General features: G+C 44.5%; 3 protein-coding genes across 4 annotated transcripts; 1 reads left to right on the top strand and 2 right to left on the bottom strand.

Moving 5' to 3' along the window:
* The first annotated feature begins 10412 nt into the window (after positions 1 to 10412).
* On the top strand, positions 10413 to 18637 carry LOC121538878 (transmembrane protein 121-like). Its single transcript, XM_041847052.1, has 3 exons — positions 10413 to 11024; positions 15013 to 15183; positions 17016 to 18637. The coding sequence occupies exons 1-3, from the start codon at positions 10911 to 10913 to the stop codon at positions 17697 to 17699; spliced, it is 969 nt and encodes a 322-aa protein (XP_041702986.1). The 5' UTR covers positions 10413 to 10910; the 3' UTR covers positions 17700 to 18637.
* Positions 18638 to 18707: 70 nt separating this feature from the next.
* Positions 18708 to 58659, bottom strand: LOC121538928 (ras and Rab interactor 3). Of its 2 annotated transcripts, XM_045223551.1 has the most exons (14): positions 57677 to 58659; positions 57319 to 57433; positions 49857 to 49929; positions 49678 to 49769; positions 47992 to 49256; positions 47610 to 47788; positions 47245 to 47399; positions 43588 to 43784; positions 39819 to 39930; positions 39413 to 39544; positions 39079 to 39242; positions 38794 to 38927; positions 38335 to 38561; positions 18708 to 19979 (listed from the first exon to the last, which is right to left on the bottom strand). In XM_045223551.1, exons 1-13 carry the CDS (start codon positions 58526 to 58528, stop codon positions 38342 to 38344), a joined length of 3690 nt encoding a protein of 1229 aa, XP_045079486.1. In that variant the 5' UTR covers positions 58529 to 58659; the 3' UTR covers positions 18708 to 19979; positions 38335 to 38341. The 2 variants fall into 2 exon arrangements, with proteins under 2 accessions (XP_045079486.1, XP_045079485.1); XM_045223550.1 differs by lacking the exon at positions 18708 to 19979 and having other exon boundaries at positions 37101 to 38561.
* LOC121539577 (tuberoinfundibular peptide of 39 residues-like) lies at positions 28792 to 31403 on the bottom strand. The gene is made up of 3 exons (XM_041848174.1): positions 30967 to 31403; positions 29919 to 30055; positions 28792 to 29552 (listed from the first exon to the last, which is right to left on the bottom strand). The coding sequence occupies exons 2-3, from the start codon at positions 30032 to 30034 to the stop codon at positions 29180 to 29182; spliced, it is 489 nt and encodes a 162-aa protein (XP_041704108.1). The 5' UTR covers positions 30035 to 30055; positions 30967 to 31403; the 3' UTR covers positions 28792 to 29179.
* Positions 58660 to 69419: the final 10760 nt, after the last annotated feature.

Consider the following 69419-nt stretch of genomic DNA (forward strand, 5'->3'; position numbering starts at 1 on the left):
AACTTTAGTGCCTTGTTGCAAACAGGATGCATTTATTTGAAGAATAAAACAATTATGTACAAGCGTCCTTCTTTTCACTCTGTCATTTATGTTAGTATTGTGGAGTAACTACAATGTTGTTGATCCATCCTCAGTTATCTCCTATCACAGCCATTCATTTTTTTTTCAATGGCCTCATGGTGAAATCCCTGAGCAGTTGCCTTCTCTCCGGCAACTGAGTTAGGAAAGGCGCCTGTATCTTTGTAGTGACTGGGTGTATTGATACACCATCCAAAGTGTAATTAATAACTGCACCATGTTCAAAGGAATATTTAATGTCTGCTTCTTTTTTACCCATCTACCAATAGGTGCCCTTTTTTGCGAACCATTGGAAAGCCTCCCTGGTCTTTGTGGTTGAATCTGTGCTTGAAATTAACTGCTCAACTGAGGGGACCATACAGATACAGTAAATGTGTGGGGTAAAGAGATGGGGTAGTCATTTAAGAATCCTGGTAAACACTATAATTGAACACAGAGTGAGTCCATGCAACTTATTATGTGACTTGTTAAGCACATTTTTACTCCTGAACTTATTTTGGCTTGCCATAACAAAAGGGCTGAATACTTATTCACTCAAGAAAGGATTAATTCCAAGAAAGTCCAAGAAACTGTCCATAATTGTATCTGCGGCTGAAAGGTTCTTGGGTCTCCTGGCCGAAACATTGCAAGAAACACTGTCCGAAGATGCTCATCCTTCTCAGGACCCAGAGCTTGTAGGGTTCGGAGTTGACATTTGAATCTGACTAAAGGAGTACATAGATTTTTGTTTTTGTTTCTTTGTCTTTTGTTCATTATTTGGGAACAATATGGGTGTATCCATTTTTTATCTCATACTGTCTACTACCCCGTACAGTGGGTGGCGGCATGCACCTCTAATGTATGTTTGTGGACCGCCATAATACCATAGAAGGAGAATAAGTTGGCTGGTGACCAAGTTTTCCATGTTTACTCTAGAAGTGTTTGTGCATGCATCCGCAATGTAAGATGGGGCTTTATATTGTTGGGGATTGTTTATGATGATTAATGCATGCTACCTTGCTGATGTTGGTTATCTTGTTACATCTGTAACTTATTTGTTCTGTCGCCAGATGTAGCATTGTGTACCTGTTTAACTAATGCATATATTCTTGCCAGTTAATGTGATATTGCATGGTTGTATTTAGTATTATGAGTATGAGGTGCATTTTACTATTGCTGAAAGAGTGTGTTATATGCCAGCTAAAGTTAGTAGAATATTCTAGATGGCCTGGTGCGTATTCACACTTGATTTATGGCCTATCAGATAAGATCTCTACCTGCCTGGAGAGAGAGGGTCAGTAATTACCCTCTCTCTCTGCTGAGGTGTTTATATCTTGTTTGTAGTAATGTGTGAATAGGCCAATGTTCCTGTAATGCTATGCTATCTAGACTATGCACAGTTCCAGTTGTAATGCTGCATAACCAGTGTCAATAATATGTATATTTCTATTTCCTTTTTAGATTAAGTGTGTGTGTGTGTGTGTGTGTGTGTGTGTGTGTGTGTGTGTGTGTGTGTGTGTGTGTGTGTGTGTGTGTGTGTGTGTGTGTGTGTGTGTGTGTGTGTCTGTGTGTCTGTGTGTCTGTGTGTTGTGTGTGTGTGTGTGTGTGTGTGTGTGTGTGTGTGTGTGTGTGTGTGTGTGTATGGTGTCGTTGCAAGCCCCACAACCACTTGAACACACACACAACATCAGTCTGACCTTTTCAGAGTGACTCCATTGACACGTGTGTGTGACTGAAATTGCCAAGTATCTGGTCTACTCTAGCGGCATTCAAATCAACCACTACACACACACACATGCACACGCATGCACACACACACACACACTCACCACAGTGTCTGTTAAGAATGCATGAGCGATAAAACATTAAACAGCAATTACCATCTAAATACGTTTTTAGAGGGGTAGAAGTTAGTTTGTTATGCGCTCATTGAAAATGTATGAATGTCTGCGGCAGAACGCGGAGTGCAAATTATCCCTGACATAAACAGTTTAAGGAACAGTGTTTGCGTTGAGAAACTGTCTAGTTGGTTCTTCATTTGCATGGCCTGTTTATGTTGTGAAGAGGGCACGACAAAGCCTATTCCCCCACAGGAGACTGAAAAGATTTGGCATGGGTCCTCAGATCCTCAAAAAGTTATACAGCTGCACCATCGAGAGCATCCTGACTGGTTGCATCACTGACTGGTATGGCAACTGCTCGGCCTCCGACCACAAGGCACTACAGAGGGTAATACGTATGGCCCAGTTCATCACTGAGACCAAGCTTCCTGCCATCCAGGACCTCTATACCAGGTGGTGTCAGAGGAAGGCCCTAAAAATTGTCAAAGACTCCAGCCACCCTAGTCATAGACTGTTCTCTCTGCTACCGCACGGCAAGCGGTACCGGAGCGCCAAGTCTAGGTCCAAAAGGCTTCTTAACAGCTTCTACCCCCAAGCCATAAGGCTCCTGAATACCTAATCATGGCTACCCGGACTATTTGCATTAAGTAAGCATTTCACTGTAAGGTCTACACCTGTTGTATTCGGCGCATTTGGCAAATAAAATGTTATTTTATTTTATTTTATTTATGTGGATGCCTTTAAAGGTGAAAATACTGTAGTATCTTGATTCAATTAAATAAACTGTCTGGTGCTTTTAAAAGTCAAATAACATGGCTGACTTATCACAGATGAGACTACACATAGAAAACACACGCGCGTGTGCGTACGTGGGTGTGTGAAAATTGATTGCCAGGTAAATCCATGAATTCAATAACTTTTTGACAGCACTCCTTTTGATTTGAACAAAACCTTCCATACATATTTGCCCTTTGTAGAAGTGCTCAGAAAGTGACTTTTTGGACCTGAACTCCAAAACATTCAACCGATAAAGGTACATTTTGCATACCCCACCATACCAGTTATCCATGTCTTCATCATTGGAAAAGATAAACGGTTGAGATTGATATAATTTAAAAGCTGACAAACAGGGATGTCAAACTATTTTATAATTTCTGGGGAAAAGTTTTTTTATAAAAAATGTAGTCCTTTTTTAACCTTTAAAGCTGCAATATGTGACTTTTTGAACAGACCAAATTCACAAAGAAATGTGAGTTATACATTTGTCTTTCTCATAGAAAGTCAATCTAAGAAGCATTAGTTCTGTTCTATGTGCGCTATTTCTTTGCTTCCAATTACTTTCAGTTTTGTACACCAGCTTCAAACAGCTGAAAATACCATATCAAATCAAATCAAATTATATTTGTCACATGCGTCGAATACAACAGGTGTAGACCTTACAGTGAAATGCTTACGTACAAGCCCTTAACCAACAATGCAGTTTTAAGAAAAATAAGTGTTAAGTAAAAAATAGATAAGTAAAAAATAATTAAAGAGCAGCAGTAAAATAACAGTAGTGAGGCTATATTCAGGGGGTACCGGTACAGAGTCAATGTGCGGGGACACAGATTAGTCGAGGCAATTAAGGTAATATGTACATGTGGGTAGAGGTAAAGTAACTATGCATAGATAATGAACAGAGAGTTGCAGTAGCGTAAAAATAGGGGGTGGGGGGGTGGGCGACAATGCAAATAGTCTGGGAAGCCATTTGATTAGCTGTTCAGGAGTCTTATGGCTTGGCGGTCCTCAGGTCAAAAATGTCACTTTAAATCAAAAGGGATGCTGTCAAAAAGCGATTTAATTCAAATGTATTTAGCCTGCTCTGATGCTATGTACTGCTATGCCACATCCTCGCTCTGGCCCCCATGTGTCCTGCCATTTTAATTAAACTGCTGATTTAAAGCCTCAGCCCAAGAACCCTCACAGCACAGTACTATAGAGAGGGAGAGGGAGAGTGAGAGCGTTTTTTCACTGTCAACCTACTAAAGCGGATTAACACAGGTGTATACAATGAGGGAAAAAAGTATTTGATCCCCTGCTGATTTTGTACGTTTGCCCACTGTCAAAGACATGATCAGTCTATAAAGATTTATTTGAACAGTTAGAGACAGAGTAATTTGCGTTACCCCCCCACCCCATCCCCCTCTTTTACGCTGCTGCTACTCTGTTTACTATTTATGCATAGTCACTTTAACTCTACCCACATGTACATATGACCTCAATTACCTCGACTAGCCGGTGCCCCCGCACATTGACTCTGTACCGGTACCCCCCTGTATATAGCCTCCCTACTGCTATTTTATTTTACTGCTGCTCTTTATCTATTTGCTTTTATTTTTAAGTTTTACATTTACATTTACATTTACGTCATTTAGCAGACGCTCTTATCCAGAGCGACTTACAAATAGGTGCATTCACCCTATAGCCAGTGGGATAACCACTTTACAATATCTCTTTTTTTTTTCTTTTTTTTTAGGGGGGGGGGGGGTATGGAAGGATTACTTTATCCTATCCCAGGTATTCCTTAAAGAGGTGGGGTTTCAAATGTCTCCGGAAGGTGGTGAGTGACTCCGCTGTCCTGGCGTCGTGAGGGAGCTTGTTCCACCATTGGGGTGCCAGAGCAGCGAACAGTTTTGACTGGGCTGAGCGGGAACTATGCTTCCGCAGAGGAAGGGGAGCCAGCAGGCCAGAGGTGGATGAACGCAATGCCCTCATTTGGATGTAGGGACTGATCAGAGCCTGAAGGTACAGAGGTGCCGATCCCCTCACAGCTCCATAGGCAAGCACCATGGTCTTGTAACAGATGCGAGCTTCAACTGGAAGCCAGTGGAGTGTGCGGAGGAGCGGGGTGACGTGAGAGAACTTGGGAAGGTTGAACACTAGACGGGCTGCGGCATTCTGGATGAGTTGTAGGGGTTTAATGGCACAGGCAGGGAGCCCAGCCAACAGCGAGTTGCAGTAATCCAGACGGGGAGATGACAAGTGCCTGGATTAGGACCTGTGCCGCTTCCTGTGTAAGGCAGGGTCGTACTCTCCGAATGTTGTAGAGCATGAACCTGCAGGATCGGGTCACCGCCTTGATGTTAGCGGAGAACGACAGGGTGTTGTCCAGGGTCACGCCAAGGCTCTTCGCACTCTGGGAGGAGGACACAACGGAGTTGTCAACCGTGATGGCGAGATCATGGAACGGGCAGTCCTTCCCGGGAGGAAGAGCAGCTCCGTCTTGCCAAGGTTCAGCTTGAGGTGGTGATCCGTCATCCATACTGATATGTCTGCCAGACATGCAGAGATGCGATTCGCCACCTGGTTATCAGAAGGGGGAAAGGAGAAGATTAGTTGTGTATCGTCAGCGTAGCAATGATAGGAGAGGCCATGTGAGGATATGACAGAGCCAAGTGACTTGGTGTATAGGGAGAATAGGAGAGGGCCTAGAACTGAGCCCTGGGGACGCCAGTGGTGAGAGCACGTGGTGCGGAGACAGCTTCTCGCCACGCCACTTGGTAGGAGCGACCGGTCAGGTAGGACGCGATCCAGGAGTGAGCCGCGCCGGAGATGCCCAGCTCGGAGAGGGTGGAGAGGAGGATCTGATGGTTCACAGTATCAAAGGCAGCAGACAGGTCTAGAAGGACAAGAGCAGAGGAGAGAGAGTTAGCTTTAGCAGTGCGGAGAGCCTCCGTGACACAGAGAAGAGCAGTCTCAGTTGAATGACCAGTCCTGAAACCTGACTGGTTTGGATCAAGAAGGTCATTCTGAGAGAGATAGCAAGAGAGTTGGCTAAAGACGGCACGCTCAATAGTTTTGGAAAGAAAAGAAAGAAGGGATACTGGTCTGTTTTCTTAATTAACACTTTTTTATTTTACATTGTTCTTTCAAAAACGGCATTGTTGGTTAAGGGTGTCTACACCTGTTGTATTCGGCGCATGTGGCAAATAAAATGTGATTTGATTTGATTTGAAATCACTGGAGTTTAGACAAAGCAGCCTACAACCAATGATTTATATAAACACTAGATGACTTATAGGGGTGCTGTGTTGAAGCCACCGTGCCTCCATCTTGGCACTCCCCCACCGGTTTAAAAAAGATTTTGGAAGCTATAGAAATTACATTTTAGTCATTTAGCAGACGCTTTTATCCAGAGAGACTTACAGTGAGTGCATACATTTTCATACTGGCCCCCTGTGGAACCCACAACCCTGGCGTTGCAAGCGCCATGCTCTACCAACTGAGCTACACGGGACCACGGGGGGCATTTATATGCATATTCATGTTTGCCATATGTATAGTATTACAGACACCTTAATGCATACTTTTTTATTATAGTATGTGAGATAAAGATAAAAATAAAAAAGGAAAAAAAAAATATAAAAACCTTTTCCTCAAAGTATAATTTTTTGAGATTACCAATGTTGCTGTCCCCACTACAGCAAAAAATAAATACTTAAATACATGTAATTTTGTCCATGAAACATTTAATTGAAATACTGTAGAATTTCATTCATTTATTTGACCAAGACGCCGACAGAAAGATGCCTCAATCTCAGATAAAGCATCCAAGCGAGCGAAACAGCGCCCCTCTGTCTCAGTATGTGTAGACCATGTATCTGATGCTGTCTGGACAAAAAGAGTATGGCATGTCGTACTCTTTTTGGCCAGACAACATCAGATACATGGGCTACGCATACTGAGACAGAGGGGTGCAGTTTCGCTCGCTCGGATCCTTTCTCTGGTGAGATAGTTTCAGCAGAGAGGAACAGGCAAAGCGAGAGGGCTCACTCTCACCAGAATCTGTCCAGAATAAGCCCAATGCGTTTCTATGGGCTTAATATGCAGACATAAGCTTGTCACCTACCTTCCCGCCTTTGGGACAACAACTCCCATTGTTAGGACGGTGACATGAGCATCTCGTCATTATATACAGATCTCTGGTTTCAGGCAGCCACTTGCGAATTAGAAAGGAATGTTGGCGTGTGCCCAGTGCACTGTTCGGATGCTGGCTTCCCCTAAAGTAAATTGGCAAAATTATATAATTACTCCTGTCTAAATAAAATCATTCAAAATACTTCACCAGAGAGCATGACTTAGCCACAGAGGAACATTAGCTTATTTTTTTTTAATGGCTGTGGATTGTTTCAAATCAAAAGCGTGAAGGCCTATGCCTATTGGGAGGCCTGCGTGGCAATAGGCCTAGCTGATTATTGACTTGCGGCTGTCAGTGAAAATAATCTAAAATATGTGTGAAGATAATGTGTCTTGAGTATAATATAAAATGTTGAGACAAGAATAAAAGGAGGCGTGTGTGGCTAGGATATGGCACGTCTCACTCCAGAACGCATGCACTCAGCTCTTCAGAAAGTGCTCAGCTGTCTCCCTCCAAGGGCCGGACCGGGCTGGCGACGCGCACCACAGACTTGGTGCGGGGAGCAGGAACAGGCCGGACCGGGCTGGTGACGCGCACCGCAGGCTTGGTGCGGGGAGCAGGAACAGGCCGGGCCGGGCTGACGACGCGCACCATTGGCTTGGTGCGGGGAACAGGAACGGGCCGGACCGGGCTGACGAAGCGCACCACTGGCTTGGTGCGGGGAGCAGGAACAGGCCGGGCCGGGCTGGTGACGCGCACCACTGGCTTGGTGCGGGGAGCAGGAACGGGCCGGGCCGGGCTGGCGACGCGCACCACAGGCTTGGTGCGGGGAGCAGGAACAGGCCGGGCCGGGCTGGCGACGCGCACCACAGGCTTGGTGCAGGGAGCAGGAACAGGCCGGGCCGGGCTGGCGACGCGCACCATTGGCTTGGTGCGAGGGGCAGGAACAGGCCGGGCCGGGCTGGCGACGCGCACCACAGGCTTGGTGCGGGGAGCAGGAACAGGCCGGGCCGGGCTGGCGACGCGCACCACAGGCTTGGTGCGGGGAGCAGGAACAGGCCGGGCCGGGCTGGCGACGCGCACCATTGGCTTGGTGCGAGGGGCAGGAACAGGCCGGACCGGGCTGGCGACGTGCACCACAGGCTTGGTGCGAGGGGCAGGAACAGGCCGGGCTGGGCTGGCGACGCGCATCACAGGCTTGGTGCGAGGGGCACGAACAGGCCGGACCGGGCTGGCGACGCGCACCACAGGCTTGGTGCGGGGAGCAGGAACGGGCCGGACCGGGCTGTGGAGACGGACTGGAGGTCTGGAGCGAAGAGCTGACACAACCCGTCCTGGCTGAATGCCTATTTTTACACACTCTGTGTGAGGCATCAGCACAGGACGTACAGGGCTGTGTACTCGTACTGGCACTACAGCACGTGACACTGGCGCAGGATATCCGGGACCGAGGAGGGGTACTGGAGGCCACGAGCGTTGAGCCGGCACACTCCGTCCTGGCTGCATGCCCACCTTAGCACGACACGTGCGTGGTGCTCGCACAGGACGTACCGGACTGTGCCGGACCACTCGCGGCACAGTACGCAGCTCCGCATACCTCGGAACCTGCCCAGCCTGAGTACGGGGAGTTGGCTCTGCTCTACCTCTAGGCTCCGCCAACCTCCCTTCCAGCCCCCCAAACCCGGTGGCCTCCTCTCCTAATCCCCAAACTCGCCCTGTAGCAGCCCCGTCGTCCATGCCGTGTGCCCCCCCCAAAAAAATTATTGGGGTTGCCTCTTGCGTGTCCGACGTCGACCCGGTTGGCGCCGCTGCTCCTCGCGCGCCTCCACCGTCTCCTCCCACGGACGGCAATCCATTCCGGCCTGGATTTCCTCCCAAGTCCAGGACCCCTGCCCGTCCAAGATCTCCTCCCAAGTCCATGCTGTCTGCTCCTGGACACGCTGCTTGGTCCTTTGATGGTGGGATCTTCTGTCACGATCGTCATAATGAGTGGACCAAGGCGCAGCGTGATATGCGTACATCTCTTTAATATTGTACTTAGCAACACGATACAGATAACAAAACGAAACGTGAAGTCCTCGGTCATACACAAACCTACACGGAACAAGATCCCACGAATCACAAGTGCACAAAAGGCTGCCTAAGTATGTTTCCCAATCAGAGACAACAAGCAACAGCTGATTCTCGTTGCCTCTGATTGAGAACCACCCCGGCCAACCTAGAAACACATAACCTAGAACAGAACATAGAAAACGAAACAAAGACACTACACAAAGAAACTAACACCCTGGCTCAACATACAAGAGTCCCCAGAGCCAGGGCGTGACACTCACCACATCCACCACTAATAAGCTGAGCTTCCCAGTCATTTTCTCTTCACCTCACACAGTAAGTCAATGAATTCCGTTTTTTTTATATCCATTGCGAATGATAATAGTTCCTCACAGTATTTGAAAAATCTTTCCAACACTCTCCCGGCTTCGATAATCAACAACCTCGTAAAAATTGCATGATCTGGTGAACCCATATATCCAGTGAAAGCGTCATATATTACCTGTACATTTTTCCATGGTGTAACAATGTGTATCAATGTGTCCATATAGCAGAGATTGGTGCTCTCGTATTTGTTGAATTTTAACTTTTAGATTTTTATAAATCTTAATTCAGATTTTTATGATTAACCACGTGACATAGATTTTGAGAAACTTAAATGTTATTATTGAAATGAAACTGTTCCATGAAAATACGCATATGAAAATCATAACTGGCACACAAATCGGTAGAAATGTAGGATAAATTGTAAGCTTCCCCAAACTTGAATATCACACATAGGAAGTCCCGTGAAAAAAAATGGAATGCCCATCCAACTGATTAGCTCTGGCACCAGCCCTGCCAATACATAGCATCAGCAATCCAGAGTTTATATACATAATTGGCTACAACACAGTTTGTGCTAAGCTAACCCCATTTTCTCTTCTCTCTTCCCCAGACTCTACAGACTGAGAGAGGAGAAACAATTCCTCTGGACTTGGACAGGCGTATCACAGGAACTACACGTCACTCTCAGAGGTCCGTCTCATCAGCAGTGGGTGGAACTCCATTCTCTCCTCATCAGTAGATCCACTTTAGAAGACCTCTCTCTGATACCTTTGGAAAATTGAAGCAAGCACACACATTGATTGCAGGAAATGTACTGTTGTTGTTGTCCTATTCTAGTCCATGCTGCTAACAGATGCTGACTCACATGATCAGTTGACACCAATGACATGGTCTTTCCATGAGGACTCGGCCACTACAAAGTCTACAACTGAAGATATATGGTTTTGTCATTTTCCCATGGAGCAATAAACCCCAACTGCTATATTACTGAGAGGATTCCAGGGTTATGGAGCCTCAGAGTTGGGTTGTTAGGCCTTGATGACAGCAGTAGCTGACACAGCAGTAGCACAGCAGACTAAATGGAACTGCGCTGAGGGGATGCACCAGTCTGTATGGCGTAAACAGACCATAATATATCAGTGCGATTCTCATTTTACATTTTAGTCATTTAGCAGACGCTCTTATCTATAGTGACTTACAGTTAGTGAGTGCATACATTTTTATACTGGCCCCCCGTGGGAAACGAACCCACAACCCTGGCGTTGCAAATGCCATGCTCTACCAACTGAGCTACATGGGACCAACCTAACCTGGATTCGTCCCATTGCCCTTCTGGTCCTAAGAGTGTTGTCTTTCTCAAACGCATTAATGGAGGACCCATGCTAAGGAGTGGGAGTGCATTTTCCCAATAATGTAAAAGAAATTGGAATGTAGGCTATTTGTTACCCTAATAGGGATTGATCAGGTACACTTGACATTTGCCCCTAAAATAACTCAATCAGAAAACTGTAAAGTAGGACTACAAGTGCAGTTGGACTAGAAGTGCAGTAGAACTACAAGAGCACTAGGACTACAAGCGTAATAGGATTACAAAAAAGTGTAGTAAGACTACAATACAACAGGTCCATTGGACTACAAGTGCAATAGGACTACAAATGCAGTAGAACAACATCACTTTTTTTGTGGGACTACAACAGGAAGTTCATTTCAGCAGAACTACAACCCCCATTCCCACCATGGTGTTGCCGCAGCCAGACAAGTGCCACGTGTGCCTGACCACCATGGTGATCATGACCAGCATGGCCTTCATGGACGCCTATCTGGTAGAGCAGAACCAGGGGCCCAGGAAGGTAAGAGGCCATTTTGTTTTTATCCTTTTTAAAGCTATAGGGTCCATACCCCTGCTCAGATGCTTTATTGCGCAGTCAAAGTTGCCCCTCCCTCGCATGCTTGCCTCACCTGGGACAACTTTAGAGATTCCTGTTTTTCTACAGTCAAAAGACTACAATAGCCACAAGGCTGTTGACAACCAAAGCAGACATGACTGCAGTTGTTTAACATAGAAGTCAACCTATTTCCTGTAGTCTCCAAATGATTAAATGTTTTGTTTCGTGTAATAAAGTTGATTTTCAATATTAAATCAAATGAAATAATGTCAATCAAATAAGTTGACTCACCCACATAAGTATATACCTGGATGCACATGTATCAACTTTGAAACATGGTTTTCTATGTTTGGGCAAATAGCTATAGCTAATGGATTCTATCTGAGCACATGGCACGTGGTAATTGTCTGCAATTCACACCTCCCATATAGATGGCAATAATTAGCATAACACTGCTCGGCATCTCTTTCCCTACAACCATTCCGTTGTTCTTTGAGCAGAATTGCTGCATGATTTTTTAGAGCAGCTGGGATACTTCTTTTGGCTATGAACCCAGCGTGAACTGGCAGGAATTAGCCCATTGGTTGTTGCGTCGCCTCGCCTGAGCAGGGGAACACAACTACTGGGCTCGCTCCTCTGCCCAGGCGTTGCTGATGCCTGCCAGATCTTACAACGCCTGGATAGGCACTGTATTTTACATATAAGCTAACCACATCATATGTTATAGCAATCTATCAGTCAATGACGTAGCACGCAACCATTGGTTGATCAGCCTGGTCTCAGAGTAAAACGTGTTATATTTACTAAAATCCGTGCCATTCCATTTAGTGTGATATGTTACTTTACATTGGGTTGCATTACATTGGCCTATGTAAATCCTGGACACTCAAATTAGGATGATATGTTACGTTTGGTATGACAGTAGGTTACTTAAGGCAAAAACTAAAGGAGGGTGGTTGATCGGGGTGGTTGGGTAGATGTATAACGCAAACGTCTAGCAACCCAAAGGTTGCGTGTTTGAATCTCATCACAGACAACTTGAGCAACTTTGCAATAACTTACTACTTTGCAGCTACTTAGTATGTTAGCTAACGCTTCCCCTAACTCTAACCCTAACCTTAACCCTTTAACCTAACTCCTAACTTTAACCCATAACCTAACGTAGCATATCATACTAAAGCAGTCAAACTTAATAAATCATACTAAAGCAGTTGAACATAATATATCATACTAAAGTAGCTCCTGAGTGGCGCAGTGGTCTAAGGCACTGCATCGCAGTGTTAACTGTGCCACTAGAGATCCTGGTTCGAATCCAGGCTCTGTCGCAGCCGGCCGCGACCGGGAGACTCATGGGCGGCGCACAATTGGCCCAGCGTCGTCCAGGGTAGGGGAGGGAATGGCCGGCAGGGATGTAGCTCAGTTGATAGAGCATGGCGTTTGCAACGCCAGGGTTGTGGGTTTGATTCCCACGGTGGGCCAGTATAAAAAAAAAAAGATGTATTCACTAACTGTAAGTCGCTCTGGATAAGAGCGTCTGCTAAATGACTAAAATGTAAATGTAAATGTAAAGCATTATAACGTAATATGTCATACTAAAGCAGTTAAATGTAGCATATCATACTAAAGCAGTCGAACGTAGCAGATCATACTAAAGCAGTCGAACGTAGCAAATCATACTTATGCAGTTGAACGTGGCATATCATACTAAATCAGTCGAACATAGCATATTATACTAAAGCAGTCGAATGTAGCATATCATACTAAAGCAGTCAAATGTAATATATCATACTAAAGCAGTCGAACGTAATATACAGTGGGGGAAAAAAGTATTTAGTCAGCCACCAATTGTGCAAGTTCTCCCACTTAAAAAGATGAGAGAGGCCTGTAATTTTCATCATAGGTACACGTCAACTATGACAGACAAATCCAGAAAATCACATTGTAGGATTTTTAATGAATTTATTTGCAAATTATGGTGGAAAATAAGTATTTGGTCACCTACAAACAAGCAAGATTTCTGGCTCTCACAGACCTGTAACTTCTTCTTTAAGAGGCTGGTCTGTCCTCCACTCGTTACCTGTATTAATGGCACCTGTTTGAACTTGTTATCAGTATAAAAGACACCTGTCCACAACCTCAAACAGTCACACTCCAAACTCCACTATGGCCAAGACCAAAGAGCTGTCAAAGGACACCAGAAACAAAATTGTAGACCTGCACCAGGCTGGGAAGATTGAATCTGCAATAGGTAAGCAGCTTGGTTTGAAGAAATCAAGTGTGGGAGCAATTATTAGGAAATGGAAGACATACAAGACCACTGATAATCTCCATCGATCTGGGGCTCCACGCAAGATCTCACCCCCGTGGGGTCAAAATGATCACAAGAACGGTGAGCAAAAATCCCAGAACCACACGGGGGGACCTAGTGAATGACCTGCAGAGAGCTGGGACCAAAGTAACAAAGCCTACCATCAGTAACACACTACGCCGCCAGGGACTCAAATCCTGCAGTGCAAGACGTGTCCCCCTGCTTAAGCCAGTACATGTCCAGGCCCGTCTGAAGTTTGCTAGAGTGCATTTGGATGATCCAGAAGAGGATTGGGAGAATGTCATATGGTCAGATGAAACCAAAATAGAACTTTTTGGTAAAAACTCAACTCGTCGTGTTTGGAGGACAATGAATGCTGAGTTGCATCCAAAGAACACCATACCTACTGTGAAGCATGGGGGTGGAAACATCATGCTTTGGGGCTGTTTTTCTGCAAAGGGACCAGGACGACTGATCCGTGTAAAGGAAAGAATGAATGGGGCCATGTATTGTGAGATTTTGAGTGAAAACCTCCTTCCATCAGCAAGGGCATTGAAGATGAAACATGGCTGGGTCTTTCAGCATGACAATGATCCCAAACACACCGCCCGGGCAACGAAGGAGTGGCTTCGTAAGAAGCATTTCAAGGTCCTGGAGTGGCCTAGCCAGTCTCCAGATCTCAACCCCATAGAAAATCTTTGGAGGGAGTTGAAAGTCCGTGTTGCCCAGCGACAGCCCCAAAACATCACTGCTCTAGAGGAGATCTGCATGGAGGAATGGGCCAAAATACCAGCAACAGTGTGTGAAAACCTTGTGAAGACTTACAGAAAACGTTTGACCTGTGTCATTGCCAAGAAAGGGTATATAACAAAGTATTGAGAAACTTTTGTTATTGACCAAATACTTATTTTCCACCATAATTTGCAAATAAATTCATTAAAAATCCTACAATGTGATTTTCTGGAAAAATAATTCTAATTTTGTCTGTCATATTTGACGTGTACATATGATGAGAATTACAGGCCTCTCTCATCTTTTTAAGTGGGAGACCTTGCACAATTGGTGGCTGACTAAATACTTTTTTCCCCCACTGTATCATACTTAAGCAGTCGAACGTAATATATCATACTTAAGCAGTCGAACGTAATATATACTAAAAGTTCAAGACGTAGGATACTATACGTCCTACAATTCGTTTATACTGTACAACTGCTATTACATTGGTAGGCCAATGTAATGTAACCTAACGTAAATTAACATACCATACTAAATGGAGTGGCATGGATTTTAGTCAAATATAATTCGTTTGATTAGGTTGGGTTGATGCATGCAACGTCTGAGCAGGGGAATGCGACCATTGTCTGGGATTTAAAAAAGAAGAAAGCTATACATCACAAATTTTAAAAGTCCAACAATAGATGTACCAATCGCAGACTGTAGCTTTGAATTACACTTTAAGAAACATATTATTTTATCTTTTAATGAATGATTTTACTGTTTTGACATCCTTTGTGGTTTGACATCTCTTTCATTGTCTCTCAATTGTTAAAAAAAAAAAGTCATTTAATGTATTGTTTAACTGTAACAACTGTGTTACTATTTTAAATGCACGTTACATAAATACAATATGGTGTGCATTTGTAGATCGGGGTGTGCATCATCGTGCTGGTGGGAGACATCTGTTTCCTCATCGTGCTGCGCTACGTGGCAGTGTGGGTCGGGGCTGAGGTGAAGACCGCCAAACGCGGCTACGCCATGATCCTCTGGTTCCTCTACATCTTCGTCCTGGAAATCAAGCTCTACTTTGTCTTCCAGGTAGGTAACCTAAACGTTAGACAGGTGGGCCAGAAACCAGAGGGTTGCCGGTTCGAATCCCAGCACCGACTATATACAATTATGTTGGGAAGCGGGCCGGTAACCAGAGGGTTGCTGGCATCAGTATCCCATATACAGTACAATCTCCTTCCATTGTGCCCTTGAGCAGGATATTTAACCCCTAAACTGATCGAGAGACGCTGCACTACGACTAACACTGGTGTACAGTGCGTTAGGAAAGTTTTGAGACCCCTTGACTTCTTCGACATTTTGTTATGTTACAGCCTTATTCTAAAATGGATTCAATCATTTTTTAAACTCATCAATCTACACACAGTACCCCATAATGACAAAGCAAATTTTTGCTAATTTATTCAAAATAAAAAACTGAAATCATATTTACATAAGTATTCAGACCCTTTACTCAGTACTTTGTTGAAGCGCCTTTGGCAGCGATTACAGCCTCGAGTCTTCTTGGATATGATGCTACAAGCTTGGCACACCTGTATTTGGGGAGTTTCTCCCATTCTTCTCAAGCTCTGTCAGGTTGGATGGGGAGCGTCGCTGCACAGCTATTTTCAGGTCTCTCAGAGATGTTCGATTGGGTTCAAGTCCGGGCTCTGGCTGAGCCACTCAAAGACATTCAGAGACTTGTCCCAAAGCCACTCCTGTGTTGTCTTGGCTGTGTGCTTAGGGTCGTTGTCCTGTTGGAAGATTAACCTTCGTCCCAGTCTGAGGTCCTGAGTGCTCTGGAGCAGGTTTTCATCAAGGATCTCTCTGTACTTTGCTCCGTTCATCTTTCCCTCTATCCTGACTAGTCTTCCAGTCCCTGGATCTGAAAAACATCCCTACAGCATGATGCTGACACCACCATGCTTTACTGTAGGGATGGTGCCAGGTTTCTTCCAGACGTGGCGCTTGGCATTCAGGCCACAGAGTTCAATCTTGGTTTCATCAGACCAGAGAATCTTGTTTCTCATGGTCTGAGAGTCCTTTAGGTGCCTTTTGGCAAACTCCAAGCGGGCTGTCATGTGCTTTTTAATGAGGAGTGGCTTCCGTCTGGCCACTCTACCATAAAGGCCTGATTGGTGGAGTGCTGCAGAGATGGTTGTCCTTCTGGAAGGTTCTCCCATCTCCACAGAGGAACTCTGGAGTTCTGTCAGAGTGACCATCGGGTTCTTCGTCACCTCCCTGACCAAGGCCCTTCTCCCTCGATCGCTCAGTTTGGCCAGGCGGCCAGCTCTAGGAAGAGTCTTGGTGGTTCCAAACTTCTTCCATTTAAGAATGATGGAGGCCACTGTGTTCTTGGGGACCTTCAATGCTGCAGATCTGAGCCTCGACACAATCCTGTCTCGGAGCTCTACGGACAATTCATTCGACCTCATGGCTTGGTTTTTGCTCTGACATGCACTGTCAACTGTGTGACCTTATATAGACAGGTGTGTGCCTTTCCAAATCAATTTAATTTACCACAGGTGGACTCCAATCAAGTTGTAGAAACATCTCAAGGATGATCAATGGAAACAGGATGCACCTGAGCTCAATTTCTAGTCTCATAGCAAAGGGTCTGAATACTTATGTAAATAAGGTATTTCTGTTTTTTATTTTTAATACCTTTGCAAAAAATTCTGAAAACCTTTTTTCACTTTGTCATTTTTTATTTAATCCATTTTAGAATAAGGCTGTAACGTAACAAAATGTGGAAAAAGGGGTCTGAATACTTTCCGAATGCACTGTATGTGTGTGTCTTGGTGGGGGGATACCCAGAGAGATATTGAAAAAGACACGTTTCAGTATCTGTGTGACAATAAAGTATATCTTATATCTTATAGAACTACAAGGCGGACAGGAAGAGCCTGGAGACAGTGGCCCGGAAGGCTCTAACCTTACTCCTCTCTGTATGCGTCCCGGGGCTATACTTGGTCCTGGTGGCTCTGGACAGCATGGAATACGTGAGGACCTTCAGGAAAAAGGAGGACATGCGGGGGAAGCTGTTCTGGGTGGCCCTGGACCTGCTGGATGTTCTGGACATCCAGGCCAACCTGTGGGAGCCCCAGCGGACCGGCCTGCCCATCTGGGCCGAGGGACTGATGTTCTTCTACTGCTACATCCTGCTCCTCACCCTGCCCTGCGTCTCCCTCTCTGAGATCAGTGTCCAGGGGGAGCACGTCTCGCCCCAGAAGATGATGCTGTACCCTGTTCTTAGTCTAGTTACTATAAACATAGTCACGATCTTGATCCGCGGGGTTAACATGGTGCTGTTCCAGGATAGTAGGGTGTCTACCATCTTTATAGGGAAGAACGTGGTGGCTATAGCCACAAAAGCCTGTACGTTCTTGGAGTATAGGAGGCAGGTGAAGGAGTTCCCTCCACAGGACCCTAGCATGGTAGGTATAGCCCTGGAGCTGCAGCAAGGGAACTCTGTGGGTCACAGCCACAGGCACAACCAGACCCTGCCCAATGCCACCACTAGCCTCTCTGACGAACCATCACCGACCGAGGTCATAGACACATGACCCTCGCCCATGGAAAGTTAGATCCTTTTCACACTATTATGTCGACCGGATCCATGTTGTGATATTGACCTTTTACATTGTGCTTACCAGCACAGGTTCAGCAACTACCATCGCAGTACAGCTTGGCTTAGCTTGGCTCAGTAGTGTGAAAAGGGTGGTAAGTGTCTGACCCTGAGCTCAGCTAGAGTGGACTAGACTTCTCAGAGCTCAGTATGACCTCAACCAAGACTGTTCCGGTCCTATGGGGTGGCAGAAAGAAACAACACGTTTCACTGATATCACTCCAGCTCAGGAAAACGGCCCAGCGCCTTGCCAGCCAGCCTCCCAGATGAACTGATGAGATCATTCTGATGAAGACTGATGTGTTTTCTATTCTATTGTGTGTGTTTCTATACTTCTCTATGGTGGACTAACAGACAGAGGGACAAATACAGGTGACCTCAGAGACAAAACCCAGCCCAGCTCAGCAGATATGAGCTCATAGTCTACCTGTTAACCGTACCTGGGTTCAAATACTATTTGAAATAATGTCAGATACTTTATCTGGACTTGATTGAGCTTGCCTGACACAAATGGAACAAATGGAATAGTAGCAAGAGTGAAAACCACACCCATCTGGCACTCCAGGCAGACTAGAACAAACAGTAAAAGTGTATTTTTTAATTAAAGTAGTATTTGAAGCCAGGTCTACTGTAAACTCCCTGTCTTTTTTGACTTTTTTGACTTTTTGGCAATGTTTTTATGTGATGGTGTGCTGCTGTGATTCTCTTTGTCATTTTAAAGATATGTATATATAGCCACTGTCATTGAAGTGGCATTCATTTGAGGATTTCTATCCTCTGCGAGAGAATTGCAGAGCAAGGATGGATAGAGGGAAACAAAGAGACGGAGGGTTGGTATGTGGGGGTGGAGGAGAAAGCAAGAGAGAGAGAGATGGAGGGAGGGTGAGGGTGGGAGTGGGGGGGGGAGGGTTGGGGAGATGGGCAGTGTGTGTGGGTGGGAGGATGAAGGGATAAAGGGATGGAGGGTTGGAGGTGTAAGCCTCTCAAAAGGGGATGTCCCTGGTACTGTGTGGATTTTAAAGTATGCGACCAGACAATATGTACAGTGTCCATATTAGGACAGCCTTAGAGTCACAAGACGTTAGTGTCAGACACAAGGGCCTGTATGTACCAAGCGTCTCAGAGTAGGAGTGCTGATCTAGGAAAAAGGTTTGCCTTATAAATCATAATTAATAAGTGGGGGAACCTGATCCTAGTTCAGAACACCGACTCTGAGATACTTTGTGAATATGGGCCCTGACTATATCAACTCCTTGTGACTCAGAGGCTGTAATAACAGGTGATTTACAGACCTGTGTGTTTCACTGAGCTCAGCAATATCTGTAGATTGAGGAATAAAGAAGGTTCACAGGACCTATAGTTTCTCAATGTGTCTAAGTCTGTGTGCCTATTTAGCATTATACATGTGTGTACTGTGTTTGGGTGTGTGTGTTGGCATGTGTGGTGTGTGTTTGTTTGTGTGTGATACACACATCATATAAACTATATCTACCATGAAAAATAATCTCTTATAATATTAATATGCTCTCTCTTTGGCAGGAAACATGCATGCATAATCTGTTGCATAAAACATGAAAGGCCTAACTCTCAAACAACACTCACAATACCAAATATGTGTTTAGCTGAGAGATACACACAGTGTTTACTTCTCATTCTGATCAAGGAAAACATCATATTTCCAGTGGCCTGGTCCAGGTATTATTATGCATCTGCTATCTGTGATGGATGACAACATAGCAACATATAATATTACCGGTATGCATGACTGACTACCTCCAAATTTGAATTTTATGGGGACCACTAATGTAGGCTATAGGACCCAGGCTAAACAGTACCATGCACAATAAGATGCTCAACTCTTACTTAGTTCTGTAAATGACTCTTTGGGTGCTGTGGCCCAGGAGTATGAAAAGGACAACCAGCGCTCGCTATACAGTAGCAAGAACCAGAGAGAGAACAGATTACTGCAATTAGAGAAGACATAAAAAAAGGATTGAGTATAGTCGGATAGAGAAGCAGCATCAGTGGAGGAGAATCAGTGGGTTGCAGAAAGCAATTTAGCGTCGGCTGATTGGGTGAGTCTGCCAGGTAGCACCGCTGGGTCCGGTGATAAAAAATAGTCTCTGTGAGCCTGTGTCCGCTCGTCCATCACATCACAGCAGAGCACAGGCCGGGCCTCTGGGTCACTAGCTGATGCTGATTCTGTGGCCACTTCCCCCTGGAAAATAAGGAGGCAATACAGGAGGTCAGTCTAAGGTTTTTAAAGTAAAAGCCCTGCACACACATAAATGTAAACACATGCGCACGCACACATATGCATGGCCAAAAGTATGTGGACACCTGCTCATCAAACATCTCATTCCAAAATCATGGGCATTAATATGGAGTTGGTCCCCCCTTTGCTGCTATAACAGCCTCCACTCTTCTGGGAAGGCTTTCCACTAGATGTTGGAACATTGCTGCGGGGACTGCGAGGACAGCCACAACAGCATTAGTGAGTTTGGGTACTGATGTTGGGCGATTAGGCCTGGCTCGCAGTCGGCGTTCCAATTCATCCCAAAGGTGTTCGATGGGGTTGAGGTCAGGGCTCTGTGCAGGCCAGTCAAGTTCTTCCACACCAATCTCGACAAACCATTTCTGTATGGACCTCGCTTTGTGCAAGGGGGCATTGTCATGCTGAAACAGGAAAGGGCCTTCCCCAAACTGTTGCCACAAAGTTGGAAGCACAGAATCGTCTAAAATGTCATTGTATGCTGTAGAATTAAGATTTCCGTTCACTGGAACTAAGGGTCCTAGCCCGAACCATGAAAAACAGCCCCAGACCATTATTCCTCCTCCACCAAACGTTACAGTTGGCACTATGCATTGGGGCAGGTAGCGTTCTCCTGGCATCCGCCAAACCCAGATTTGTCCGTCGGACTGCCAGATGGTGAAGCGGGATTCATCACTCCAGAGAACGCGTTTCCATTGCTCCAGATTCCAATGGTAGGGAGCTTTACACCACTCCAGCCGACGCTTGGCATTGCACATGGTGAGCTTAAGCTTGTGTGCAGCTGCTCGGCCATGGAAACCCATTTTATGAAGCTCCCGACGAACAGTTAATGTGCTGATGTTGCTTCCAGAGGCAGTTTGTAACTCAGTGGTGAGTGTTGCAACCGAGGACAGACGAATTCGTGGCTGAGCCGTTGTTGCTACTAGATGTTTCGACTTTACAATAACAGCACTTACAGTTGACTGGGGCACCTCTAACAGGGCAGGAATTTGACGAACTGATTTGTTGGAAAGGTGGCATCCTGTGACGGTGCCACGTTGACAGTCACTGTGCTCTTCAGTAAGGCCATTCTACTGCCAATGTTTGTCTATGGAGATGGCTGTGTGCTCAATTTTATACACCTGTCAGCAATGGGTGTGGCTGAAATAGCCAAATCCACAAATTTGAAAGGGTGTCCATATACTTTTGTATATAGTGTACAAACAAACACACATACACGTACATGGCTCATCATCGTTGAATGATAGCTCTCTGCACATTATAGCTTACACAAGCCACAAGTCTGCCTCTATTGTCATGAGTACATGTAAAACATGATAATAAACATGATGGGGTGAGATAGAGAGGAAGAGAAAGACCAGCCCAGCTGAGAGAGAGGAGGAGAGTGAGTGTGAGAGACAGAGCCCAGCCAAGGGACAGATATATATATATATATATAGAGAGAGAGAGAGAGAGAGAGAGAGAGAGAGAGAGAGAGAGAGAGAGAGAGAGAGAGAGAGAGAGAGAGAGAGAGAGAAAGAGCGAGAGAGAGCCTTGCCATTGAGAAGGGTAGACACAGGAAAACCTGGCTCCCTGTAGAGGAAAGGCTGTGTAACCACTGCACCACAGCAGAACCTGAGACAAAGCTGCATTTCCTGACACATTTTTTAAAATATAAAACAATTAGAGAGTGTCATTTCCCCAAATTTGAAACAGTTTTTCAAGGTTTCAAATACCTCTCTGATGAGGATAGGCTACCCGTCCTGTTGGGGGAGGACGCATAGAGCTGTGGGTTGGCAGCGCACGACATTGCTGCCTGCCATAAGATGAGGGACAGTGTCTGACAGACCAGCCAACCTGCACACGTCCTCTATATTGTTATTGTTCAAATGGTTATTTTGACCCTTGGTTATTGTTGTTGCTGTTGTCCCGTTGACAATATTCATTATTATTATTTTAATTATGTTAATAGTGTAAATATCCAAAGTAAGCTTTGGCAATATGTACATTGTTACATCATGCCAATAAAGCAAATTGAATTGAATTGAAAGAGAGAGAGAGAGAAAGACAGAGAGGGAGGGAGAGAGAGAGAGTGAGAAAGACAGAGAGAGAGAGAGAGAGAGAGAGAGAGAGAGAGAGAGAGAGAGAGAGAGAGAGAGAGAGAGAGAGAGAGAGAGAGAGAGAGAGAGAGAGAGAGAGAGAGAGAGAGAGAGAGAGAGAGAGAGGGAGAAAAGAAAGACAGAGAGAGAGAGAGAGAGAGAGAGAGAGAGAGAGAAAGACAGAGAGAGAGAGAGAGAGAGAGAGAGAGAGAGAGAGAGAGAGAGAGAGAGAGAGAGAGAGAGAGAGAGAGAGAGAGAGAGAGAGAGAGAGAGAGAGAGAGAGAGAAAAGATTAACTAATAAATCACAGGTCTGTCACATCACCAAATGAATGGCCCACTCGCCGTAAGTAATGGGGTCAGGCTGGTGTATTTAGCTGTGGCCCCATTTATTTTCTCAGCCATACGTCTATTAAAATATTCAATTTTAAACACATCATAACTCAGGGTGTTGGGGGAATTGATCATCATCTGCAGTCCAAGGTCTTGGCTAAGGTTCTGTGCCCCCTGAGACACACACACACTCGCACACGCACACACACACATGAACACGTGTACACATACACACCACCACCACCTTCCTTTATCACCCTGCAGATCTGACTACCTCTCCTTTGAAGTCTGTCTCTTTCTCTTCACCGGTGTGAATCATACCAGAGAGCTAACATGTCAATCTCTCCTGGCTCAAAATGGAGTAGAGATTGACTTCATCACTACTTGTGGTTTGGTATTGACATGTTGAATGCACCGAGCTGTCTGTTTGAACTACTGGCACACAGCTCGGACACCCATGCATACCCCACAAGACATTCCACCAGAGGACTCTTCACAGTCCCCAAGTCAAGAACAGACTATGGGAGGCGCACAATACTACATAGACCCATGACTACATGGATCTCTATTCCACATCAAGTAACTCATGCCAGCAGTAAAATTTGATTTAAAAAACAGATAAAAACACAATTTATGGAACAGCAGGGACTGTGAAGCAACACAAACATAGACACATGGATAAAAACACAAGATAAGATATGCACTAGACACACGTACACATGGATTTTGTGTTATAGATATGTGGTAGTAGAGTAGAGGCATGAGAGCACACACTTAATATGTTGTGAAATCTGTTATGAATGTATTGTAATGTTTTAAAAATGTATAACTGTCACGGAATCAGCCGAGGCTGCCCCTCCTCCTTGCTCGGGCAGGCTTCGGCGTTCGTCGTCCCCGGAGAACTAGCTGCCACCGATCTATGTTTCGGTGTTTGTCTAGTTTGTCCTGATTGTTTTCACCTGTTTCCCATTATGTTATATTGTATTCCCTTTATAACCCCCTGTCTCTCATTGGTTATTGTGTGTGATTGTTTTCCGTGAGGTCGGCAGTGTTCAGGTGTATGCGTAGTTTGTTTCCTCCCTGTTTGGAGGTTTTGTTTGTATTTTGATTACTGTGCTAGTAAAGTTTGTCTGCCAGTAGCTCGGTGTCCTGCGCTTGACTTCGCTCACCGCATACACATCGCCCTGACAGAATCAGACACCATTCATGGAGTCAGCAGGAGCGGCGGTGCCAGCTGGATCAATGGAGGAACGCGTCGAACACCAAGCGGCCATGATCCAGGCTCTCGGCACCACCATGTAATGGGTGGTGAGCACTATTGAGCGATGTGAAAGAGGGGGTCTGCCTATGCCTCCTCCAACGATACCACCACCATCAGCGATGCCCATAGCTTCACCTCCGGGGTCCAGTGGGATTCGGCTCTCGCTCCCGAGGGCTTATGATGGCACAGCGGCCGGGTGTCAGGGTTTCCTGCTCCAGGTTGAACTCTACCTAGCAACCATCCACCCGGTGCCCTCGGGATACGAGAGCGTGTCCGCCCTCATCTCCTGTCTGTCCGGCAAGGCGCTGGATTGGGCCAATGCCGAGTGGGGGGGAATAGATGCCGCTACTGTCAACTATGCAGAGTTCACCCGCCGCTTCAGGGCAGTATTTGATCATCCACCAGAGGGTAAAGCAGCGGGTGAGCGTCTATTCCACCTTAGACAGGGGAGGAGGAGCGCACAGGAGTTCGCGCTGGACTTCCGGATGCTGGCTGCCAACGCGGGATGGAATGAGTGGGCCCTCATCGACCACTGTAGCCTGAGGGAGGACGTGCGTCGGGAATTGGCCTGCAGGGACACCAACCTCAGCTTCGACCAACTGGTGGACATGTCCATTCGCCTGGATACCCTGTTGGCTACCCGCAGACGTTCGGATTCAGGGCCGTCCATTCCATCCCCCAGCACTTCCGAGCCGACCCCTATGGAGCTCGGAGGTGCTGGTGCTAGGGAGACCAGGAGAGAGACCAGGAGGGAGGCCGTCCCCTGCACCAACTGTGGCCGCAGAGGACACACTGCTGGTCGGTGCTGGGGAGGGTCTCCTAGGAATCGAGGCAGTAGGCAGCGCACTGATGAGTCATTCCAGGTGAGTAGGCACCCAACTCACCCAGACCTCTCTGTTGCGCATATGTGTATTAAAGTTGTGTTTCCAGAGGTTTCTCCTCACTCCCAGCATAAGGCGCTAGTAGATTCAGGCGCAGCTGGGAATTTTATCGATCGCCAATTCACCTATAAGTTAGGGATTCCTATTGTACCTGTTGATGTGCCCTTCCCCATCCATGCCCTAGATAGCCGCCCTTTGGGGTCAGGATTGATTAGGAAAGTCACAGCGCCTCTCAGGATGAAAACGCAAGAGGGCCATGAGAAGATACTACGTTTGTATTTGATTGATTCTCCTGCGTTTCCCGTGGTGTTGGGGCTTCCCTGGTTAACATCTCATGACCCCAACATTTCATGGCAACAGAGGGCTCTCAAGGGATGGTCTGATCAGTGTTTCGGGCGGTGTGTAAGTGTTTCCGTAGGGGCAACGACGGTGGAAAGCCCGAACCAAGTTCCCACCATGCACATTCCACCTGAGTATGCCAATTTGGCACTCGCCTTCTGTAAAAAGAAGGCGACTCAATTACCACCTCATCGACAGGGGGATTATGCAATAGCCCTCCAAGTAGGCGCTGCGCTTCCGTGTAGTCATGTGTATACTCTGTCTCAGGAGGAGACGGCGGCTATGGAGACATACGTCACGGAATCTCTGAGACAGGGATACATACGGCCGTACACTTCCCCTGCGTCCTCAAGTTTCTTTTTTGTGAAGAAGAAGGATGGGGGTTTACGCCCGTGTATTGATTACCGTGGTCTCAATCAGATCACAATCAAATACAGCTATCCTCTCCCTCTGATTGCTAGTATGACGGAGTCATTACACGGGGCGCGATTCTTCACAAAATTGGATCTCAGGAGCGCGTACAACCTGGTGCGCATTAGGGAGGGAGATGAGTGGAAGACAGTATTCAGTACCACGTCGGGTCACTATGAGTACCTCGTCATGCCATACGGTTTAATGAATGCTCCTTCAGTCTTCCAATCATTTGTGGACGAGATTTTCCGGGACTTGCATGGACAGGGTGTAGTGGTGTATATTGATGACATTCTAATATACTCCGCTACACGAGCCGAGCATGTGTCCCTGGTGCGTCGAGTGCTTGATAGACTGTTAGAGCATGACCTGTATGCGAAGGCGGAGAAATGTCTGTTCTTCCAGGAGTCCATCTCCTTCCTGTGACATCGGTTGTCTGTGTCAGGGGTGGAGATGGAGATTGACCGCGTTTCTGCCGTGCGTAATTGGCAGACTCCCACCACGGTGAAGGAAGTGCAGCGGTTCTTGGGTTTTGCCAATTACTACCAGAGGTTTATCCGGGGCTTTGGACAGGTAGCAGCTCCTATTACCTCCCTGCTAAAGGGGGGTCCGGTGCGTCTGCAGTGGTCGGCTGAGGCGGACAGGGCGTTTAGACATCTGAAGGACCTGTTTACCTCGACTCCGGTGCTGGCACATCCGGATCCCTCTTTGGCGTTCCAAGTTGAGGTGGATGCGTCTGAGGCTGGGATCGGCGCTGTGCTGTCTCAGCGCTCGGGTACGCCACCAAAACTCCGCCCCTGTGCTTTCTATTCTAAGAAGCTCAGTCCGGCGGAGCGCAATTATGACGTGGGGGACAGGGAGCTTTTAGCTGTGGTTCAAGCCCTGAAGGTGTGGAGGCATTGGCTTGAGGGGGCTAAACACCCTTTTCTCATTCTGACTGACCATCGTAACCTGGAGTACATCCGGGCAGCGAGGAGGCTGAACCCTCGCCAGGCAAGGTGGTCTATGTTTCTCTCCCGATTTGTATTTAAGCTCACCTATAGACCAGGGTCACAGAACGCTAAGGCAGACGCCCTGTCCCGACTATATGACACAGAGGAGAGGTCCATTGAGCCCACTCCCATACTCCCGGAGTCTTGTCTAGTGGCACCGGTGGTGTGGGGGGTTGATGCGGACATCGAGCGGGCGTTACGTACCGATCCTACTCCCCCACAGTGTCCAGAGGGTCGGATGTACGTGCCGCTCGAGGTTCGCCATCGATTGATATATTGGGCTCACATGTCACCCTCCTCTGGTCATCCTGGTATTGGTCGGACAGTGCACTGCCTTAGTGGGAAGTACTGGTGGCCCACTTTAGCTAAGGACGTGAGGGTTTATGTTTCCTCCTGCTCGGTGTTCGCCCAGTGTAAGGCGCCTAGACGCCTGCCCAGAGGGAAGTTACAACCCCTACCCGTTCCACAACGGCCGTGGTCTCACCTATCTGTGGATTTTGTCACAGACCTTCCCCCCTCCCAGGGGAACACAACGATCTTGGTCGTTGTGGATCGGTTTTCGAAGGCCTGCCGTCTCATTCCTATGCCAGGTCTCCCTACTGCCCTACAAACTGCTGATGCCGTGTTCACACACGTCTTCCGGCACTACGGGGTGCCTGAGGATATAGTGTCTGATCGGGGTCCCCAGTTCACCTCTAGAGTCTGGAGGGCGTTTATGGAACGTCTGGGGGTCTCGATTAGCCTTACCTCAGGTTTTCCCCCCGAGAGTAACGGGCAGGTGGAGAGAGTGAACCAGGATGTGGGTAGGTTTCTGAGGTCCTATTTCCAGGACCGGCAGGAGGAGTGGTCAGAATATATTCCCTGGGCAGAGATAGCCCAAAACTCACTGCGCCACTCCTCCACTAACCTTACGCCTTTCCAGTGTGTGCTAGGTTATCAGCCGGTCCTGGCACCTTGGCATCAGAGCCAGATCGAAGCCCCTGCGGTGGACGAGTGGTTTCGGCGCTCGGAATAAACCTGGAACGCTGCGCATGTCCATCTGCAGCGGGCTATCAGGTGGCAAAAGGCGAGCGCCGATCGCCACCGCAGTGAGGCTCCGGTGTATGCACCGGGAGATCGGGTCTGGCTCTCGACCCGAAACCTGCCCCTTCGCCTGCCCTGCCGGAAGCTGGGTCGGCAGTTTGTGGGGCCATTTAAAGTCCTGAGGAGATTGAACGAGGTATGCTATAGGTTACAACTGCCCATTAATTACCACAATAACCCCTCGTTCCATGTGTCTCTCCTCAGGCCGGTGGTGGCTGGTCCACTCCAGAAGAGTGAGATACGAGAGGCTCCTCCGCCACCGTTGGACATCGAGGGGGCTCCGGCGTACTCAGTCCGTTCCATCTTGGATTCGAGGCGTCGGATGGGGGGCCTGCAGTATCTCGTGGAGTAGGAGGGGTACGGTCCGGAGGAACGGTGCTGGGTCCCTAGGAGGGACATCCTAGATCCCTCCATGTTGAGGGACTTCCACCGGAGTCATCCGATTCGCCCTGCTCCGCGTCCTCCTGGCCGTCCCCAAGGCTGGGGTCGGCGCACGGCTGGAGCCGCGCGTCAAGGGGGTGGGGTACTGTCACGGAATCAGCCGAGGCTGCCCCTCCTCCTTGCTCGGGCAGGCTTCGGCGTTCGTCGTCCCCGGAGTACTAGCTGCCACCGATCTATGTTTCGGTGTTTGTCTAGTTTGTCCTGATTGTTTTCACCTGTTTCCCATTATGTTATATTGTATTCCCTTTATAACCCCCTGTCTCTCATTGGTTATTGTGTGTGATTGTTTTCCGTGAGGTCGGCAGTGTTCGGGTGTATGCGTAGTTTGTTTCCTCCCTGTTTGGAGGTTTTGTTTGTATTTTGATTACTGTGCTAGTAAAGTTCGTCTGCCAGTAGCTCGGTGTCCTGCGCTTGACTTCGCTCACCGCATACACGTCGCCCTGACAATAACTGCCAAAATTTTGCTGGACCCCAGGAAGAGTAGCTGCTGCCTTGGCAGCATCTAATGGGGATCCATAATAAATACAAATACAAATACCAACACTATATTGTTCATCAGGTTTGTGGTCAAATCCATTTCAATTCAGGCCGAGATTAAATTTGAGTCGCTTTGTAGAGCACTGCCGACAATGTGCTTTTTAAAGGCAATGTTCCTGCATTAGTAGAGATCACATTCACGATACATGCGGCAGATGTCGGCTCATTCGGAAAGTACCTTGAAATGAAGCATGATGCAACCCGCCTCGGATTGAATCCAGTTTACTTCAGTAAACTGAAATTACAATTGCTTTTCAATTGACCCTAACTCTGCTGTACATTATACCTTCCACCAGAGGGCATCAGTTTGGTGCATCAGCTAAAAAACTAGAAAATGTCTGTTTGACAAAAATAAACTCTAACATTTGAACTTAGAGGAACAATAACCATATCAATACAAGACATTATCACTTATTTGCTTTATTTCACACTCATTAATAATAACAATGTATGAACAGTCCAATGGTAGACCCTCAGTAGTACAACAGTACCCCCCAACGGTGCCATCTCAGTGGAAGTATCTCAATGTATTTATTACCTCAATCAATAATTCAACTGGATCAAAACAATCATATATACATAGGCATGTAAATCATTTATATTCATAGTTAATTCTTCATCAAACGTCACACAAAGGTCTGATAAAAATATTGATTGACTTTTAAATTCTGAATAATTGTTTCCAAATTGTATTTAGTATGTTATACATATTTTTTTAAAATCAGGGTATGTTATTAACATTTTATTTAAATCAGGTTCCGTTATTTTTATGTAGGCTTGGCAGTCATCTTACTACTGGGAGTTGACGACCAACAGTTTCTGCATGTAGGAGTTGAGCCACTTCTGTCTCTCCATAGCTGTGAGCAGCTTACTCTTCTCTCTGAAAGCTGCATCATCCGCCACCACGATGTTCCTCTTCTCCTCATTGTTGGAGCCCTGCGGAGCCCAGTCGCCCAGCCAGTCCTTGGCCATATCCTCGTCCATCTGCCACAGGCCCACCACTGGGAGCCACTGCTCCCCCAGGAGCTCTGCCTTGCTCTTGGCCTCACCAAAGTCTGGGGCTGACATCATCTGCATGCTCCAATCACGGAGCGAGATGGAAGGGTAGAGGACCTCCCACTCCTCCCTCTTGTTGGAGTCTCCTGGATCACTTGGAGAAGAGCCTCTAGAAGCAGAGAGAAGAACAGGATGATAGAACAATAGATCTCATTAGGAACAATGAAACCATTTCTATGGATAGAACTAGCATATAAGAATAATAGTGCTCACTACCATAGAAAGATTGATCTCCATAACATTGTGTCTCAGTCTCAAAATACATTAGTAAAAGGGTAGATTCAGATGAAGGAGCGTACACTTTTGGGGAGAAGGGTCCTCACCTCGCCTCCTTTTCAAAATGTCAGAGTGAAACGAGTTCTGTCCTCAAATCCTCTCCACACTTCCCTCTGACATTTGGAAAAGGAGACATGGAGAGGACGGAGGATAGGGGACACAAGCATCTCGTCATTATATCCAGTATCTCTGGTCATACCTGTGTATGGGTCGGAGGCGTGGCTGTGGGTAGCTGGAGGTCACCAGGGTCATGGCCATAAGGGTGAACAGCAGGAGGGCGGGGCGTGAGGCAGGGGGAGGAGCCAAACCAGCCATCCTTAAACCCACACGACTGGCCTGACCGGCAACACAACCAGCCAATCAGAGTAGCACATATTAGTGTTTTATTATCTTACCATACAGTACATTTATAGTCACTCACTCTTTGAAATAACTCTTTCACATTTATATTCAGTGAAAAAATTGAGAAGTTCATACACTTTAAGCTCCTACTTTACTAGGCATGTACTCAGTACCTTTTCAAACATCAACTGTCTAGCAATCAAGAAAGAAAAAATATAATGCACACATGCTATCAGTACACTAGATATTGTCACTGAATTATAAAACAATGGAATTATCACTGAATTCTAGATAACCTTCATTAACATACTGGTGCAGCATGAGTTAACGCTCACGTCACACAGTTTGGAAATCCACATGCACTGTGAATAAATACCTGTGTTACCTAGTAATGTGCTGTGCTAAGAAATAAGTGCTAAATTGCTGTCAATAGTATTTCTACTATTATTTCTACAATAGTATTTCTCTATTTCTTCTGTTGTTGTTTTTGTGTGACTTTTCTTTGTTACTTTTCTTCTGCTTTAAAACATAAGCAATCCCAAAGACACCAGAGAGCAGATTAAAATCATCATATTAACTAGAATACTATAAATAAAAAAAACCAAAAATAAAAAAAAGCAACAAAAAAAATACATTAACTTCTTGAATGATAGGGCAACATTTAGATTTCCGCCTAAATAGACATACTCAAACGTAATAATTTTTCTTGAGATGGCCATAAACAATAACTTGTAATGTTGCATAGTTTCAGAAAGGTCTAGAACGCACCTTTCTGTAAAAAATATATATATATATATAAAAATTGCTGAGCTTTACAAATTCTGTAATTAACATATTTCATAAATAAATTACATTAAAGTATTACTAAGTAATGTCCCAAGTCATTTAATAAATGTTTCACTTACTTTTGTTGATGAGCAGCGCCTTGTCTCCAGTACGTTGTGGTCAGGAATGAAGTCTTCAGCTTTTTTCTGACTTCAGGCTGGTTAGCTCTTCTGCCATACAGTGTGTTGAAGAATGTTTGAATGTTCTTCCAGTGGTGACCTGAGTCTCCTGCCCCTGGGCTCTAGCTCAGACTCAGGTAACGTACCACAGGTGAACCTCTCTGAGTGGTACTCTTACTGTTTGTGTGTATAGTTGAGAGGTACTCTCAAGTGTGAGTGTGTGTGCCCAGGGGTATGTACAGCCCACAATAAAGGGAGTCAGAGTTTGCCTGCTTATATATCTCTGCTTCTGACGGGGGGGTAGGGATGATGTATGGAGGTAGGGATGGTAGATGGTATGAGATAAAAGGCCACATCTCATTGTCTCCTTTAAAACAGACCTGAAACATCACAGACAACACCGCTGGATGGGTGTCCTGTTTCGTACGATTCTTAAAATAGAGACAGGAGGAATCAGAGAAAGAGAGAGAGAGAGAGAGAGAGAGAGAGAGAGAGAGAGAGAGAGAGAGAGAGAGAGAGAGAGAGAGAGAGAGAGAGAGAGAGAGGAAGCCTAGCTTGTACCTCACAGAACATAATGATGTCTTGGGAAATCTAATAAGCGTTTTAATCTAATTGCAACACACATGTTGAGTCCATGACCCTGGAAGTCCTCGTTCCCCGTGTTGGAATATCAGGGGGACAAAATAGGGGCTAAGGGCTTGACTCAAAGGGAACACAGAATACAGAATACATAAGAATGGTGTATGTTGCATTAATTCTGTCTACTGCCTACACACACCTTGGAATACGGGGAAGCAGGGAGAAGCGATGCATTGGTCTCGTTAAAATTGAAGAGTCCCTTTAGACACCTGTCAAAGACGACAAATCACTCTCAGCAAACACACACACCAGAAAACATTCACACAGAATGTGAATATGTATGTGACAACTATGACGTACCATTTACACTTCACATTGTAAATGGTTTCTTTAGCTATCTATTGGCCAATCAAATAAATAAATATGTCCCAAAAAAAGCCTGATGTACCGTTTCAACACCTACACTTATGCCCATACCTATATTTCAACATCACTGAACACGTTAGTCATAGAAGCAGAACAGGTCTGATTGATGGCCAAAGAACTGGACATTCTCCTCTTTGTGAGACGATCAAAATGTATTTTCATAGACCTGGTCTCGTTACCCAGGTGGAACTTCATTAGGTAGTCATTTAAAAATAATGGTCAGCATGGAAGGAGCTGTTAGTCAGAAGAACAGGTCCTTATACCTCCTTACCTGATGCTCATTATGTACAGATAGAGCGGAAGGAAGGAGAGGTGGAAAGAAAGACAAAGAGGGGAAGTAGGAGAGATGGGAAAATGAAAAGATAGAGGGAGAGAGATAGAGATACCCAAGCAGGGAACCGTTTTTTTCTTCATATACTTAAATCATACTTAATTAACACATTTTAAGTATATTACATATTATCTAAATTGGAACCATTTTTTATACCTTTAATGCATTTAATGTCAATTTTATTTGTATTTTATTAGCATTTAAGAATATTAAATAAATTTAAAATGATCTAAATTGGGACACTTTTTTGTACTTAAGTATATTCTTAGTATATTAGATAAAGAGCAAAACAAATATACTTTGAATACACCTTAAGTACATTTGATGTATGTTTCTCATAAATTAGAAATATACTAAAATGGTATTTAAATTAGAATTCCTGTATTTTCTTTACAAAAAAGTATACTTATTTATAATGTGTTTCAAGTATACTTTTACAAGTACACTTTTACTCATGAACCACATTAGCTATTTTAACTTGCCATGTAAAGGTTACCTTGATTGACCAAGGCATCTTCTTAGCCAACGTTAACACGCTATTTACAAAGCAGTTGTGGCTGGAGCAGCAATTTAACGCTTTGAGAACTGTGCACAATTGGCATTTCACACTTTAGTTGTTCACATTACGGTCATGTGTAATGTGTAATATGTAATGTGCAAATAAAAGTACAACATTATTCAGTTTGAAAATGAACATCAAAACATTTGAATGCTACAGAAAAGGATGCTGGGGAATATGCACATTTGTGCACATGATGTATATTTTCGAATATTTGTATTGTGTATATTTGTATTTGCTGTATTTTCACTCTGTCATTTAAATACTTATTGTAGAGTCACTACAATGTTGTTGAAATTCAATTATTGTCTGAGGGACCTTACAGATGTTGTATGTATGGGGGACAGAGGAAGGGTTAGTCATAAGAAAATCATGTCAACCTATATTATTTCACAGAGAGTCCATGTAACATATTATGTGATTTGTTAAGCCACAATTTACTCGTGAACTAATTTAGGCTTACCTACACAAAGAGGCTGAATACTTATGCAATTACTATATTTTAGTTATCACATTTTTATTTATCTATTTTCTTTTTTACTTTGACATTACAGAGTATTTTGAGTTCATTGTTGACAACGAATGACAATTAAATCAATTTATTCCCACTTTTTAACACAATACATTTTGATGAAATACAAGGGGTATGAATACTTTTGCAAGGCACTGCATGCTTACAGTGTACAGTGAGGGAAAAAAGTATTTGATCCCCTGCTGATTTTGTACGTTTGCCCACTGACAAAGACATGATCAGTCAGGTTTATTTGAACAGTGAGAGACAGAATAACAACAAAAAAATCCAGAAAAACGCATGTCAAAAATGTTATAAATTGATTAGCATTTTAATGAGGGAAATAAGTATTTGATCCCTCTGCAAAACATGACTTAGTACTTGGTGGCAAAACCCTTGTTGGCAATCACAGAGGTCAGACGTTTCTTGTAGTTGGCGACCAGGTTTGCACACATCTCAGGAGGGATTTTGTTCCACTCCTCTTTGCAGATCTTCTCCAAGTCATTTAGGTTTCGAGGCTGACGTTTGGCAGCTCGAACCTTCAGCTCCCTCCAAAGATTTTCTATGCGATTAAGGTCTGGAGACTGGCTAGGCCACTCCAGGACCTTAATGTGCTTCTTCTTGAGCCACTCCTTTGTTGCCTTGGCCGTGTGTTTTGGGTCATTGTCATGCTGGAATACCCAACCACGACCCATTTTCAATGCCCTGGCTGAGAGAAGGAGGTTCTCACCCAAGATTTGACGGTACATGACCCTGTCCATCGTCCCTTTGATGCAGTGAAGTTGTCCTGTCCCCTTAGCAGAAAAACACCCCCAAAGCATAATGTTTCCACCTCCATGTTTGACGGTGGGGATGGTGTTCTTGGGGTCATAGGCAGCACTCCACCTCCTCCAAACACGGCGAGTTGAGTTGATGCCAAAGAGCTCGATTTTGGTCTCATCTGACCACAACACTTCACCCAGTTCTCCTCTGAATCATTCAGATGTTCATTGGCAAACTTCAGATGGGCCTGTATATGTGCTTTCTTGAGCAGGGGGACCTTGCGGGCGCTGCAGGATTTCAGTCCTTCACGGCGTAGTGTGTTACCAATTGTTTTCTTGGTGACTATGGTCCCAGCTGCCTTGAGATCATTTACAAGATCCTCCCGTGTAGTTCTGGGCTGATTCCTCACCGTTCTCATGATCATTGCAACTCCATGGAGCCCCAGGCCGAGGGAGATTGACAGTTATTTTGTGTTTCTTCCATTTGCGAATAATCGCACCAACTGTTGTCACCTTCTAACCAAGCTGCTTGGCGATGGTCTTGTAGCCCATTCCAGCCTTGTGTAGGTCTACAATCTTGTCCCTGACATCCTTGAAGAGCTCTTTGGTCTTGGCCATTTTGGAGAGTTTGGAATCTGATTGATTGCTTCTGTGGACAGGTGTCTTTTATACAGGTAACAAGCTAAGATTAGGAGCACACCCTTTAAGAGTGTGCTCCTAATCTCAGCTCGTTACCTGTATAAAAGACACCTGGGAGCCAGACATTTTTCTGATTGAGAGGGGGTCAAATACTTATTTCCCTCATTAAAATGCAAATCAATTTATAACATTTTTGACATGCGTTTTTCTGGATTTTTTTGTTGTTATTCTGTTTCTCACTGTTCAAATAAACCTACCATTAAAATTATAGACTGATCATTTCTTTGTCAGTGGGCAAATGTACAAAATCAGCAGGGGATCAAATACTTTTTTCCCTCACTGTACTTGATCACTCACAAGCAGCATTTCATAAAAAAAAATCAATGCTTCAACTTAAAAACAACTCCAAGTGTATTTTGAATTAATACTAAATTACAATTAAAGCATTTGAAATTGAAGTACAGTTTTAATGAGTGTGTTTAAGTTTAATGATAGTGAACATAAAGTATACTTAAAGACTGAAAAACAATTAATTTAAAGTATACTTTTAATAAGTGTATTGGAGTGTGATGATAGCATATTTATAGTATACTAAAAGACTGAAAAAACAATGAATATAAAGTACACTTTTAATAAGTGTATTGGGGTGTAATGATATTATTTTTAGATTATACTTTAGATATACTAGAAAAATACATCTCGTATTTGAAGTATATTATTGACATTTTTAGTCTTTTTAAGTATACTTTAGTATAGTTTAAATATATTAAAATACACTTTTTTTCCCGCTTGGGTAGATAGAGATCGTGACAGAAAGAGAGGGGGAATGAGTAAAGTGAGAGAGGGGGAGAGAGAGAGAGAGGACAAGATAAGCAAGGTGATGAGGGGTTAGTAGTAAACTGGAGGCCAAAGACATGCTGGGGTCACACTATTCTAAAACCTCCTTACAATGTCATTGTGTCGAGCAGAGCAGGACTAAGAGAGAGTCATTGTTACAGAAGTAACTATGGGTCTGGCACAAAAAAATGTAGTCCTGAAAAAGAGAGAAGACGAATAGAGAAAGAAGAAGGATAAGTAAGTGTGATGTGTTTGACTCAACTCGTTTCAACACACACTCACTCTTATGACGCCCACTTAGCCCTAACCTCACCCTCTTTCTTATTTGTCTCTCTTTTACTTCATCTTTTTATATCGCCCATCATCTATTCGCTGTAAGCTTCTCTGTGCTGTCTCCTTACTGTTGTTAGCTTCATCCAATCAAATTAAAATGTACATTTCCAAATAGAGAAGAAAAGAAAGACATTTAGAGGAGATTACAGAGTGGCACAATACCAATTCAATGATTCTGAAACCATGTCGTCTCTAAATCTCTGTATCGTATTTCCTGATCTCAAAACATCCTTGACAGTGTTCTTCTACTGTTCACCTTACAGCTTACGCCACCAAGCTCCCATAAGTACATACAATTGTGTGCTTTTTTGGAAAATGTGCTCCTCAATTCTACAAGAACTAGATTGATACTGTTAACAGTATAGCTTCCTCCACTGTCCCTGTCCCCATACCGGGCTCGAACTAGTGATCCTCTGCTCGTAACAACCAATTGAGCTATAAAAAAAAATCGACTTCGATAGATCCATTGGCGACATTTCAAGCTAGCTGTGGAGTGAGCTTCAGCAAGTTCTTAAAGCTAGAATCCTTAGTTGCTATATCCATTTTTGGACTTATTAATCAATGATATAATACCCATTGATTCTTGAAGAATATAACGTATAAATGCTTCATGAGCTTAGTTCGATTGTCATACCCCATCAGATCCCAGAATATAAGCTTGTTTTACTTCAATGGTTGTAAACACTGTAAATGTAAACAAACACTGTGTAGCCTCAAAACATAGTTACAACTATGCTTTTGATATCATGGATGGTCAGTCCTTGCATCCATAGCTCTGTCTATGAATTTGAGAGTGGTTACTTTTCTCCAGTCCCATCCATCAGCTTGTTAGCAAAACAAAGGCGGGGTGACGCTTTGTTATTTTTTCAATTAAGGACTCTAGCTTGAACTCTGTTACATGTGAAAACTGGTAACCTCTTAGACGTCATCTAGCGTAGCAATACTTTGGTCTTCATCTCTCCATCTCTCCCTCTCTGCCTCTCTCCATCTCTCCCTCTCTCCATCTGACAGACACACAACACACCCCCTCATTTCTTTGTACCCCCAAAACGTCACAAAGAGAAAGATATCTCACATACACTCACCAACACAAATAACTTGATATATACTTGTCCTGTCTCCTTTTGTAACTCAACATTTCACTTCATTCAGATTTTTTGGAAAGCAACCCAATATGACATAATTTCCCAGAGAATTCTACACGGGTAAATTAGGGATGTTGTTATTCAGTGTGTGGCTCAATTCTATCGATACCACATTGGAATTTCAGAAAGGATAAAAACATTAATCCAGCGTTTCATCTCCTAATACGTCTACATAAAAACATTTCACCTTCGAAAAACGACACAATTCACTTAGCAATGTGAAAAACAATAAAAGACATATGCTACATAAAGTCATGATGACAGTTTCATTAATTACAGTATAATATGACTTTGCACCATTAACCAATGTAAACCATGAGTGCCTGGTAGACTTAAGGGAATTGCATTTGACCTAAATGGATGGTATTGGAGCAGATCCCCTCTAGAATGAAACATCAAAGGTTATTTCAGGACATTGATGAAACCTAGCCACAGCACAGCTGCAAGAGTATACAAATCCAGTACAGCAAATATCGATATACAGAGAGTAGCAGTCTTTCTTGAGCATATAAACCTACTCAGATAATATTGGCAAGGATATTGTCATGCAAAATTCAATTAGCAAAACCATTGAACAGCTCATTGTCTGTTTGAACTGTTGAATATGAAAACTAACACCTACCAGACAGGATACATGGTATGAGGCCCAAATTAGACCCTATTCCCTGCATAGTGCCCTATGGTCCCTGGTCAAAAGTAGTGCACTACACAGGGAATAGGGTGCCATTTGGGATGCAAACCGAGACTCCTTGTCCTGATCCTTTATCTTTTAATTATCCGTGTCATTGTACCCTTTCAAACTAGAGGAGGATAATATCCCCTTTATCGCTGTAGCTTTGAGCAGCCTTGCAGAGACTCACTGAGCAAGATGAGTCACCATAGAAGTCATACAAAAGCCAAAGTAAACTTGAGTGATATTTAGACCTGAGGTCCTAGGTGAGGTGATGGTTCTCTTCTTTCACCAAGTCTCCACATGTTCTCAATGGCAAACCTGAAGATTGCATTATATTGAAGATTGTATGGTTTGGTAGAACTATCATGTCCATTTTGGAGTTCAATCCATTTTGCTCCGCTAAAGCAAAAATCGATGTCTCATTTAAAATGTCTGCTATGGTTGAGGAGGATGCCATTGTATTCCCTTGGGCAGCTCCTCAATCATTTGAGCTTCGCCTAGGACCTGCATGCATGCATGCACCACACACACACACCTTAATATCATATCTCGATCAGATTATTCTCCTCGTCAGGCTCTGGCTCCGCTGCGGTAGCTGTCTCCTCACTCTCTGCCTCCTGCCCTTCTGACTCTGTCCTTCCAGGCCGGTAGACAAAGTAGAAGGCCTTGCGGGGCTCACTGTGGTGGAGACTAGACTTGATGGTGAGGGGGAACTCCTCAGGGGCCAGGGGCTGGTAGTGGCCCTCCACTAGCACACTCAGGCTGTAGAATAGAATAGAATAGAATAGAATAGAATAGAATAGAATATATACTTTATTGTTCATTTTGTGAGAAAGGGAAATGTGTCTTTTGCCTACATCAACCACCCCAGAAACATACACATACAGTATTGACAGGCACAGGGTCAGTCACAGATCAGCGCGCCTGGATGGAGATGGAGTAGTGTTTAGGGGTTAAATGACTTGCTCAAGGGCACAACGGCAGGATAATGTACCTGTAGGACTCTGGCTCCAGCACTTCAAACTTGTCAGCACACTGGGCACACAGATCCTGGGCCGTGGTGGTGGGGTGGACTCCCAGGGTCTTAGTGTTAGACCCCGCCTCCAGGAACGACACGTTGATGAAGTCCTGGAATGGGACCAGAGCAAAAAGCGGGAGGACATCAGATTTTTGTAATGCCAATTACAATTTCAAAGAATACTTATATAGTCATAATTATCCAATATCACAATACTGCAGTGACATATTGTATTCTATTCATATGGTGGCCCAAACGGACCTGTACAGACGAGCATGACAGCCGGGCCTTGTTCAGGGTGCGTCTCTTCTCCCAGCGGTGGATAGAATCCTGGATCTCCAGACTGAGCTGCTGTGTCACCGCCTGCTTGTCATAGTTCTTTATGTGCTCCAACGCTCCATACGTGGTCGTCAGGTAGTAGGAGCCTGGTGACACACACACAAAAGATAGTCACCATTAACAGGGGTACTATCTGTGTGTTTGGGTACAGTGGTTAATGTGTGTGCGTGTCCGCGTGTGTGTTTGCGTGTGGGCTGTGTATGTGATCTTGCCTTTGTGTGTGTGTGTGTGTGTATGGCATTTCGTTTGTCCCTACCTTCTCCTAGCTGTAGTGCAGGGTCCATCAGCTCCATCATGTACTCTACATCCAGTAGCAGGAAGGCCATGTTGCTCCTGGCCAGGACGTACATCAGCACTGGGAGGAAGTCATCTACGCCATGGGCTCTCCCTGTCAACCGTCATCTCAATCAGTTCACGCGACAGTCAGGTATTTGTAGACACTGGTGTCGTCAGGCAGTAATGATCAATCATCATCAACTTCAATCTGCACTCTTATACTAGCCTTGATTTCCATGCTTCCTGACGTTCGTTTGGAGGTAGTCGAGTAATAAACAAGACTTGGGAGGATGGCATTGTGAGACTACTGTTACACTAGCAAACATGACAAAGATCATTATAATTTAACCACCAAAATCTACCAGGCAACAAAGACAGTGCCTCACCTGGGCAGCCTATAGACATGGACTCATATATGATCTTGCAGGTCTTGAGGAGCAGATCAATCTTCTTCTGAGGGGAGTACTCCAAGTGGAGGGTCATCAGCTTCAGCTGGATCTAAGATAGATAAATACAGTAGATAGATAGATATACAGTGGGTATTCACCCCCCTTGGACTTTTTCACATTTTGTGAAAAGCTGCAATATGTAACTTTTTGTGCTACCCAGACAAATTCACATAGAAATGTGTGTTATAGAAATGTCATTCTCATTGAAAGATCTGTTCTATATGCACTATTTCTATGCTTCCCAATCTTAAGTTTTGTTTTTGCGTCTTTTACTTTCAGTTTTGTACACCAGCTTCAAACAGCTGAAAATAATATATTTTGGGTTATGGAAAATATATTTCACAGCGGTTTAGATGGTGCAATGATTCTACACACTGTACTTGTCACATAAACTGAAATTAAGCGAACTATTTGAATTTTAGCAACCAGAAAATGGTGGAGCGAATTCTGCATAGTGCATCTTCAATTGTGATTTTTTTTGTCATTGATCTACACAAAATACTACATAATGTCAAGGTGAAAAGAAAATTCTACAATGCTCTCTCTCTCTACCGCACCTGTTATTTCAACCTCTAAATGCCCGACTATGAAAAGCCAAGTGACATTTACTCCTGATGTACTGACCTGTTGCAACCTCTACAACCACTGTGATTATTATTTGACCCAGCTGGCCATCTATGAACGTTTGAACATCTTGGAGAAAGATCTGGCCTTAATGGCCATGTACTGTTATAATCTCCACCCGGCACAGCCAGAAGGGGCTGGCCACCCCTCAGAGCCTGGTTCCTCTCTAGGTTTCTTCCTATGTTTCTACGTTTCTAGCACTGTGCTTCTACATCTGCGTTGCTTGCTGTTTGGGGTTTTAGGCTGGGTTTCTGTATAGCTGTCACGCCCTGGCTCTGGGGACTCTTGTATGTTGAGCCAGGGTGTTAGTTTCTTTGTGTAGTGTCTATGTTTCGTTTCCTATGTTCTGTTCTAGGTTATGTGTTTCTATGTTGGCCGGGGTGGTTCTCAATCAGAGGCAACAAGAATCAGCTGTTGCTTGTTGTCTCTGATTGGGAACAATACTTAGGCAGCCTTTTGTGCACTTGTGATTCGTGGGATCTTGTTCCGTAAGGTTTGTTTTGTATTAACCTAGGACTTCACGTATCGTTTGGTTTATTGTTTTGTTCGTGTGTGTACTAAATAAAAGATGTACGCATATCACGCTGCGCCTTGGTCCGCTGTGTATAACGATCGTGACAGAAGATCCCACCAAAACAGGACCAAGCAGCGTGTCCAGGAGCAGACAGCCTGGATTTGGGAGGAGATCTTGGACGGGCAGGGGTCCTGGACTTGGGAGGAAATCCAGGCTGGAATGGATCGCCGTCCGTGGGAGGAGACGGTGGAGGCGCGCCATAGAGAGGAGCAGCGGCGCCAACCGGGCCGACGTCGGACACGCAAGAGGCAACCCCAATATTTTTTTTTGGGGGGGGGGGCACACGGCATGGACGACAGGGCTGCTGGAGGCAGCTACGGGGCGAGTTTGGGGATTAGGAGAGGAGGCCACCGGGTTTGAGGGGCTTGAAGGGAGGTTGGTGGAGCCTAGAGGTAGATCAGAGCCAACTCCCCGTACTCAGGCTAGGCAGCGTGAGACTGGGCAGGTTCCGAGGTATGCAGAGCTGCGTACTGTGCCGCGAGTGGTCCGGCACAGTCCGGTACGTCCTGTGCGAGCACCACGCACGTGTCGTGCTAAGGTGGGCATGCAGCCAGGACGGAGTGTGCCGGCTTAACGCTCGTGGCCTCCAGTACCCCTCCTCGGTCCCGGATATCCTGCGCCAGTGTCACGTGCTGTAGTGCCAGTACGAGTACACAGCCCTGTACGTCCTGTGCTGATGCCTCACACAGAGTGTGTAAAAATAGGCATTCAGCCAGGACGGGTTGTGTCAGCTCTTCGCTCCAGACCTCCAGTCCGTCTCCACAGCCCGGTCCGGCCTGTTCCTGCTCCCCGCACCAAGCCTGTGGTGCGCGTCGCCAGCCCGGTCCGGCCTGTTCCTGCCCCTTGCACCAAGCCTGTGGTGCGCGTCGCCAGCCCGGCCCGGCCTGTTCCTGCTCCCCGCACCAAGCCTGTGGTGCGCGTCGCCAGCCCGGTCCGGCCTGTTCCTGCCCCTCGCACCAAGCCTGTGGTGCGCGTCGCCAGCCCGGCCCGGCCCGGCCTGTTCCTGCCCCTCGCACCAAGCCTGTGGTGCGCGTCGCCAGCCCGGCCCGGCCTGTTCCTGCCCCTCGCACTAAGCCTGTGGTGCGCGTAGCCAGCCCGGTATGGCCTGTTCCTGCTCCCCGCACCAAGCCTGTGGTGCGCGTTGCCAGCCCGGCCCGGCCTGTTCCTGCTCCCCGCACCAAGCCAGTGGTGCGCATCGTCAGCCCGGTCCGGCCCATTCCTGCTCCCCGCACCAACCCAGTGGTGCGCATCGTCAGCCCGGTCCGGCCCGTTCCTGCTCCCCGCACCAAGTCAGTGGTGCGCGTCGTCAGCCCGGTCCGGCCCATTCCTGCTCCCCGCACCAAGCCTGTAGTGCGCGTCGTCAGTCCGGCACAGCCCGTGCCTGTTGCACCGGTGCCTGGTCTGGTACCGGTCAGCTGCTCCACACCGGAGCCTAAGCAATCCGCTCCACCGATGTCCAGTCCAGCTCCAGCTAGCGGGGCCAGACCAGACCAGGGGCGCTACGGGGGGGTTGTTAGAGGGTGGTGGTCACGCCCGGAGCCGGATCCGCCTCCGAGGTGGAATGCCCACCCGGCCCCTCCCCTGTTGGGTTTATGTTGGCGCGGTCGCAGTCCGCGCCTTTGGGGGGGGGGTACTGTCACGCCCTGGCTCTGGGGACTCTTGTATGTTGAGCCAGGGTGTTAGTTTCTTTGTGTAGTGTCTATGTTTCGTTTCCTATGTTCTGTTCTAGGTTATGTGTTTCTATGTTGGCCGGGGTGGTTCTCAATCAGAGGCAACGAGAATCAGCTGTTGCTTGTTGTCTCTGATTGGGAACAATACTTAGGCAGCCTTTTGTGCACTTGTGATTCGTGGGATCTTGTTCCGTAAGGTTTGTTTTGTATTAACCTAGGACTTCACGTATCGTTTGGTTTATTGTTTTGTTCGTGTGTGTACTAAATAAAAGATGTACGCATATCACGCTGCGCCTTGGTCCACTCATTATGACGATCGTGACAATAGCACTTTGTGACATCTGCAGATGTAAAAGGGCTTTATAAATACATTTGATTGATTGATTGATCCCCAACACCTTGAAGAATAATGGGCAAATATTGCACAATTCAGGTGTGCAAAGCTCTTAGAGACTTACCCAAGAAGAATCACAGCTGTAATCGCTGCCAAATGTGTTTCTAACATGTATTGACCTAGGGGGTTAATACTTATCTAATCAAGGTATATTAGTGTTTTATTTTTCATTCATCTTTAAAAAATAATATATTTTGAATAGATAATTGATTAGAAATGACAATTAAATCCATTTTAATCCCACTTTGTAACACAATAAAATGTGATGAAATCCAAGGGGGGTGAATACGTATGATACCCAGTGTAGATATACAGCAGCAGACAAAAACACACACTCTGTACAAGACAAAAAGTCAGGAGCCATAGAAAGTGATCAAATGGTCAAAAGTAATGCACTACATAGAGAATAATGTGCAATTTCAGATGCAGCCCATAACTGTCTACCTTCTCCATGACAGTGGTCTCTGGAACACTGGTGGTGACCCCCAGATCTGTGGTGGTGGTACCCAGGACCACACTCTGGTTCTCCCTCAGTCTCTTCAGACAGCCCCCCCTGGCATGGATGTCCTTCAGGCCGGAGTAGACAGCCTCCCGCAGAGGCTTCAGCACAGCCTTGCACAGAGCAGCTTCCATAATCACCTCTGGAGAGGAAAAATACAGAAATCCCTGGTTAGAAATCAATGGGCTCCATTTCTAGTTGAGGAGAGAGCACATTGCGGCTACACTTAGTCTTCTGTGCAGTGCAAAGAGTAAAGGAGGAAACTGGAAGGTGGCAACTCAATGCTGCTGGTTATTATACTCTTTGTGCAAATATGGAAGCTGATTAATTAAAGTGTTTTTGCTAACTATTGTATTTTTGCCTGCAGTTATACTGTAGTTCTTTATGGAGGAAAAAATCTATCCGGTTAAAAGTTTTAGAACACCTACTCATTCAACGGTTTTTCTTCATTTGTACTATTTTCTACATTGTAGAATAATAGTGAAGTCATCAAAACTATGAAATAACACATATGGAATCATGTAGTAAGCAAAAAGGTGTTAAACAAATCAAAATATATTTTATATTTGAGATTCTTCAAATAGCCACCCTTTGCCTTGATGACAGCTTTGCACACTCTTGGCATTCTCTCAACCAGCTTCATGAGGTAGTCACCTGGAATGGATTTCAATTAACAGGTGTGCCTTCATAAAAGTTAATTGAAGGTCAGTCAATAAGGAACACTTCAAGAACATTTAACGTTTCTTCAAGTGCAGTAGCAAAAACCATCAAGCGCTATGATGAAACTGGCTCTCATGAGGACCGCCACAGGAATGGAAGACCAAGAGTTACCTCTGCTGCAGAGGATAAGTTCATTAGAGTTACCAGCCTCAGAAATTGCAGCCCAAATAAAAGCTTCACAGAGTTCAAGTAACAGACACATCTCAACATCAACTGTTCAGAGGAGACTGTGTGAATCAGGCCTTCATGGTCGAATTGCTGCAAAGAAACAACTACTAAAGGACACCAATAAGAAGAAGAGACTTGCTTGGGCAAAGAAACACGAGCAATGGACAATGTCCTTTGGTCTGGAGTCCAAATTGGAGATTTTTGGTTCCAACTGCCGTGTCTTTGTGAAACGCGGTGTGGGTGAAAGGATGATCTCCACATGTGTATTTGCCACCGTAAAGCATGGAGGAGGAGGTGTTATGGTGTGGGGGTGCTTTGCTAGTGACACTGTCTGTGATTGATTTAGAATTCAAGGCACACTTAACCATCATGGCTACCACAGCATTCTACAGCGATACGCCATCCCATCTGGTTTGGGCTTAGCGGCACTATTATTTGTTTTTCAACAGGACAATGACCCAACACACCTCCAGGCTGTGTAAGGGCTATTTGACCAAGAAGGAGAGTGATGGACTGCTGCAGATGACCTGGCCTCCACAATCCCCCGACCTCAACCAAATTGAGATGGTTTGGGATGAGTCGGACCGCAGAGTGAAGGAAAAGCCAACAAGTGCTCAGCATATGTGGGAACTCCTTCAAGACTGTTGGAAAAGCATTCCAGGTGAAGCTGGTTGAGAGAATGCCAAGAGTGTGAAAAGCTGTCATCAAGGGAAAGGGTGGCTATTTGAAGAATCTCAAATATAAATTATATTTTGATCTGTTTAACACTTTTTTGCTTACTACATGATTCCATATGTGTTATTTCATAGTTTTGATGTCTTCACTACTATTCTACAAAGTTGAATGAGTAGGTGTGTCCAACATTTTGACCGGTAGTGTATATTGTACACTGTGCCTTGCAAAAGTATTCATCCCCCTTGGCATTTTTCCTATTTTGTTGCATTACAACCTTTAATTTCAATGGATTTTTACTTGGATTTCATGTAATGGACATACACAAAATAGTCCACATTGGTGAAGTGAAATGAAAAAAATAACTTGTTTCAAAAAAGTATACAAAATAAATAATGGAAAAGTGGTGCGTGCATATGTGTTCACCCCCTTTGCTATGAAGCCCCTAAATAAGATCTGGTGCAACCAATTACCTTCAGAAGTCACATAATTAGTTAAATAAAGTCCACCTGTGTGCAATCTAAGTGTCACATGATCTGTCAAAAGATCTCAGTATATATACACACCTGTTCTGAAACTTTGAACATCCCACGTAGCACCATTAATTCCATTATTAAAGAATATGGCACCACAACAAACCTCCCAAGAGAGGGCCGCCCACCAAAACTCACGGACCAGGCAAGGAGGGCATTAATCAGAGGGGCAACAAAGAGACCAAAGATAACCCTGAAGGAGCTGCAGGAGATTGGAGTATCTGTCCATAGGACCACTTTAAGCCGTACACTCCACAGAGCTGGGCTTTATGGAAGAGTGGCCAGAAAAAAGCCATTGCTTAAAGAAAATAATAAGCAAACACGTTTGGTGTTCGCCAAAAGCCATGTGGGAGACTCCCCAAACATATGGAAGAAGGTACTCTGGTCAGATGAGACTACAATTTTTATTTTTGGCCATCAAGGAAAACACTATGTCTGGCGCAAACCCAACACCTCTCATCACCCCGAGAACACCATCCCCACAGTGAACCTGTTTCAGTCATCCAGAGATTTGTGTCTGGGACAGAGGTTCACCTTCCAGCAGGACAATGACCCTAAGCATACTGCTAAAGCAACACTCAAGTGGTTTAAGGGGAAACGTTTAACTGTCTTGAAATGGCCTAGTCAAAGCCCAGACCTCAATCCAAATGAGAATCTGTGGTATGACTTAAAGACTGCTGTACACCAACTTGAAGGAGCTGGAGCAGTTTTGCCTTGAAGAATGGGCAAAAATCCCAGTGGCTAGATGGGCCAAGCTTATAGAGACATACCCCCAAGAGACTTGCAGCTGTAATTGCTGCAAAAGGTGGCTCTACAAAGTATTGACTTTGGGGGGGGTGAATAGTTATGCACACTCAAGTTTTCTGTTTTTTTTGTCTTATTTCTTGTTTGTTTCACAATCAAAAATATTTTGCATCTTCAAAGTGGTAGGCATGTTGTGTAAATCAAATGATTCAAACCCAAAAAAAATCCATTTTAATTCCAGGTTGTAAAGCAACAAAATAGGAAAAATGCCAAGGGGGGTGAATACTTTCGCAAGGAAAACCTGACATTCAGCATTTCACGCTGGAGGCAAAATAAGTTGTATATCAAAGGGGACTTCTTGTATACTAGCAACCCAATTAAGCCATCAAATGTCAACGGAGACAACCCTCACTAACAACCATGTCTTCTGTCCATGTTGAAATTTTATAGGTGTCACTACAAAGACTAATTTACCACGCACAAAGAGAAGACTGTGATAAACAACTTCCTCCTGTTTGACAGAGAATAAGGGGAACATCCATCATGTTTGCCAAAAATGTTATGAACGCTTCAGTTCTCACTAATCTTCAAATGAATCTTCAAATTAACCTACCCGCCATATTCAGTGTCAAACAGGATATTTAAAGTAAGGAGCAAGTGGAACTTTGAGCATGTAAAAGAGTCTACAGAATGGAGTTTTTAACGCTGGGTTTTGACAGATGAATGTTGAGGATATCGAGGAGAATGAAGTAAATAAGCGGTTGCCTAGTTTTTCCTCTGTGTAGACGTTGGGCTCCAGGAGGTTCTGCAGCTCAGTGCTCTGGATGAGGTAACTCTTCAGCTGGGTCATCATCTGCCTGATCTCCTGCAGCAGCTCAGTGCTGGAGCTGTGCTTCACCATGGTCTCCAGAATATACACCCTGGGATAGATTAATTAATTAGTCGATTGAGGGTTTCTGAAGGGATCTTTTTTTAGGGGGAAATGTAACAAATTTAAGAGACATTTTCCATGGCTGGACAGAGATATGAGTTGAAATTAACAAGATTCTGCTTTGAATTAAAATATGTGTGGTCCTAATCAGCCCATCAACTAAGCGATTCTGAAAAACTTGTGATGAACTGATCCCTACCTGTAATCCTTCACCAGGTTCCCGAAGTAGGAGCTACCGTCCCGGGACAGCTCCACGATCCTCTTCTGCAACTTATGGTCAGCGCTCATGAAGTTGGTGAACACACTGGAGAAGTTGACCATGGAGAGGCGTTGCTTGGCCCGGTCTAGCATGATGGTAGGGGTCCTCTTCATTGACACCTGGTTTTTAATGATAAGTATTTTATTTGGATTATTTTACAGGAAAATGTAATACAAATTCTCATACAGTAACTAAGGCACAGCAGCAAATTAAGCTTGTAGTTAGGATGATGTTAGTTACACAGCTAAGCTGCATAATAATGTTAAATGGGACTTCCATGGGAAATAAAGGTTGAATAAATAAATATAATTAATATATATACTTTGGTATTGTTGGTCCCAACGGCCCCTCCAGCCCGACTGGCCACAGTGTCAGCCTCCTCCTCTGTGCTGCTGGTAGAGTAAGAGTCATGGTCCAGTGCAGGGAGGGCCGCGCCACCATCAGGAGCATACAGGGACACATCTGCCCCTCTGGCCTCCCTCACCTCCCCCTCGGGGATGGAAATGGCCATCCGGGCTGGCAAGGGGGTGCTAGAGGTCTGGGGGATGTCCAATGATGCATTGATTGAAAGAAGTCCTCCACCTATCATGTCTGGGGCGAGAGGTGTAGTGAGCGTGGCCTGGGAGGGCTTATTCTTTCTGGGAGGTGGGACTGGCGGTGCGGCCCTCTTCGTCAGAGGGGCTGGTATAGCCACGGTAACAGCCTCACTGCTGTTTGAAGTCTCTGATGTCCCTTGCCTCTGCAGTGTCTCTATCTCACCAGCATAGGGCTCCACTCTTAACTCCTTCTCCTCGTCTGCCATGTTGGTGGTGACGTCGATGCACACCAGTGAAGCAACAGGCACTATGCCAACACTGCCCTCATCCTTCTTCTTTGAGGGTGTGGTGAGGGTCAGGGTGCCCCCATCCGGCTGGGGCGGCTCCTGTCCTGGGGGTGGGGGACGCTTCTCTGAGGGCATCCGCCGTAGGGGCACAAGTGGGATCCTGTGTGGAGGTGGCCGGGGTGCTGGGTGCCGATGTCCTGCTGTTGCTCCATGCGGTGACAGATGCTGTAGAGGCTGAGTAGCTGCTACTGGGTCAGTAGCTGTAACTGACACCTCTCTCTCTGAGACAAGTTGAGAAGCAGCTTTCTCTCCCTCCCCACTGCCTTTGCTGCTGTTTCCTTCTCCTTTCTGCCCTGGCTTGGCTGTGACTCTAAGAGGTGGGGGTGGTGAGCGGGGGGAGGGGGAATCAGACGTCCCTCTGTTCCCCTGCTTGGCCCCCTGTGACAGTAACAATCCCTCAGGGACATTAGGGGGTCGGGGTGGGGGGCGTTTGAACTTGGGGGGTACCTGCCCCTGCCCTGAGCCTGGGGTGTTCAGGCTCTGGCTCCTGAGGATGGGAGCAGCGACGGGGGTGGAGGCCTCCAGGCTGCTGCAGTACTCCTCTATGAATATGGGGTTAACGTACCACAGCCGGTCGTTACCGGTCCCAGTGGACAGCTGGATCTCACAGGACGAGCTGTGACCCTGGCCCTGGCCGTGCCCTACTGGTCTGCTCCCTTGTCCTGGCTCCTCAGAGGAACTGTTCATCTGAGAGACCCAGAAATCTGACAGGAGAAACTGAGAGTTACCATCACGCTATCACTAGAGAGCTGAACCCCAAACTGACACTACCATCATTAGACTTTCATGTTACTCTTATGTTCAAATTATACTCCTTGTTGATGAAGAATCAGTCATTACAATTAACAAAAAGCATCAGAGAGAATATAAATGGGGTTTTGTTTTTATCTGGAGGGTTGTGTTTTGTGGCTATTAAAGGAGGAAGCTTGCCATAATATATTTAGTACAGGACACCTCACTGTCTGAATATCCGCTCACTCACACAGCAACACGGTTGTAACACTTCCCCTCTATTTCACCAAAATGCTCTTACACTTTTTTGCCTTACTGTGAGATAATGTGATGCTACCCCATAGACACACCTATATAAAAGTGAATACAGCATTTATTTCAAATTCAAAGTACCTGAACCTAATGTTGATATCATCTCTATATCTTCATACTTGGTTGCCTGGACGATGACCTCAGGCAACCTCAGAGTGAAGGGGAGAATATCCCTGGAAGATAATGAATCATTATTAATTTATAACAAGTGAATATTTTGAGTGCCAGGCAGTAGGGTATGAAGGATAGTCTTGTCTTACCGGCTGACACAGTAGAAGGAGATGAGTTTGAAGATGTTGTCAAAGACCAGGACAGACCCTTCCAGGTAGATCACTGTTAGGGGAGGGAAAGGATGTTATAACACAATACTGTATCAATATTGACACTGTATCAATACTGATATTAGATACTGATACTGTATCAATTCTGAAGCGACTTACGACAATTCTGCGTGTATACATTTTATATTTATGGGTTGTCCCAGGGATCGGACGACACACCCTATCCTGGCGTTGCAAGCGCCATGCTGTACCAACTGAGCTACAGAGGACCATTCTACATCACAATGATCCCTTAGTCATGTAGTAGGGATAGATTGGGGCCGAGAGGTTGCACACATTTTCAACTCTCTCTCTCTCTCTCTCTCTCTCTCTCTCTCTCTCTCTCTCTCTCTCTCTCTCTCTCTCTCTCTCTCTCTCTCTCTCTCTCTCTCTCTCTCTCTCTCTCTCTCTCTCTCTCTAATTCAATTTAATTTAAGGGCTTTATTGGCATGGGAAACGTGTGTTAACATTGCCAAAGCAAGTGAAGTAGATAGTAAACAAAAGTGAAATAAACAATAAACATTTGGCAGGAGGTTAGGAAGTGCAGCTCAGTTTCCACCTCATTTTGTGGGCAGTGTGCACATAGCCTGTCTTCTCTTGAGAGCCAGGTCTGCCTACGGCGGCCTTTCTCAAAAGCAAGGCTATGCTCACTGAGTCTGTACATAGTCAAAGCTTTCCTTAAGTTTGGGTCAGTCACAGTGGTCAGGTATTCTGCCACTGTGTACTCTCTGTTTAGGGCCAAATAGCATTCTAGTTTGCTCTGTTTATTTGTTTGTTCTTTCCAATGTGTCAAGTAATTCTCTTTTTGTTTTCTCATGATTTGGTTGGGTCTAATTGTGTTGTTGTTGTTGTTGTTGTTGTTGTTGTTGTCCTGGGGCTGTGTGGGGTCTGTTTGTGTTTGTGAACAGAGCCCCAGGACAAGCTTACTTAGGGGACTCTTCTCCAAGTTCATCTCTCTGTAGGTGATGGCTTTGTTATGGAAGGTTTGGGAATCGCTTCCTTTTAAGTGGTTATAGAATTTAACAGCTCTTTTCTGGATTTTGATAATTAGCGGGTATTGGCCTAATTCTGCTCTGCATGCATTATTTGGTGTTTTACGTTGTACACGGAGGATGTTTTTGCAGAATTCTGCATGCAGAGTCTCAATTTGGTGTTTGTCCCATTTTGTGAATTCTTGGTTGGTGAGCGGACCCCAGACCTCAGAACCATAAAGGGCAATGGGTTCAATAACTGATTCAAGTATTTTTAGCCAGATCCTAATTGGTATGTCAAATTTTATGTTCCTTTTGATGGCATAGAAGGCCCTTCTTGCCTTGTCTCTCAGATCGTTCACAGCTTTGTGGAAGTTACCTGTGGCGCTGATGTTTAGGCCGAGGTATGTATAGTTTTTTGTGTGCTCTAGGGCAACGGTGTCTAGATGGAATTTGTATTTGTGGTCCTGGCAACTGGACCTTTTTTGGAACACCATTATTTTTGTCTTACTGAGATTTACTGTCAGGGCCCAGGTCTGACAGTAAAGAAGATCTAGGTGCTGCTGTAGGCCCTCCTTGGTTGGTGACAGAAGCACCAGATCATCAGCAAACAGAAGACATTTGACTTCAGATTCTAGTAGGGTGAGGCCGGGTGCTGCAGACTGTTCTAGTGCCCTCGCCAATTCGTTGATATATATGTTGAAGAGGGTGGGGCTTAAACTGCATCCCTGTCTCACCCCACGGCCCTGTAGAAAGAAATGTGTGTGTTTTTTGCCAATTTTAACCGCACACTTGTTGTTTGTGTACATGGATTTTATAATGTCGTATGTTTTTCCCCCAACCCCACTTTCCATCAATTTGTATAGCAGACCCTCATGCCAAATTGAGTCAAAAGCTTTTTTGAAATCAACAAAGCATGAGAAGACTTTGCCTTTGTTTTGGTTTGCTTGTTTGTCAATTAGGGTGTGCAGGGTGAATACGTGGTCTGTTGTACGGTAATTTGGTAAGCTCTCTCTCTCTTATATATATATATATATATATATATATATATATATATATATATATATATATATATATATAAGGGTCCCCCTTACAAGGACTCTCCTCTCATGGATTACAGCAGTCACTTAGGCTTAATTTACCCATGGTGCACTAGCTCACTATGGTTCAGTCTCTAACCTTTGTATACTATCTGTTTCGCACACTCTTTCCTTCTTTCTCTGTTTGCTATTTGAGTGTGTGTTCCTTCCCCCCCCTCTCTCTCTCTCTCTCTCTCTCTCTCTCTCTCTCATATCATGTATTACCATACTGTGGTCACTATCAATGTGCAAAGTGAAACTTAAACTCACCCAAAGATGAGCAAAAGATAACAGCACGTTCCAATTCTAAGCCAACACATTTACTGGACATACAGTAGCTACAAGGCCATGCATACCAAGTGCATTTCATGCACTCCTTCACAAATACAGTGCCTTGCAAAAGTATTCATCCCCCTTGGCGTTTTTCTTATTTTGTTGCATTACAACCTGTAATTTAAATGGATTTGTATTTGGATTTCATGTAATGGACATACCAAATAGTCCAAATTGATGAAGTGAAATGAAAAAAATAACTTATTTCAAAAGATTCGAAAAAATTAATAACGGAAAAGTGGTGCGGATTCTGAACATGCAGATATTGTTATACTGGATACTTTACATATCTGGACATCTCTCTCTCACACACACACACACTCACACACACACACACACACACACACACACACACACACACACACACAAACACAAACACACACACACCAACCTGGACTCAGGGGTAGACGTAACATAGTAAATGTAAATCCAGGACACTCCAATTAGCCTGATACTGTCTGTTGCGTTTTGTATGGTATGTATTATGAGTTAGGGGTTAGGGGTTAGGGTTAAGGTTAGGTTAGGGTTAGGGTTAGGAGTTAGGTTAAAAGGTTAAGATTAGGGTTAGGAGAAGGGTTAGCTAACATGCTAAGTAGTTAAAATGTGTAAGTATTTGCATAGTTGCTAATTAGCTTAAATTGTCCATGATGAGATTCGAACACACAACCTTTTGAATTGCTAGATGTTCACGTTATATGTCTACCCATCCATCCCCGACCAACCACCCTACTTTTGTTTTTTTTCACTACGTAACCTTCTGTCTTATGTAACTATACCAAACATAACATAGTATGTATGATAAGTTATGTTTGGTATGGTTACATAAGACAGAAGGTTACGTAGGGCAAAAACTAAAGTAGGGTGGCTTGGATTTATATTTATTTTGTTGTCTAGTCTATGAGACCAGGCTGCACACACACACAAACACACACACACACACACAAACACAAACACACACACACACAAACACACACACACACACATACAAACACACACATACCTCCCTACATGCGGCCAGGATCTGGTAAGCTCAGAATAGCAGGAAGTCCTGTATGGTCGACATACAGCCCAGAAGAGCAGAGGACAGGAAGTCTGCTGTGTGTGACACAGTGAATACCCTCACCTTCCGATCTCCACCACAGGAGTCACACATGTCACAAATAGCAGCTGTAAAAATGTGTTCTGTGAGTGTGGATGGATGGGCTAGCATCATGTGTTCTGTGTGTGTAGATGGATGTGGATGGATGGGCTAGCATCATGTGTTCTGTGTGTGTGGATGGATGTGTGGATGGATGGATGGGCTAGCATCATGTGTTCTGTGTGTGTAGATGGATGTGTGGATGGATGGATGGGCTAGCATCATGTGTTCTGTGTGTGTAGATGGATGTGTGGATGGGTGGGCTAGCATCACGTGTTCTGTGTGTGTAGATGGATGTGTGGATGGGTGGGCTAGCATCATGTGTTCTGTGTGTGTGGATAGATGTGTGGAAGGATGGGCTTGCATCATGTGTTCTGTGTGTGTGGATGGATGGGCTAGCATCATGTGTTCTGTGTGTGTGGATGGATAGGCTAGCATCATGTGTTCTGTGTGTGTGGATGGATAGGCTAGCATCATGTGTTCTGTGTGTGTGGATGGATAGGCTAGCATCATGTGTTCTGTGTGTGTGGATGGATGGGGTAGCAGGACCAAGGGCTTTAACCAGTGGCGGCTGGCCGATAGAGGGCGCTAGGGCGCCGCCCCCTTAAATAAAATTATTTTAAAAAATAAAAAAATAAAAAAATAATAATAATAATAATAAAAACATCAGTATGTCAATATTTGTGTGTTTGAAATATGGAATGCACACAGTAATATGTGTAAGATATGATAGAAAATCATATTCGCAACCTTTCCTCTGCCTGTCAAACGCCTCGTCAGCTCTGGGCGATACAGAAAGTGCCCCGAGGAGGCGGGTCTACGTAGCAGTTAAGCCAATTGCTAATTTAAGATATGAATGTATGACATAAAATGTAGTCAATAAGCGATCTTAAATCGAATCCAAGGAGGGCGATTATTTTACCGCCCCAAGCTCGCCCCTGATAAAATAAGGACCGGGGTCCAGTGACGCCATTTTTACTAGACAACAATGGCGAACGTAAACGTTACTCCTCCAAGACCCAACCCTAACTCGGTGAAATCTCTCCTCCAAGATCCGTTTGAGAGGAGAACTTTGTCAGAGAAAGTTCGGGTGAAAGAGCTGGGCCCAGATCAACCTGACCTCTCAATCAGACAGCAGGCTAGCGAGAAAGGGAAGCAGTATATGCGCGGCTTCTCCCGTAGCTGGTACACCAGGAAGGCTTGGCTAGCTGGGTGCACTGATGCTAATGCTTTATTTTGCTTTCCGTGCTTGCTTTTTTAAAACGACGGGGTCAGATTCAGCATGGACAGGTACCGGAGTGAGGGGATATGAAGCACCTGTCAGAGAAGGTAAAGAAACATGAGAACACCAGGGCACACATGGACAACTCTGTAAAGCTAGCTGTATTAGGAAGGGTGAACATTGCTACGCAGCTGGATGACGGCCACAGGATTGCGGTGAGGAAACACAATGAGGAGGTGGATAAAAACAGGCACATTCTATCCAAAATTATCGATTGTGTGAAGTTCTGTGGGGCTTTTGAGTTGGCCTTGCGTGGGCACGAGGAGACTGACTCCTCAGACAACCCCGGCATTTTCCGGGGCTTAGTGGATTTTGTTGCCTCCTCGACAGTGTGCTGGAGGAGCACCTGAAGACAGCTACCGTTTTTAAGGGCACGTCAAAGACGATACAGAACGAGCTGTTGGACTGTATGCTGTCAATGCTTAAGGATTACATCCTGGAGGAAGTAAAGAGTGCTGATTTTATCGCCATTCAAGCTGACGAGACGACTGACGTTTCCACCCACTGCCAGTTGGTGCTTGTGTGAGTGATTATCATAGAGCCGTCACAATTATATTTGTTTTAGTATTTTAAAAGGAAAGAGAAGACACAATCAGACGTTGATAATAATGCAGGAAAGTACTACACAGTTTGTAATAATTATTCAGGTGTCCACCAGGTCAATTTCTAGAAGAGGCCTAGTTGTTATTGAATATTAACTTTATTGCTAAGTGAACAGCAGAACAAAATTATGTTGCATCCCTCTCACAAATGTAATAGAAAAAGGCTTTAAAACGTAATAACATCAGTTAATTATGTACATCACAGGTTAAAAGCAGTTACTAGACATAGTTTGTGTGTATATACACACTGTCTGTCTGTCTGTCTGTCTGTCTGTCTGTCATATATATATATATAAGTCACTGGTTGTGTGTTGAGGGGGAATTACAGTGAGTTAAGAAGTCTGATTGCAAGTTATCAAATTAAACTTTATTTTTTGGACCCAGGGCCTCAATTCCCTCTTTGTGTGGGGACAGCGCATCTGACGAGCAGCAACAGCCCATCAAGCGACGGAGGATGCTGGGACCAGGAGAACAACAGAGGGGTTGGCTATAGAGGTAAGTTGTGATGTAATTGTCAGTGTTTCCCACCTAGAACTTTTTTCAGGCCTGGTAGTATGTAGCCAAAACCCTGAACAATCAGCACCTTGGTAATCATATACTTGAGTTGGACATAGGCATGTGTCAGTCAGGATCACTTGCATCAAAATAGCTTAATTGCAAATTAAAGCTGATGATGTATCTTTTACAGGTATGTGATACCATCCTGAGTCATGCCAAAGAGAGGTTCTCCTTCACCCAGCACCTCATCAGCGCAACACTATTGCACGGAGAGTTGTTCCCACAACACAGTGTGAAGTTCCCCGATACAGCGCTTGAAACAACCGTGGAGGCGTACCCCATGTTGAACAAGGCCAAGCTCAAAACCAAACTGTCCCTCATCTATGAGAACAGTGAGTTCAAGGCTTGTAGTGGTGCAGTGCCCCTGTACCAGTTCTTCATGGAGAACAACCTTCAGAGCACTTTCACAGAGACTGCCAGCCTCCTCAAGATCCTCATCACCACACCCATGACAACTGCTGAGTCAGAAAGGTGCTTCTCTACACTGAAAAGGATCAAGACCTTCCTGAGAAACAGCATGACACAGGATCGCCTGAACGCTCTGGCCATGCTCTCCATGGAGAAGAAACTTGTCAGGGACATTCCTGACTTTAATCAAAGGGTCATTGAGAGGTTTGCCACTCAGAAGGACAGACGGGCAAAATTCCTGTACAAATAAGATGACAGACACACACACACAGAGCAGCTCTGGCCGCATGTTTCTTTGTATATAGTTGACCTTAGCATAAAAAATCCAGTTATATATGGTACTCTAGAAAGTCTTAATAGTGTCTTTGCTAATATTACTGTATATATGTTGTTTTGTATCAATTAATTGTTGCAGTTCTGGAGCACATTAACAATTAGTCACATTTAGTATGATCATAAAATACTGTATGCTATTCTTCCAGTCAAAGGTTTGAGTTCATCCACTTGATATCCATTTCTATATTATACATCCTTTCATACAGTGTAAGATTTCCTATAAACTTTATAATAATTTCATGTTATTGTCCACTTTCCACTCTGTTCTGACAGCATGCCTGTTGCGTTGCCTGTTTACTACCAATGGTGAAAAAGTTCACTTTAAATGCAAATGAAAGGCTTGGGTTTGTGTAATATGTTTTTGTGTAAGAATGCCTCAACTTTTTAATATTGGCATTAAATAATTACTGAATGTTTCACTGAGCACTGCTGTCCTGCAGTTTGTGTTAAAATATATCGCGATGGTTACAGGAAAAAAAAAGTATGGCACAGCCCCACCGAGAATATTTTTCACCAGCCGCCACTGGCTTTAACACTGATAGTCCCCATATCTATTTACCACTGACTGTTCACTAGGGTTTGAGGACAGAACACAAACAGACATCCCCTTTCAGTGGGAAACTGTGAAAGGTTACGACAAAGTTGATACAAGGGGCATTACAACATTATAGATCATCTCTTGTTAGGATACTCACATGACTTCTCTTCTTTAACCAGAACGTCCTGGACCTGAGGCTCCCCCTGCTGGTTAGAAATACGTACTGACAGAACCATGGCCTTCTGGTCTGGGCTTTTACGCACTAAAAAGATCTGGGTGCACAAAGTCACGCTATCAATATCATAACAAACATCACTGTAGAGATATTCCCTTATGTCAGATAAAGATGTCTGGCCCTTCATGTGTTTGTGTGTGTATGTATTTGACGTCTATGTTTGCGAGTCTATGAGAAGGTGTTTGAGTAATAGATTAATAAAAGTGTGAGGCTAGTTATGCTCAGACAGTTACAACATGTGCCTGTGTGTTTGCGTAAAGATAATTTGTCTGTCACTCACTCCAGGAGTTTCTTTCTTCAGTATAAGTGAGGATTTCTCCTGGGCCATGGCTAACTGCAACCAGACAGGGCACGTTTTGATCAGCTTCTCCAGGATACTGATGCTAGGTGGTGGAGCTGTGGCTGGGGTTGGGGCTGGGGCTGGGGCTGGTGAGGAGGCTGGGGCTGGGGAGGGCTTGGGTGCAAGAGGGACTAGTGGGGTGGGGAGAGGGGGAGACGAGGGCTTGGTAGATGGAAGAGGGGGTCTGGGGAGAGCAGGGGAGGAGGGCTTGGCTATCGAGTGAGGGTGAGGAACAGGGGGTCTCGGCTGGGACGGACCGGAGAGTTTTCGAGGTGCTGAGGGTCTAGAAAGAGGGGGTGAGGAGAGCTTTGAGACAGGAGGAACAGGGGGAGAGGAGAATGGAGATAAGGAGGGTTTTGAGATGGGAGCAGAGAGGGGCATAGATGAGGGCTTTGGGACTGGGTGAGAGGAAAGTGCTGGTACGGTTGGCTCTGAAGAGGAGAGCTCTGGGACTGAAGAGGCATCCAAGATATCAGGAAAGGGGAGTGTAGAGGGCACTGAGACTTGAGGTGGTACAGGTGTGGGGAGGGGGGAAGTGGATGCCTTTGGGACATCAGGTGCTAGGGGTTTGGGGAGTGGGGGAGTACAGTCCTCTGGGACAGTGGCATGAGGGACATCAGTGGTGTCAGTGACGTCAATGGCCAAGTCAATTTGAGGAGGGAGCGGTTCAGATGCTGAAAGAAGGGGTGTTGTGGATGAGGAGGGTGAGGGAGTGGGGTCAGCGGGTGAGACAGGGGGTGGGGGTGAGACAGGGGGAGAGGAGGGTTTAGAGGGGAGAGTCGGGGGAGTCATCAGGGGTGGTCCTGAGGAGAGGGGGGTCTAGGTGGAGGGAACGGTGCTGTTGATCCTGAGGATAAGTTAGGGGTGAGGAGGGGTCTAGGTGGAGGGAATGGTGCTGTTGACCCTGAGGATAAGTTAGGGGGTGGGGGGTCTAGGTGGAGGGAACGGTGCTGTTGACCCTGAGGATAAGTTAGGGGTGGGGGGGGGTCTAGGTGGAGGGAACGGTGCTGTTGACCCTGAGGATAAGTTAGGGGTGAGGGGGGGTCTAGGTGGAGGGAACGGTGCTGTTGACCCTGAGGATAAGTTAGGGGTGAGGGGGGGTCTAGGTGGGGAGCGAGGCTCAGCATTCACCCTATGGAGAGAAGTGAGGGAGAGATTAGATTTCCTCACTAATGTCCCTTAGCCATGAGTAACGTATGGTTATATTACCAATGGCTGTGTATATCATGTACTCAGTGGTGGAAAAAGTACCTAATTGTCATACTTGAGTAAAAGTAAAAATACCCAGTAAAATTCTACTTGAGTAAATGTCAAAAAGTATTCAAGTTCCTTATATTAAGCAAACCAGACGGCACCAATTTTATTTTTAATTTTTTACGGATAGCCAGGGGCACACTCAGACATAATTTACAAATGAAGCATGTGTGTTTAGTGAGTCCACCAGATCAGAGGCAGTATTGATGACCAGGGATGTTCTCTTGATAAGTGTGTGAAATTGACAATTTTCCTGTCCTGATAAGCATTCAAAATGTACTTTTGGGTGTCAGGGAAAATGCATGGAGTAAAAAGTACATTCATTTCTATAGGAATGCAGTGAAGTACAAGTAAAAGTTATCAAAAATATAAATAGTAAGGTAAAGTACAGATACCTCTGTAGCTCAATTGGTAGAGCATAACGCTTGTATCGCCAGGGTAGTGGGTTTGATCCCCGGGACCACCCATACATAAAAATGTATGCACACATGACTGTAAGTTGCTTTGGATAAAAGCGTCTGCAAAATGGCTTATTATTATACCCAAAAAAAACTACTTAAGTAGTACTTTAAAGTATTTTTACTTAAGTACTTTATACCACTGCATGTATTGTATATTAGTCACATGTGCAGTACATAATGCACCTATGCCTGAAATACTTGGGAAATATCTCTGGCTAGCAGTTAAAATACAAAGAGATCCAAGATCAGTATTCTCATAGGTAGTAGAGAGATCATGAAAAAACATGTAAACCATGACTCATGCATGCCAGTCTGCAATCCTCCTCTCCAGTTAGGAACATTTCCCCCCATTCTCAGTAGATTCAGTTCATCTAAAAACCAATTTTCCCCTGAAGCTGCTCTCTTCTCGTTTTCATTTAGACCACCCACCCCAACCTCTTGGCAGGCAGTCCTTACTTAATTATATCCTATAAAGCTTTGTGTATGTATCAAATACTATTTATACGTGATATGTTTGCTTTGAAGCTATCATGTGGCTAAGGGCGGGCTATCTTTGACACAAGCTTTTCAAAAACTTTGGCAAAGTTAGGATTGTTCAAATAGAAGTACACAACCAAAACGGTTGTTGAAGTAGTGTCTTCTCCTCTTAGGTTTAGAAAATAAATGTCTTCTCGTCTTAGGTTTAGAAAATAAATGTCTTCTCCTCTTAGGTTTAGAAAATAAATGTATTCTCCTCTTAGGTTTAGAAAATAAATGTCTTCTCGTCTTAGGTTTAGAAAATAAATGTATTCTCCTCTTAGGTTTAGAAAAGAAATGTCTTCTCCTCTTAGGTTTAGAAAAGAAATGTCTTCTCCTCTTAGGTTTAGAAAAGAGGGCGAGGCCTTGAGCCTCAAGTTGCACAGACTAAACGCCTGTCCTTTTAGGCCTTCTAGGACACAGTTTGGCCTTCAAGAACAGATTGTTTCTACTACATACCCAGCAGACCTTCTAGTTCTACAACAGATTGCTTGTTCATACCCAGCAGACCTTCTAGTTCAACAACAGATTGTTTGTACATACCCAGCAGACCTTCTAGTTCTACAACAGATTGTACATACCCAGCCAGCAGATGCTCGGATTTCCTTAGCAAGAACAGCTGGTTTCATAATTATGTCGTTTGGACTCCAAACCAACCCCTGCGTCAGTTACACACAACTCCACTGGAACAATTCATGTTGGTAGCCTGAGAACTCCAAGTCCTTCTCTCTTTTCTCCGATATCCTTTTTCTACCTTTTCTATTTTACACCATGTTCCTATCCTAAATCTTTATTTCTCATGCTCCAGTCCAGCACAGTTTGCAAGAAATTAGGTGACAAGAAAAGTATTATTCTCTCTCTCTCTCTCTCACGTTCCCCCTCCCCTTTTTCTGTGTGTCTCTACTTCCTGTCTCTGTGAGCTGCGGGGCTGTCAGGAAGAGGCAGTCCAGGGTGGTCAGCCTGCCCCCCCACTCCCCCGTCCTCTCCTCCACTCCTCTCTTCCACTCCTCCCCCCTTCACACAGCTATCCTTCAGGTATGGCAGTTTTAGTTCTAGACCCACCCTCTCTTCTCTTCTTGTCCCACTTCTCTCTCTCTCTCTCACTCGTAGTTCCTCAACAGTCAGATCTGGCTTTTTCTTATTTTCTCTGTAAGGAGTTTGGAAACTAAAACTAATATACAGCGTTACGTCTTGATTGGGTTTAGTACGAAGAAGAAGGCGTGTTTTAGCTTAAACAGATCCAGATGCCGACCTCTTTAATCCCCCCTCAAACCCAGATCCCGACCCGGGGAATGTAGGGTAGTATAGCATGTGGTGGGTTTCACTACTGCTAGTGCACACACTGCACAATGGCATTCTTATTCCCCCCTTCTTTTATAACCTGGATCTAGACTTTAAACTATAGTGAAATGCAGGGTATGCAGGGTTTCACTGCTAGTGCACACTGCACAATGGCATTCCCCCTTCTCTATCTAGCCTGGAACCAAACTGAATTATTCACTCTTTTCACACCGTTTCACACTATAATGAAACGGAGCAATTCAGTTTAAATCTTCTCTACTCCTCATTTCAATGCTTACTTCTGATCAAACATGTGCAACATATTTCAGAGTTGTGTATGTCTATGAACTGCATACTGTATTGGGAAATCAATGACTAAACAGATCCCTGCCCATAGATGTCTTGTGTTTGTAATGTAGGCTACAGTGCATTTAAATCATCGTCGAATGATTGTATATAACTTTTGGGAGTTTCAGCCAGTGGGATTACTTTGATTGTTTTTGAATGAGCTGTCACTGATAATCTAAACAATTCTAAACAAATGATTTTCCTCTTTTTGTTTATCTAACGCAAGACCGTAGCAGAGCAGATGCTTCCTGTTAGTGGAGTGTGTGACATCTTCTGGGCAGTGGGTTAGCAAGAGAGAGAGAGAGAGAGAGAGAGAGAGAGGGCGAGAGAGAGAGGGCGAGAGAAAGAGAGAAATAGAGAAAGAGACACACCTAAACAGAGAAAGAAGGAAAGAGTGTGCGAAATATATACTATACAAAGGTTAGAGACTGAACCACAGTGAGCTAGTGCACCATGGGTAAATTAAGCCTAAGTGACTGCTGTAATCCATGATAGGAGAGTCAGGGGGACCCTTACAGACTATGAAAGGACAATTCCATGCCAGCATGGTCCAAAAATACTTTCGGTATCACATACTGTATTGTTCTGGCAATTTTCACATAAAAACAGCATTGGGAGAAAGGATGTTTAAAATGCTTTTTACATTTGTATCACATCCATTTTTGAGAAAATTATGACGAAAGTGGACATTTTAGGCCCTTTTTAGTTCCACAAAAAAAATGGAAAAACAAACACCGCTGCCACAAATGTAACATGTCGTTTGGAGGGTCCATAGAGTGGACCATAAGCTATAGGAAAGATAAGACTTGGACATGAGACATCATATGGAGCTCAACAGGACATGACTTTATTCCAGGACATGCGACCACCATCTCAATTAGTGACACAGATGAATTTATAGACATAGGTCTGCAATTAGTAATCAATGATGAACATCCAATTCTCATCCTTACACATGCCTCCTGTTAGACCAGGGGTGTCAAACGTCCGGCCCGTAAACGGGTTTAATCCGGCCCGCGAGATGATAAAAAAAAATAATAATTGTAAAGTATAAAAATACGCTGCAATTTTTCTAGAAAATAAACTGCTGTTCCAATTGCGTCCACTGGATGGCGCAATAGCAATTGTGTTAAGCAAGCAAACTGTTTATACCGGGGCAGAGCAAGTAGGTCAAGCACGTGCAGCCAATGAGCTACTTTGTTTTGCCCGCGATATTTATTACGGCTTCTACTTTTAACATTATGTGCATTGGCACCCTCATTGCCCCAATATGTCTCTGTCAAAAAAGAGAAAAGTGGACGCAGAGTGCAGAGTGTTCCAAGAAAAATGGTCATCCTATTTATTCACGGAATTGAATGGGAAAGCTGTATGTTTGTTGTGTTCACAGCATGTTGCAGTGCTGAAAGAATATAACCTTCGTCGCCACTATGTGAGTCTTCATGCCGACAAATATGACAACTTTCAAGGACAGCGGAGATGAGAGAAGGTGAATGAACTGTTGGCGGGTCTGAAGAAACAGCAGTCTGTGTTTACTCACAGCCGAGACATCAGTGACGGTGCAGTGAAAGCTAGCTACCTCATTGCTAATGAAATCGCAGTGGCTTCAAAACCATTTAGTGAGGGTGAATTTGTAAAAACATGCATGATGAAGGCAGCGGAGATTGTGTGCCCTGAAAAGCGGCAGGCTTTTGCAAATATCAGCCTGACAAGAAACACAGTTGCAGACAGGATTTCCGATCTTTCAGTGGATTTGGACAGCCAGTTGAAGCAAAAAGTAAAGTCATTTATTGCGTTTTCGGTTGCAATTGATGAAAGCACGGACATTACAGATGTTGCACAACTGGCCATTTTCATCCGCGGAGTTGATGACACATTGACCGTCACCGAGGAGTTCGTGGAGTTGGTGCCGATGACAGATACAACGACAGCAGCTGATATTTTTACCGCACTCGTCGGCGAGCTGGACAGGGTCGGAGTGGACTGGTCCCGCGCTGTCAGCCTGGCTACAGATGGTGCGCCCTCAATGATCGGGAAAAAAGCAGGCGTTGTGACAAAGTTCAGAGAGAAAGTGCAATCTGCAAATGGAGGACGTGATTTTTTGACTTTTCACTGTATTTTGCACCAGGAGGCTTTGTGTTGCAAGTCATTAAAGATGGATAACGTCATGAAGGTGGTCATCCAAACTGTTAATTTCATCCGATCCAGAAGTCTGAATCACCGTCAGTTTGACAGCCTTCTCAGAGAGAAAGACCACATCTATGGCCTGCCATACCACACTGAGGTAAGATGGTTAAGCCGAGGTGCTGTGCTGAGGCGTTTCTTTGATTTACGAGAAGAAATTGAACAGTTCATAGAAGAAAAGGGCAAACCAGTGTTAGAATTTCATTCCGCAGAATGGATGCAGGACCTTGCATTTATGGTGGATGTTACAGAGCACCTGAATAACTTGAACAAACAGCTGCAAGGGCGCAACAAAGTTGTCACGCAGTATTATGACAGCATACGTTCTTTCAAGTTGAAGCTGTCATTGTGGGAGACGCAACTTGCCGGTGGTGATGCAGCTCACTTCCCCTGTCTGAAAAATGTGTGCGCGACCCAACATGTGGCAGACATGAAGCGGTTCAAAGATAAAATAACGGGACTGTTACGGGAGTTTGAGCAACGCTTTCAGATTTATGTTTATATGTTTTTATGTTGATGTGCTATTGTTTTTAATTGATTTTATTTTATTTGTATATTTAACCTATTCTTGACTCTGTGGTTCTTGCACTTGTTTGGGGAACAGGATTTCATTATTTTTATCTACATTTCTGCCTGAGAAATGACACCCTGATATAGTTCTGTGATCTGTGAAACAGTTCTGTTAATCACTGAGGCATTGTGTGTTTGTGTGTTCTTTGTCCTCAGAACTTTCAAATAACTTGAGGTGTTTTATGATTAATAGTGATGTTGTGCTTGTACTATTTTGGACACACTGTCCTCAGGCTCCAGCTTTATGTTGTATGTTGATCGTATTAAAACAAAGAAAACAATCTGAAGTTATATATACCATGATTTTTCCCGTCCGGCCCACTTGGGAATAGATTTTCCTCCATGTGGCCCCTGAGCTAAAATGAGTTTGACACCCCTGTGTTAGACCATGATCCATGATCCATGAACCGTACATTGTACAGACAACATCTTGGTGTCATTATTGTCCTTATAGTGTGCTCTAAAATATGCAAAAATTATCACATTAATTGATTCTACATTAAAAATATTATCATTAATATCTCAAAAGTACCCTTATTTATTTAGCTTATGTTTGGAACAATATACTCTTCAAACACATAACATTTCCAGAGAGGGCTCTCTGCTACTTTTAAAGAAAGGATCCATTTAATACATAGATACTGACATTATATGTCGTTAACCAATCACAGTCCTCCTGTAAGATTGCACATTCAGCAAATCACCAGCAGAAGGAGTTCCATTTAAATCAATTTCCCCATTCATTGTGTTGGTGGTGCTCACCAGGAGAAATTAGGAGACAGGAGAACATTAGTTATAACCCTTTTAGTTATATTGTATTTATAATCTAACAATCTTTAACAACCAACTCTGTAATTAGTGTCGTTACAAGGGATATACATGTATTTACAATGTACTTACCCAGGAGCAAGTAAATTAACCCATTTGTAAAAAAGAAAAAACCAACAAATCCCAGACATGCCACTATGCAAATATTGTGCTATTATCACGCCTCAGGAAAAGACCCAGATGCAGACAGTTCGAATAACGGACATTTATTATATAAACAGGGGGCAGGCAAAGGACAGGTCAAGGGCAGGCAGAGGTCGGTAGTCCAGGGCAGAGTCCATAAGGTAAAGAGCGGCAGGCAGGCTCAGGGTCGGGGCAGGCAGAGGTCAGTAATCCAGGGCAGTGTCAAACGGTACAGAACGGCAGGCAGGCTCAGGGTCGGGGTCAGGGTCAGGGTCAGGGCAGGCAGAAAGATCAAAACCGGGAAAACTAGAAAACAGGGCTCAAGAAAACAGGAGTACAAAAAACACGCTAGTAGGCTTGACGAGACAAGACGAACTGGCAATAGACAAACAGAGAACACAGGTATAAATGCACTGGGGATAATGGGGAAGATGGACGACACCTGAAGGGGGGTGGAGACAAGCACAAAGACAGGTGAAACAGATCAGGGTGTGACAGCCATTAGTAACCCTAACATGTAATACATATTGCTGTTACCCCAATGCCCTAACACCCACGTGACAATACCTTAATATTGACACAATCAAGTACCGATACACCCATATTCTACCCTTAAATGCCCTATTTCTTACTCATAGACCCGAGTTCCTTTGCCAATACACCTCATCTGTGTTACTTGCCTATCTCAGCCCTGTTACCCACTTCCCTTAAGCCTGTATTCCCCAAGTCACCAACAGTAACCTATATCCAGCTATTCGCTGAACACCCCAACCTTGTTATTTGCATATCTTAGTCCTGTGACCTCTGACCTGTATATGCTAATCATTTCATAGATAAACTCATAGTACAGTGGTACAGTGCCCCATCCCCATTTACTTTTTTCTTACCACAAACTTATATAGACATCCATCTGGACCCATTACCTGTATGAGCATTGTGTATCCCTACACCCCATTACTCATATAAACCAGATACATCCATTGGTATACTCATAGAAAACAGGTCTATCCCAGTGCCGAAGTATCAACATTCATAAAAACGAGGTCTACACTTGAGTACACCTGCACATCTAACCCAATATACGTAGATTTTTTTTTAAACTGGTCTACTGCTATATGTCCTCCCCAATTGTCATAAAAATAGGTGTACTTCTGCATTTCAGCCCGAATATTCATACAAACCAGGTCTACACCTGTACTTCAGCTCCAAATGACATACCTACAAAGTCTGCACCAGTGCTTGAACCCAATTAGTCAACTAATACAGGTCTAAAAGATTCATGCAATGCTTTTACTATAAAGATATTTCCACCCCTACTCTTGTCCAAGGTGGTCTGCAAACCCACAACCTTCTGGCCTGCAGCCCTATGCGGTATCAAAATTCCGCCAAAAGTTGTTCACAATATAGTCCAGTTGCGGCCACAACTAGACCTTGTTTGAAATGTATCAAGAAATAATACTATTTGTATGCCTATAATTCACAAATGTACATTGTTTAAAGTCTCAGTCCTTAATGACAGCTCCATTAAGCCCCTTATGGTGAACGAGAGGCTTATAGAATCATGACTCTTTCGAGTTTTCAGTTCATCGTTGGACAGTAGGGGCCCTGCATGCTCTGGGCATTACTGACTCAAATGAACAAAATTAGTGAAAAATAATCGTTATTTTTACTGAACGAGTTGAAAAGATAAGAGTTAGTAAAAAGAGCCAAACCATAGAGTTAGATAAAAGACTCATCTTTATATCTGTGCCATTACAGCGTCTGTGACAGCATGGACAGTGCCATTGAGGCTTCAACCCATAGGAATCAAATCAAATCCCCACCCAGTTGACTATTTTGACTACTTTAAAATGGCGGAAGCATAGTGGAAGCTCTCGAATGTCTTAATTATAGGCTACCCCGACTTTCTCTGTTTCCTATTTCTATTATATTAAATATTAGCCACTATCACTATTGACCATCAGTAAGCCTAATAACCTCACATATTAAATTGCCAATTTACTGTTAGTTCCCTTCAGTTGGTATGGCCTACATTATCATTCCATTTAATTACATTGTTTCGTTTATCTTAATTTGCTTCCACTGTAAACGTGGTTGTTGCTGAGGATCATTAGTAACAGTTGATATATATATATATTTTAACTATACTGAACAAAAATATCAATGCAACATGCAACAATTTCAAAGATTTCACTGAGTTACAGTTCATATAAGGAAATCAGTCAACTGAAATAAATTTATTAGGCCCTAAGAATCTCAAATATATTTTGATTTGTTTAACACTTTTTTTGTTACTACACGATTCCATGTGTTATTTCATAGTTTTGATGTCTTCACTATTATTCTACAATGTACAAAATAGTAAAAATAAAGAAAAACCCTTGAGGTGTGTCCAAACTTTTAACTGGTAGTGATATATATATATATATATATATATATATATATATATATATATATACACTATATATTTGAGATTATACATATATATTTGAGATTCTTCAAAGTAGCCACCATTTGCCTTGATAACAGCTTTGCACAATCTTGGCATTCTCTCAACCAGCTTCGTGAGGTAGTCACCTGGAATGCATTTCAATTAACAGGTGTGCCTTGTTAAAATTTTATTTGTGGAATTTCTTTCCTTCTTAATGTGTTTGAGCCAATCAGTTGTGTTGTGACAAGGTAGGGGTGGTATACAGAAGATAGCCCTATTTGCTAAAAGAGGAAGTCCATATTATGGAAAGAACAGCTCAAATAAGCAACGGGAAACAACAGTTCATCATTACTTTAAGACATGAAGGTCAGTCAATATGGAAAATGTCAAGAACTTTAAAAGTTTCTTCAAGTGCAGTAGCAAAAACCATCAAGCGCTATGATGAAACTGGCTCTCATGAGGACCGCCACAAAAAAGGAAGACCCAGAGTTACCTCTGCTGCAGAGGATAAGTTGATTAGAGTTAGCAGCCCCAGATTGCAGCCCAAATAAATGCTTCACAGAGTTCAAGTAACAGACACATCTCAACATCAACTGTTCAGAGGAGACTGTGTGAATCAGGCCTTCATGGTTGAATTGCTGCAAAGAAACCACTACTAAAGGACACCAATAATAAGAAGAGACTTGCTTGGGCCAAGAAACATGAGCAATGGACATTAGACCGGTGGAAATCTGTCCTTTGGTTCCAACCGCCATGTCTTTGTGAGACACAGAGTAGGTGAACGGATGATCTCCGCATGTGTGGTTCCCACCATGAAGCATGGACAAGGAGGTGTGATGGTGTGGGGGTGCTTTCCTGGTGACACTGTCAGTGATTTATTTAGAATTCAAGGCACACTTAACCAGCATGGCTACCACAACATTCTGCAGCGATACGCCATCCCATCTGGTATGGTAGCATATTACATGGGAAATTCATGCTTAGTGTTTGATTTACAATGTTATAATGTGTGTTCCTTTTTAATTCTATGCTTTGGTGGGCAAATTTCACAATTTAATTTAGTAAACAAATTCACAAATGGTGGCTTTTATCACAGTTTTAAAGTTTAGGTTGATTGAGGTTCATAGCTAGCTAGCAGCACAAGCAAACTTTGCAACTCTCTCTTCACCCACCATCAACACCAACAATCTCTGCAATCCTCCTCCATGCCATTGACCTTCTGATTTTGTCTCTGCATTCTAGCAAAGCTACATCATAAATATTGGATGATTGGCTTTCCTTTATCTTTTTTGGTTTTGCTTGCAATTGACAGGCAAACAGGCAAATAGCTGCTCCTCACCTGATTGGTGTAAAGTTTGCATAAAGTTGAGCAGCGCTGAACCAGTTTCTAAACCCAGAGGCGCAAGATCGTAAGTCTTCCGGGAACGTTTGCGAAACAGACCAAGCAGATCAGACTGGGGGTTTGGGGTTTGAAAAGTCAATGCGAAAAGTACCAAATATTTTTCATGAAATTCTAAAGACACAACCTAGATTCGAGCCGATGTCTTAAGTAGTTGAACATGTACTTACTACAACCTCGGGAAAATGACGAACTGTTTCAATTTTCGTAAAAAAACAACTTTATATAGAAGGAGTGCCTTGGTTTGACGGCCTGCACATGCGTAATTCGGCGCGTGACGACCATTAGACA

This window comes from Coregonus clupeaformis, chromosome 11 (genome assembly GCF_020615455.1).
Source record: "Coregonus clupeaformis isolate EN_2021a chromosome 11, ASM2061545v1, whole genome shotgun sequence".
Classification (NCBI taxonomy): Eukaryota; Metazoa; Chordata; class Actinopteri; order Salmoniformes; family Salmonidae; genus Coregonus; species Coregonus clupeaformis.

Bases quoted from the DNA above. Each gene is read 5' to 3' on its own strand.
- LOC121538878 (XM_041847052.1), top strand. From the start codon at position 10,911: ATGGTGTTGCCGCAGCCAGACAAGTGCCACGTGTGCCTGACCACCATG. The intron at 11,025-15,012 runs GTAAGAGGCCAT...GTGCATTTGTAG, and splicing joins AGAACCAGGGGCCCAGGAAG to ATCGGGGTGTGCATCATCGT. The intron at 15,184-17,015 runs GTAGGTAACCTA...TATATCTTATAG, and splicing joins AGCTCTACTTTGTCTTCCAG to AACTACAAGGCGGACAGGAA.
- LOC121539577 (XM_041848174.1), bottom strand. From the start codon at position 30,034: ATGGCTGGTTTGGCTCCTCCCCCTGCCTCACGCCCCGCCCTCCTGCTG. The intron at 29,553-29,918 runs GTATGACCAGAG...CTCTGCTTCTAG, and splicing joins CGCCTCCGACCCATACACAG to AGGCTCTTCTCCAAGTGATC.
- LOC121538928 (XM_045223551.1), bottom strand. From the start codon at position 58,528: ATGACTCCCCCGACTCTCCCCTCTAAACCCTCCTCTCCCCCTGTCTCA. The intron at 39,243-39,412 runs GTAGGGACAAAC...GTGTGTCACCAG, and splicing joins TGCACTACAGCTAGGAGAAG to GCTCCTACTACCTGACGACC. The intron at 38,562-38,793 runs GTACATTATCCT...TCTATTCTACAG, and splicing joins CTGGAGCCAGAGTCCTACAG to CCTGAGTGTGCTAGTGGAGG.